This window comes from Phyllostomus hastatus, unplaced genomic scaffold (assembly GCF_019186645.2).
Source record: "Phyllostomus hastatus isolate PE091 unplaced genomic scaffold, TTU_PhHast_1.1 phas_contig_64, whole genome shotgun sequence".
NCBI classification, from domain to species: Eukaryota; Metazoa; Chordata; class Mammalia; order Chiroptera; family Phyllostomidae; genus Phyllostomus; species Phyllostomus hastatus.
Window position 1 is genome coordinate 3552980 of NW_025333928.1, and position 60948 is coordinate 3613927.

Consider the following 60948-nt stretch of genomic DNA (forward strand, 5'->3'; position numbering starts at 1 on the left):
ATGTATTTCATAGAAACCATAGTTTGAACATTTAATAGTCACAAAATAAGGTTTTATAGTTTCATCATAAGTATATTGAAAACACAGTGGCATAATTACAGTTGCATAGAGAGGAAGCAGTCATTCATAGGACCCAACCCATGTACAGGCAGGAGATAGTGATTAAGAGGCCAAGGATAGGGATGGTTTGAAAATATACTTAAAATAAAATGAAAGATCTTTGAACCTTTGAAAATGTCCCAAAAAGTTAATGAAAACAACATCCTTCTCTTTTTCATCAGAGCTCTGACTCAGACCTGCTATGAGAGGAATCTTGTTGAGTTGAAATATGTACTTTTAAGTGGTTTAAACTATTATATTTCTTTTAAAGATCTTTGTAGGAAAACAGTTGTGTATAGGCACAGCATAAGCACATAGGTGACTGATTTTATAGTAAAATAAACTGAGGCACAGGACAGGGAGGCAGTGTAAAGTGAAGTTACAAATTTTTTTACGACATTATATTGAACTCTTGTTTGACACCATTTATACCAACAGGGGTTAGAAGGGGACACTGCAGTAAAGAGGAATGTTGTAACTCAGAAGCTCTCCAGCTTGGCAAGCAGATGTCACAACAGGGCAGCAAAGCCAAACTTCCTCAGGTCAGCTTTCCCAGAACAGCACCCCACCCCCCTATCACCACTCCGCTCCTACAGTTAAGTCTCTCTGGTATTAATTCTTATAACAATATGTGATTCCTTCTAGAACTCAGCGATCTGTAATTGTGTATTCTTTGTGATTGCTTGGAAGGTTTGCCTCCCTTCCAGAGAGTAAGCTGTGTGAGGCTGACACATTGTGTTTATTTTGCTTTCCATTCCATTTAGTCCAATGGCTGGTGTGCTCTATGTACTGAGTAAACATTTATTGACTATGTGAAAATGGCAATTCTTTGTCTTTATGTTATTTCTGACACAAACTAAAACAGATATGAGATTGCCATTGGAGGGAAACCGTGGGGTTCAGAGGCTTCTAAGCAGGTGAGATGGCTGTGGCTAGCATGTCAAAGGGGAAAGACTTTCCTACTAGAAAGACAGGCATCCCTGACAAATACATGGCTTGAGTTTGCTGCCTGATTTTGTGATTTTAGGGTTGAAAGTTTGATAGTTTTGTATTTTAGATTCCTTTCTCCTACTCTCATCCTCACTCTGGTAGTTCTAGTCTCAGGAAGGGGTCTGGGAATAGACACATTATGAGGAGGGACTATCCTTTTTTCCATAAAGCATTCTAAAGGAATGCTTTATGGAAAAAAAGCTTTGCAGAGACCACAGGGACATTAGGACTGTGTATCCCTATTATGATGACATTTGTTAATGTTTTTACACTTATTGAAGCTTTCACAACATCTGAGTCTCAGACAGAATGCATGCAATTCAGAATAATGGTCCTAAGTTTATAGATGAGAAAAGAATGGCTCAGAAGGGACTGATTTACCTAAGTCATAGTGAAAACAAGAGCAACCTAACATTTTTGAGAGCTCATTCTGTGTTGAGGCACTAAACTGTCTATATTTAGAATACATTATTTAATCCTCACCACATCTCTATGTGATAGGTAACCATTATTATTATCATTCACATTTTACAGATGAAGAGACTGAGACCTAGAGGTCATTTGCCACACATTGCATAACCAAGCACAGAGTCAGGCATCAAACCCAGGCAGTCTGTCTCATCAGCTCAGAGGATAAACCAATGAGTAGCATTGGGAGATCTGCAGTAGATACACTGTTGCTACTACTATAGGTCCTCCAACCAGCTGGTTCAATTCTGCTACTTTATGTTGCCATTTAAAAAAAACCTGTTTGCAGTTTCACCTTAGCTTAGAATTTATCACAGACTATAGTGATATAATTGCATATAATTGAAATTACATCATCCAAGTCCAGAGAAGAATCTCTTAAATTTATTAACTAAAAAAAATTGTTGAATACATTTACTGATTTTATTTTTTAGAGGTGGCCATTGCTTAATAACCACAAGACATTTATTGGATATATTGAGGAAAAATTGTACTTTTTTCTGACACTCTATAACACATAGTTAAGAAGTATAAAAAATGACCCTGGTTGGTATGGCTTAGTGGATTGAACAGCAGCTTGCAAATCAAAGGTCTGTTGGTTCGATTGCCAGTTGCTTTGCGGGCCACATTCTCGGTGGCAGGTGGGTGAGAGGCCACTACACAGTGATGTTTCTCTACCTCTCTTTCTCCCTCCCTTCTCCTCTCTCCAGAAATAAAGTCTTTTAAAAAGGTATAAGAAATATAAGTCCATGAAAACGTGTAATTATATGAGATCTTTTAGGTTGTTATTTTTTTAAAAGATTTTATTTATTTATTTTTAGAGATGGGAAAAGAGGGAGAGAAATATGGGTGTGTGAGAGGAGCATCAATTAGTATTGGTTGCATCTCACATGCCCCCAATCAGGGATCTGGCCCACAATCTAGGCATATGCCCTGACCAAGAATTGAACCAGCAACCTATTGGCTTGTGGGACAATGCCCCAACCCATAAAGCCACACCAGTCAAGGCTAAATTGTTATTTCTTCCAGGAGATGACAATGACCGATAGTGGCTGGCACATTCTTTGCCCTCTAGAGATCCAAGTCTCTCTCCCTATGGCTTCTCTTTATACTCTACTTTGTAATTGAAAAGAAAACATGAAAATACCATAATATGTAGCCAATAAATTACAATCAAAAGCTTCTTTGTCTAGGTAGGAAAGTGGTCCAGCCAAGATTCTGGGCCTGTGCACAGAGCTGGGACCCAAGCCACACAGAGTTCAGTGCAGAGGGTGTTAGTCTTTTGAATATCATTGCCTGCATTTCAAAGCCACATTGGAAAGGATAGTGACTCATATTTATTTTTGTGTGATCTCTGCCTCTTCCTGTGTTCATGATGGATAACAGAGGTTTTAATATGCTGTAGTGACAGTCTAGTCGATGAAGGAAGGAGGCAGTTCTGGAAGGCAATCTCAACTTCTGCTTAGTATATGTACTCTTGCTGTTTTCCCTTCCTCATTTGTAATTCAGGAGGCTCTCTGAGAGAGATAACAAGGCTTCTTAGATGGATGGAAGGGCAAGGGGCTGGGATACCAGGTTCTATGAAAAGGTCTGGTATTGAATTTGCTCATTTGATCACATTGTACTTTGGTTTCTTTCTGGACTTGCTAAATGCAAATTACATGTATTTGAGTATTTGGTGGTTAATTAAGAGCATTGTAATGTGTGAGTGATTTATTTTTCCAGACCTGCTGCTCATGTATAAAGTGAAAATCTTTTCCTTTTGAGATGGTAGGCCCTGTGGCAGTCAGCTGACCTCAGTCCTTCACACTGTAGCAGCTATTTAGTTGCTTCTTGCTCACGTTAAATGTTTTGTAGTCTTTGAGCTGTAGATTGTCAGGCTTATAGTTGGGGAGTACACCTATTTGTCTCAAAGCTTTGTCCTTATAAATGAAATATGTCATTATATATATATACTCTTGCTGCTTTCACCACCTTCCTGAACCCATGCCCTGTGTTTTTGTTTTGTTTTGTTTTGTTTTTTTGGCACAGAGCTGTTTTATCTGTGACAGTCCCAAGGGACAGGAGGGAGAGGTGACATAACAAACAAACTGAATTATTTGACTTGATACTATAGTTTCCTTTTTGAGATTTGGGCCAGAACCATTAGAGGTTTGAACTAGGTTTAGTAAGATGCAGGCTGTTTGGGGTTTTGGCAGGAAGCAGTCAGGGAGTATACTGGAAAGAAAGAACACAAAGTACCCTCCTCCTTTCCTGCCCCATTCTTTTTTGTTGTTGTTGTTACAGCCTATGCCACATTAGGCAACAAGATGTCCATGTTAGCTAAAGGTGCCAAGCTGAGATTCTTAGAAGCTAATAAGAATGTTTGTGGATGAGAAACGACTACGTTCTGTATCAACATATTGCTGTTCATAAATGACAGCCTTTGAAGTGCAACATTGGAATTAACAGAAAGGTTGATTTCTTTCGAACTGATAAATATATATACACATATACAGTATATATACATATATAATACATACTATATATACAACATATACAATTTACATATATACTGTGTATATATTGTACACACACACATACATATTCTTTCTAGTGTGACAGGACATAGCTGAGCAGTAGCTATTCTTAGGTAGAAGCTGACCAGCAGCCATTCCCAGATAAGCAGTTATCTCAAGGTAGTACACTAACCCCGTTTTAGCAGCTGCACTCCTTCCCCTCTTCCTTCTGCCCGTGTAACAAGCATATAAAGGAAACACCAGCTTGAGCTCATTGCTCAGAATTTGGGGTTTCTCCTCTGAGCCCACATGCATAATAAAGGATTGTGCTCCGCCATCTCTCCCGCGTGTGTTATTTTCCGCAACATTTTGGTTCCCTGACCGGGAAACGACTCACGCAAGCAGGCATTTTGCCTCTGGTGAAGATGACTGGGGGCTCGGCAGGGGAGCCCTGTTGCAGGGGAAGGAGCACGTGCCCCGGTTGTTTCAGGCTTCCTGGGGCGGAGACTCCCATGCTGCATCCCCGACTGCTCTAAGACCCGGGCAGAAGGGGAGAGACGAACCACAAATTGTTGGAGTCGCCAAATTGGAATTGGTAAGTGCCCCAGGGACCGGACCCGAGACCAGAGAGAGGCTGATCACCTCTCAACTGGAAAAATTCAGGAATCTGAGCCAAGGCTCAGACCATCAGACTCCTACTCGGGGGAGGAAAAGTTGTAAACTCTGTGTGACTGTGTGTGTGAATGTATCTGTGACTCCATGAGCTGGCCAGGCTTACGGAGTCTGATTGGGCCCTCACCTGTGGTTCCCGGGTCGGTCATACGGCATAACGGCTGGGAAGATAACCCGAACGACTACACGGGCAGCCTTAGCTAAGACGGAACCCATGAGCCCCGAGAGGGGCGAGGCCAGGTGGGTGACCTGAGAGTCCCTTCCCTTGTCTGTCGGCGCCGATCAGGAGAACTCATCATGGGGGGCAGGGTTCTGCCACAGTATTATATTGCATGCATTTGGAGAATGGACAGCAAGCCATGTGGGTATGCCGCCATTTTGGGTAAAATGGAGGACAAGCCACGTGAGTGCCCCACTGTGGAGGGTGGGGTGTACATGGTCGTCGTCATCTTGGATGATGAGTCATGTGAGAGCCCCTCCATCTTGGAACTGGGCAAGGTGCCAGGCTAAGGGCTCTCTTCAGATTATAGGCTGTATGCTGCTTCTGTGTGGGCACCACATCAGTCTGGTTCCCTGTGTAACTGGTTCTGATAAGAATGGCTCTGGTTCTGAAGAATAGGAACTGAGGTCCAAGGGTGAGCATCTGACCTGTAGGGTGTTTGCAGGGTCTGAGCTTCAGAAAACTGCAGGATGTCCCTGCAAATCTAGGGAATTTTAGTGGAAGGTACCTGCAGTGCCAGGGACTTTCGGCTGCCACATGCTGAGTTTAAGTATAGTCCTTCTCAGTGTGGGAAAGGAACCAGGATTAAAAGAGAATGATGGTTAAATCTGAATGAGTAAAATTATGTATGAAGAATGTAAAGTTTTAAACCTGGAGTAAAGGAAACCTCAACTATTTGTTTTCTGGTTTTGTGGGAAAAGAGCAAATTTCTGACATTGGTGTTGTTTCTGATCAGAAACCCTCTGTACTTGAAGACCTGTTTAAGGTCACCTGTAAGACTTAAGAAAGGTTGCCTGTAACTGATTGGGGAGAATGCCTTTGCCACTCGGGACCCTGGAAGGGTCATTTGGGGCTGATGAGTGCTTCAGCCAGAGGCAAAGCAGCATGTCTCTGCCAAAAGACCGGGCCTGAAGGAGCATGTCTGCGAGGCACCAATGAATGCATTGGTGCAAGAGAATGCCCCTACCTGTGTATTGTTCTGGAACTCTGTGTTTTGGATTTTGCTCTGTGTCTGCTCTAAAAAGGAAGTTGAAGATTCCAGGGAAGGTTGAAACTTCACACTCTGTAGGAAAGTAAATTAAAAATATTATATATATATATATATTATATATAATATATATATATATATAATATATATATATATGAAGAAGGTCCGTAGGAAACTGCAAAAATAAATGGAAAAGTAAAAGTTTTAGGAAGGAATTACATGGTGTTAGTTAATAATAGAAGGTATAAGGCATGGAGATCCAATCTTGGTGGATATCAGAAGCTGTATGAAAGAAAGAATAGAGGGTTTGTAAGTGTTGCAGAATGTCTGGAAGTGAAGGTTTTGAGAAGCCCAGTGGACATCAGAAGGGAAAAGATTTTCCTTCATGCTTTTTATTTTTCTCCCTACCTGATCCCTCCAGAATTTGGCATTCTGAAGGAGTGAGTGAAGACATAAGGTTTCTTTGCATGAAACCAATAAGATCAGTCGCTAATAGTGTTTTTGTAAACCAAGACTTTGACTGGAATGTCACATCTGAAGGAGGCATGTATGGGTTCTGGTCATCACCAGAAAGCCCTGAGGGACTGGGATTAACTTGCGAAGCTAGTGTAAGCCCACGAGAAAAGCCTGGTACTTTGGTTGGTTGTGCAGTTCATGGCAGTCTTTCCAAGGAAGGAACGAAGGTTGCTTTCATGAAAGATGGCCAAAAAGGAACCTGTGGGCACAATGGAAGCCTCAAGGATCTGAGTGAAACAACTGGTATGGGTGAAGCCAAATGGCGGATGTGTGGCTCTGCCTCTGTGCCCCGAGGGGTGGACTAAGAAGTCAGACTAAAGACTGATTTCCCTGTGTGAGTTCCAACAAAGTGAAATTAAAGATCATAAGTGATCCAGGCTGCTCTTGGTGTGTTTATGCAAACAAACAGTCAAAATGAAAAGCGGAACTCAAAGTAGTCCCTTTAATAACAGTGAGGGTGATCTTAAGGAGAAAAATTGTGGTTCAAGGAAAATCACAATGCTCAGTATTGGACACCAGAATGACGCAGCTAACTGTCTTGAAAGCGTCTTTTTGTTTGAAAGTTGAAACTGGTTTTGTAGTATCATCAAAGATATATAATTTACAGGTATGGAGAACCTGTCAAATTGCCATTGCTAAATGTCATTGCAGGAAAGACCTTGCAACTGAATGTCTTCCCAAAAGACAGTCTTACAGGCACAGAGACTGGTTTGGGGACTATTGTGTGAATTAACCTGTGTGTTCTTCTGTTTTCAGAGGACATATGCCTATGACTTCATTACCTGAGTGATTGGTTGCAATATAGGCCTCACTTAACGAGCCCATTCTTTATCATCACCCCCTGAAACTCAACAGTTTGGCTGAACTGAGTGGTTGGGTTGGTGAGTGGTTCGGGTGATCTGTGGGCTTCACTTTACAACTGATTTTCCCTTTTCTGTCTTGATGGTGTGGACAGGAAGGGTTCAGGTATCTGAAAGGAGGGAAATCCTAATATATTCCCCTCAGCCTGAGTGAAATATAATGGGCCACAAGAGTTTTGGATAGGTATGGCATGCCTTGTACACCTTCCTCCAGATAAGCCATTCTTTACTTAAGTTCCTGCCTTTGTCATTTAGTGGTTATGATTTAATTGGGCCTTCCAACTCTTTCCAAATATGTCATCTCCAGAATATGACCAGGATGCCAATGGTCCAGTAATGCCAGTCTTTGGACACCAAACCTGCGACTTTCTGGTGACAGCCAACTGACCAGGATTCTGTAAGGTCCTTCCCCTTACAGGAAGGACTCCCTACGTGCTGCACCCCCTCTCCCCCTTCAGGGCACCCCTGACCCATGGGCAGGTAGGACAACATCCATTTCCAGCCGGAAGTAGTTACAAGAAGATAAGACCTTCATCCATTGTCCTTTAAAGGAATTTAAAGTGGGTGTATATCTGGAATGAAAAATTGTTGCAGGGTGCAGCCAAGAGAGGGAACCCCAAATGGGCATTTAGAATGGGGTCCAGAACTCAAGGCACCCAGGAGATTTTAAGATGTCTTCACCCCTTCCCCCACAGGTGTGAGTTGGGGGAGGGACACACAGAACAAGAACATGCAGGGCTGTTTTGTACAACAGCTTTACAGCTAATTCATGGCATAGTCATTTGACATACCTATAGCCTTTGGCTGGTCACTTAGGTATGCTAAATAGCTGTGGCCATGCTCTGGGCCAGGGAGATAAAGAAAGACTCTCCCTACCCAAGATGTGACTGGAAGGCAGGTCCCCTGAGTTACAGTGCCTGCATGGGATCTCAGAGAAGATTGCCTCCATAACATGGGGCCACACCTGCCCAGACCCATAATGGCAGCTGGATGGGAGTGGGTACTGGCCAGTCCAGGATCTGCAGGCTGTCATCGAAGCAGCCATCACCCTCCGCCAGTTGTCCTGAACCCATACATCCTCCTGAGCCAACTTCCCCCAACAGCAACATGGTTTACCTGCCTTAATTTGAAGGATGCCTTCTCCTGCATTCCTGTGGCACCTTCCAGCCAACCCATTTTTTCCTTTGAATGGAAAGATCTGCACACAGCGGTCAAGACTCAGTTGAGCTGGACTAAACTGGCCCAGGGGTTTAAGAACTCCCCAACCTTATTTGGGGAAGCCCTAGCAGGAGACCTGAAGCCCCTTGCTAAGGGGGGCCGGACCTGACAATTCTGCAGTACATGGACAACCTCCTCCTGGTGGCCCATCCCAGGAACGGTGCTGGGAAGGAATGCACACGCTACTGAAGCACCTGGTTGAATTAAGGAAAGAACACCAGAAGCACATCCTGAACACACTCCTACTCTTCACATCAAGTTGCAGAGGGCACGCGCTGTGTATCTGAAGTGCCCCCACAGCCGTCCTCACAGTCCTCTGTCATTGCCCTTCACAGTGCTCCATCAGGTTCACCTGCCCCAGCAGCCTACAAGCTTCCTCGGGGTTCTGGTGCATCACCCAGCACAACACTCAGCAAACAGGCTTGTTGGAAGTACTCACGGTATGATCAGGGGCGCGGACAGAAAATGAAACCTTAGCTAAATTCTACCAAAAAACTGGACTTCCCTGGACAGACTTATTGCCACTAGCATTTCCTAGGTTGCAGGAGTCACCCCTTGGATCCACTACAGCTGGGCCAAAACAGCAGCAGATCCCGAGGACCCGAGAACTAGGCCTGCACCTAGAATGCCCACTCTGAGGCACCGGAGGACGCCAGCCAGTAAAGAAGACACCAAGGAATGGACCATTGTTTTGCAGGGTACCTGACTTTAATTGGCACCTTCGCAGGAGCATTGGGAATTGGACTGGTGATTTGACCCCTGCGGAATACAATCCCATGAAGCGGATCACCCCAGGAATAGTTTATCTCTGTTTGGTCTCTGCATTTGGGTTTATTGTATGCTTTGCTTAACAAATGCTGCCCCTGTCTCAGCCCCAGCCTGCAAATGCAATACCCCCGGGCATAGGATTATGCTCAGCGGTAGAGTAATCTCTTGCTATCTCCCAAGGTCAGCTTTCAGCTCCTCCACTGACATGCCATTGGGTTGCGTTCAGCCACAGCAATCCCTCTGTACTTGGGGAGGGAAGGTATACCAGACTGGAGTGATATCCAGAACCATAGGATACCAGACCTGGAGGTGTCAGGCATATGGGACCCTGCATTCTCCGGACCTTGGTCCAACACTTGAGGCTACAGTGACTTGTAGGGCAGCCGCCAAAGTGTTAGCCTTCCAATGGTACCAACACCAGTATCAGCAGTTGCAACCCTCCCAAGGACCTCAGCCATATAGCCAGGTATATAGTGATGCTAAAGGGATAAAAACACCTTAGAGCATCAAAGGGGGTAATGTGACAGGACATAGCTGAGCAGTAGCTATTCTTAGGTAGGAGCTGACCAGCAGCCATTCCCGGATAAACAGTTATCTCAAGGTAGTACACTAACCCCGGTTTTAGCAGCTGCACTCCTTCCCCTCCTCCTCCTGCCTGTGTAACAAGCATATAAAGGAAACTCCAGCTTGAGCTCATTGTTCAGAATTTGGGGTTTCTCCTCTGAGCCCGCATGCATAATAAAGGTTCGTGCTCCGCCATCTCTCCCGCGTGTGTTATTTTCCACAACTCTAGTGCAGTTAAATTGAAACCATTTTCTAAATAAACCTAGGAGAATGTTAGCATTAGGGAATCCATGAACTGTGTCACTCCTTAGTTGCACATTGGGTAGCAGCAGAAATTCAGGCACAGGAACACGGAAAACCCTTCAGTTTTGAAAGGTTGCTAGGTCTCCCCGAGCTATAAATGATCAAAGAAACATCCGGGTAAATACTGCTCCCAGAACTTAGTTCGCTTTAAGAGTGTTGTGCTCAACTTCCGTCTGTTAATTGCAGTCGGAGACACTAATTTGGGGTCTCCGTTTTTGGACAGGATCAACAGTACATTAAAACATCCCAGTTGCAGCATCTCCCAACAAAGGCAGCGCTTTTACTGATACCTCTTAGAAGCCGGTTGTAAATGGCCTGGCTTGGGGGACCAGGTGGAGTGGTATCCTTTCCCCAAATTCCTGTCTGGTTTGCAGCCCTGGCAAATAAGGATGGACACCCCTGGGTCTGGCTTGTGGGCTCCTAATGTAAACAGGAAGCCACGTAGCTGAGCCAGTAACAGCTAACAACTGGCAGCGTCAGTCTCCAAGACTGTGGTCTGAGGGTTGGGAGAGAGGAGACTCCGCTCCATAGCCCGAGCCAATTTGCACAACCAGGTGAAAGTCGATCGGGGTTGGGGGATGAGCAGCCCAGAGATAACCACTAAGGCAAGGAAAGACCAGAAGTCCTGCCTGGTAGCACCACCTTAGACGGACCGGGAGATTTCAGTTACCCTCTTCGAAAGGGATCTCACCCGCCGTAAAAAAAATTAAAACGACCCCCCCCAACACACACACACACACACACACACACACACACACACACACACACACATATTTCCGGAGTACAGGAGGAGACCGAGTACATAGCTGCGCTCCGGGAGAAAGCGCGCTCCCCTAGTTCCGCTTCCCCGCCCGTTCCGCTGTCTGATTGGGCGGAAAGCAGGCCTCCCGGGCAGTACGCGCTCCCCTGCTTGTTTGTGCTTCGGCTGGAAACACGCGCCGGCGGCTGCGGCGTTCCGTGGCAGGAAGGGAAAGAGAGGCGGGAAGGCTGCGTGCAGCCCGCCCCTCTACTCTCCCGCCTCAGCCGCGCACGGGCTGAATGGACAAGTAGGACAAGATGTCTCGAGCCCCGGCGGCGGCGGCGGCGGCCCGAGGCGGCGGCGCGTCCTGCTCTTCACCTCGGCGCCGGCAGTGATCGGACTCAGCGGCCGCTGCCCCTGATGAGACTATTGGCGGGCTGGCTGTGCCTCAGCCTGGCGTCCGTGTGGCTGGCGCGGAGGATGTGGACGCTGCGGAGCCCGCTCACCCGCTCCCTGTACGTGAACATGACGAGCGGCCCCGGTGGGCCGGCGGCGCCAGCGGGCGGCAGGAAGGAGAACCACCAGGTACCGGCCTGGCCCGCGGGGCGGGGGCGTGGCGGCCGGGCCTTGCGGCGCTTGGCGGCCATTGTGAGGGGCTGCGGCCTCGGCCCAGCGAAAAGTTCCCCTGCCGGGCGCTCGGCGGAGGGTGCCTTTCGTTCTCCCCCCGGCTGCTGAGATCCCTTGTATCCCCGCCGCAGGCCGAGCGTGGGCGCCCCAGGCCCCGCATTGTTCCCGCGCCCCAGGCGGTTGCTGCAGACTCGACCACCTCGGCCCCCAGCGGTGGGCACTCGTTTGGCACCAGGTCTGAGGTATAAACAAGCAGACCAAGCCCGTCACGTCGCACACTCTCCATACCCCCGAAGAGCCGGCCCCTCTATTTGTCTGGTTGAACCTGTGATCATACAAAGGGTCACACAGAAATGTAACAGTGCGTCGCCACTCAACTCTCCACGCGTATTCGGGTATCATTTGTCCGAAGCACAAACTATTTGACAGGCCCTTGCACCCACCCCACCCAGTCTTCCGCTCCTACCTGAGAGAACAACTCCAAATTGAGGTGTTGTCTGACCAGAAAGATGTGGTAGGAACGGAGGAGATGGAAGCTTTTACTGGCAGGGTTAGGTAGTGGGGCCGGTTTGGCCGCTTAGCTTTGTGCTGTTCAAAGATATATGTGCAGGCCAGCTGTGGAATTAAGGGTGAGATATTTCATGTTTGACCGTACTGTAATTTACAGTTTACATTCATTGGAGAGGCTTTTGACCTCTGCCAGAGTGTTGGCTCGTAATAGCTAGCGTTTATAGTAGTTTGCCTTTCCAGAGAGCAGAATCCAATTCTTAGTCCCCATTTTGTCTCATTATTTTCATAGATTTATCATTTTCCTATGTTGCTTTTCTCATTATGTATGCCAGGTGTTCAGCGAGTTTACACTAAGATTGATTTCATGCGTTTTAATGATAATAAAGAATTATCTAAGGAGGTAAAAGAATTTACTTAGAAAAGTAGCGTTTAGTTCTTAAATAGGAAATATTTACACTGGCCATTTTTCTATGTTTAAAGGAAATCATAAATTTCCATAATCTTTTTTTATATATATATATTTTTTAAGATTTTATTTATTTATTTTTAGAGAGGGAAGTGAGGGAGATAGAGAGAGAGAAACATCAATGTGGGGTTGCTGGGGGTTATGGCCTGCAACCCAGGCATATACCCTGGCTGGGAATCGAACCTGTGACACTTTGGTTCACAGCCTGCACTCAATCCACTGAGCTATGCCAGCCAGGGCAAACTTCTGTAATCTTTTTGGTAATCCCACAGCTATTGCAATTTGTTAGGTAATAACACTTATGATACTGTGAGGAGTGTGCATAAACCTAGTAGGTGATCTTAAGTTGTAAAACGACATTCTTTGCTATGGACTAATTACACTAGTCATTAATTACACTAGTCATTTTTAGATTAATTACACTAGTCAACTCTGAAGTAGTGTAGTGATAATGTACAATTGCCAAAATGTCACATTTCCATATGGGAAATACACACAGATAGTGGTGTAAAATGAATTAAAAAGTCATTTTCAGCAGGTAGTAGAAATATGGTTCTGGATAGGGTAAAAAGGAGGCTTATTTCCGCTGAAGTGAAATTATGGGTGAGTGAGTCTCTTAGCTGGAGATGTTCTAACACTTGTGACTACCTCTTCTGCAGCACACTTAGTATGTCTTATGTGCTCATAAAGTTGGGCATATTTTAAAAATTGAAAAACTGTAAACTCTTTGATTTTTATGGAACCTGGGTAGAATTATAACTGTAGATACAGCCTTAGAATATCTCCTAACAGAGGTTACTTTCTGATGGTATATGTTTTTAAAGCTGCATCTGTCAGATTCTAAGGAAAATTAATACTGGTTTCAGATACCTCATTTACTTCATTATGCTTCGGGGATATTTAGGTGTGCATGTTTATGTGAATGTGTTCGTGTGTGGGTGTATGTGTGGTTTGTGTGTGTTTCAACCAGTTGCACAAACAATTTGGTAGTTAATTTCTTCAAGGTGAAGACTAATTTGGTGATTTTGAAATAGTTAGGGGGAGATACATCTCTTTTCCTTAGAATAATCAATCCAGACATTTTGAGATGATACAGTCACATTATGAAAGTATCCACAAATAAGGTTAAAATGGGCAAAAGAAATGTGTATGGAAACCACAGTGAGGTTAGGTAAAATAGGAGACTGTCTTCTTTGCTTTATAAGGGGTGGGGCAAAAGTAGGTTTATAATTGTGAGTATGGGGAACAGTTTATTTTTCTATTATTATTTATTAATGTATTCTGTACAAACATCTGTAAACCTACTTTTGCCCCAACCTGTATTCCAGGATCTTGGATTTGCTTTACAAACTTTGTTGCTTGTGAAATAGCAACTCTAATGGTTCCCCTCACCCCATCAAATTAATAGTTTTCCACAAGGTCTTGTGTTCAGTTGAGTATGTGGGTTCCATAGCCAGACACATCTGATTCTTTTGGAGTTGCATGAAAATAGGATTATGGATTTGATTGCCCCGTACTTAGCACAGCTTTCCTTATGGTTATTTTATTAAGAAGCTACGGTGGAAGATTCTATGGTTAAAATAATTCTCCACCACTTTGGCACTTGGGCAATGTCTATACATTAACAATTGCTATTTAGTAACTATAGCCTACAGATGCAAGCCTTCTTTGAGCTAAACCAACTTTAAAACTATTGTAGTAGCACCATTTTTGTAACTTGGTTTGGTGTGCTGGCTTCAAAACTAAGATTCTGTTTTACTTTGGATAAGAGAAGCGGGATCAGCTTTTAGAGCAAGGATGTATTTGGTGGGCTGTTGCGGCCACCGACCGGCAGTGACCTCAGAACGCTGCAGATGGCTTGTCGAAACACGAGAAAAACATACACAGAGATAACTGAGTCCTGTGGAGAAACAGGGACGAAACGGCCACTCTCTAGTGGGAAGCGCCTTGTTCCCCCACCCGACAGGCTTTTATTGTGTTCATTTGCATAAGAATTCAGGTAAAGCTCATTGCTCATTGCCAGGAAGTAAGGATCGAACAACAGATAACAAGGAGCTCTGAGGGCCTATTTTGAGTCAGGGTCAAAGAGCTGTTAAACTTTAAGGAACAAACTTACTTCTTCCTTGGACCCTTATCATTCAACTGAGAGCATTCTAAACAAAGCAGGCTTCACAGGATTTTACATATTCTTTCTTAGGCCTGATCACCTGGGGAACCTGCCCTTTCCAGCACAGAGCGGCACCACCCTGTCATTGTTTCAGGCTTAGGTGGAGCAAGGGAACTAAGGCAACCAAGGCAACCAAGAGATAAGATTTTCTCACAGACAATGAAGACTCAGGTTTTGTCAAAGCTGAGGGGCAAGGGTCCATCACCCCCTTTTGCTGTAGCCTCCAAAGTCCTTCCTTGGGGGCCTCCCATGTGATCGTGCCTGTCTTAGGTCATGCCCCCCTTGGGGAATCTTACCCATCATTGGCTAACCAACCTAGCATTGGGGGCCAGTTATAGATGAAGTAAAAGGAGCAGAAGCAGTGCTCCTGCCAGGGAGATAAGCCTGTCTCCTTGGTGGCTTATGGTTCCAAGGTCGTTCCCTCAGCCTTAGCCTTGGTGGGGGTTATAGCTTCTGATATCAGGCAGGGCAGTTCCCAACAGTGGGCCAAATTGGGCTCACTGACTTTTTTTGTACAGCATGTGAAGTAAATTACATGTTTAAGTGGTTGCAAAAAATTGCATTATTTTGTAACGTGAAAATTTCTTATATGAAATTCAGATTTCAGTGTCAACAAAACAATTTTGTTGGAACAGAGCCACCACATTCATTTGCCTGTTGTCTATGAGTCCTTCCAGCCTATGTCAGCAGAGTAATAGTTGCTACTTGGTGACCTGCAAGCCTGAAATATTTACTATCTGGTCCTTTACAGCATTTTCTCCAGAGAAAAATTTAGATTTCTTAATCAGCACATTCTTAATCTCAGGTTTCAAGGTGGGTAGATTGATGCATTGGGGAGAGATAATTTATGTCATTTTTCTGTATTGGCAGACTTGGGCCTTCAAAAGAAAGTAGCAACAAAAACTTTGGATCTAGTCTTTTCTATGCATTATACCTAGTACTTTACATTGATGCAACTATTGAAACTTGAAAGAACTTGTAGGCCTCACTAACTAGGTTCCCGGTAATAACAGTCATTCAATAGCATCTTAATTGGTGGAATGAAAAGAGAATTGTTACAGAACTCCCTAGAACCAAGACAGGACATTTTCTCCAGATGATTTACTGCATGGCTTTTTACAAGCACAAGCAACATTCAGTATCTGCAGTTATTAAGGTGTAACCTCCAATTGCATGTGTCTGTTTGAATTATTTTTTTACCTTCTTATATAAGCTTAGGACTGTGCTATGCCACAAGTGATGATGGATTAAAGATAGAATTACTCTATGTGGGTTTTTTTCCCGAATGGAAAAATACTTGGACAGCACAGCCAGAGGTCAGAGGTTGTGCTAACGGACAGATTTGGTCTCCTGACTCCCCATTTATCTGTGGAGGTGGACTGAAGTTGGGCATGAGTTAACAGTGCTCAAGGCAGTCAGCCAAACAGATGGACTCGTGTCTTCCTCTGAACTACCTTCGAGAGTCTGGAGGCCTTTGCAGCTGAATACTAGAGATTTTGAAGAGTTCTTTCCTTCCTTATAACCTGTGCTGAAACCCTAAACAAGTGCTTGCTTCAGTTTCCTGGAACTGAACTGCTATTTCTCTCCTTCTGTATATACCAGGGGCCTTTATGTGCCCTAGGAGACCTTCAAAAGCCAACTCTGTAGAGATATTGACCTCAAAACACTATCTGAGATTTGTGAGTTAAACAAGGACGGTAACTTCCAGTAAAAGACTCTTGTTTAGACCCTATGAAGCTTTGTTCACACCTCAGGATTATAAAATACTAACAGTATTTGAAATGAAGGTGGACAATTATTTATGAAATCAAAGCTGAAGCAACTTAATTTAATCTGTATAAATTGTTCCTGTGCATGGATGTGAGGGTACCTTGTTACTTCACACATTGAAATCTCAGCTAAAGAGCTTGTTGGGTTGGTTTGTATCATTAGAAAAATAATGAGTGGTTTGCCTGTTTATGCCTGTGCTGTGTTTAGATGCATGAAGGTGTCATTGGTGAAATGTGTGCACTGATTTGGTTGCACTGCAGAAACTTAGAATGTGGCTTTTGAATCTTCAGCTGTCAAGGTCAATGTCATTGGGCTTGATCTGACTACTCCCTGTAGTAGAAAAGATTCTGTGTTCATGGGCCCCATGAGTGGAGCCATTCTGATGGTTTTTAGTGGCCCTGAATGTCTCAGGTCTTTGGTTGCTTACTGCTTTTAAGAAGGACTGTGTGCCCAGACCAACAATGTGGTTTTTAGGCATTCCCTTGAACTTTAGTTTTTCTCTGACCAAATTTTGTGGATCTTGGACAGCAAGTTCCCAGGAAGAAAATCTGCAGTTATTGGGCTACTGTTGTGTTGTGTGCACTTTAAATATATTATCCCTTCTAATCCTCATGACAACTCTGGGAAGTAAGTGGCTCACCCCCACTTTACAGATAGAAGGTTGAAGCTAAGAGAGATGAGACGTGATCAAAAGTACAGTTCATCTATGGCAGAGTTGGGTTTTGAGCCCTGGTCTGTCTCCTTTTTTTCCCGCTAGTTCACAATACCACTCCAGGGAAACCTGTGAAATAGGCTGCCCTCTCAATAGGAGATGGCCCCTACTTCTGTGGCCCTCTGTATGGATGGTGAATTATGTAGAGGTGTGCCAAAACACTAGTCAAGAGTTATTTGCAGTTTGAGTTAAACAAGGGTGGGACAACTGTTCCAAATACTGGCATTCATCTAGTTTGTATGCTTTTCATCAAGTTTAATATGGGGTGGGGGAAAGACCTTACCTGTGGTGTTTTTTTTTTTTTTTCTGTCACCAACTAATTCTTCAGTTCTATGATATCAACTAGATGTCCTACACTAATGACTGGAGTTAGTGTCAGTTCACATGTTTAAGGGCTCAGTCCCACAAGATTGCCCTCACTTTAGATGCTCGCTGCCAGTCATGGTCCATTTGGCTACAAATTCTGAGATTCCCCTCAGGTTAGATAATTTGCTGGAAAGACTCAACACAGAGTTTAAGATAACACTTTACTTGTGTTTACTGGTTTATTATAAAGGATACAACTCAGGTACTGCCAAAGAGGAGGAGACACAGACGGCCAGGTTTAGGGGTGGGGACTAACACAGACCTTTCATGCCCTCTCCCGGTGCACCACCCTCCCAGCACACCAGTGTGTTCAGCAGCATGTATGCCCAGAATCCTATTTAGGAGTTTTATGAAAGCTTCATGATTAGGTGTGATTTAAATCACTGGCCTTTAGTTATTGAGCTCAGTCTCCAGCCCCTCACCCTTTCTGAAGGTATGAGCTGGGCTGAAAGTTCCAACTTGAGTGATAAGTTATTCTTATTACTCAAGAGGTTTTAGGGACTCTGTGCCTGGAACTGAGGATAAAGGCCAAATATTTACTTATTATACCACATTACCGAAAATCAGGAAGTTGTTTTTTTAAATAACTTTCTAGTTCTGCTAATGTGCTCAAGTCCTTTATATTTTGGAATAAAAGACTGTTATATCATACAACTCATGTTTGACTGATTGAGGAACTCCAAAAAAATAATTTCAAAAAAGTTTTTATCTATGTCCCTCAGCCTGATAAGCAAAGATAATTTTGTAGGAATATTGCATTTCTGCTTTGAAAGAATGATTCACCATTCAAGATTATGTAAAGATTAGGAGATGCTCATAATGAAGTCTTTAAGAGAGGACCTAATACTCCATTACTTTGATTAATGTCACCCAATATATGTGCAGACCTCCTGTCATGTACCTGATTTGGCTGTTTATTGTTTGGCTAATTATTTGCATCTTTGCAGTCTTGTTGCTGTCATTTTTAGAAGATGTATGTTTAGTTATCACATCCTACTTTATACTTGGCATCAGCAGATGATTGCATTACTCTGGGTTGATTAGTTTGGTATTCAAAAGATTTACTTATTCTTTAGATTGAACAAAATTTGAGTGGGCTTTAAAGGAAGATGCTAATATGAGGCATTTTCATGTACTGTGGTCTTCAGCTGGAGTCCAGCCTGGTACATGGTCCTTCCAATGTGAAAATTTAACAAGCATAATACTTTGATCTTATCTGTGCACCTTTGTCTTTGTGGTCTTTAAGGAGCACACATTCAAAGAACTCATCTGCTTGAAAGTGCGCATGAACCCACAAACAGGTCACCCTTTGCTGTGAGCTCATTGCACCTTTTCATTGAAGCTGGGTTGCCTCAGAGGCAACTTCAGGGAGATTGCCAAGGGTTGCAGTGGCTCCCTCGATGATTTGCTCTCTAGTCAGCATCTTACCTTAAGGGCAAGGTGGCTGCTCATTTAAGGCCTGAAGGTCCTGGGCAAGATCATAACCCATTACTTGTTTTCACTTTGTTTCTGATTCCCCCTCTGGACCCTAAATTCCCTAGACCACTGGTAAGTTTAGATGGTTAGGAAACACTACCAGAAGGTCAGAACAATGATATTTTCTCGGTAAACCCATCTACAGTTCTTAAGCAGTGGTGATTTTGGCTCTCAGGGACATTGGCAATGTCTGGAACATTTTGGCTTGTCACAATTAGGGGAGTGCTACTGGTATCTGATGGGTAGATGCCAGGGCTGCTGCTAAACATCCTGCAGTGCATAGGACAGCCTAATGACAAGGATTATCCAGGCCCAGATATCAGTAGTGTTGAGAAACCTTGTTCTATAATAATTTAGTTGCTATCTAGATCAGGTTATCTTTTCTGTAAATAAATCCAGTCCAGTTTAATTGGGCAGAAGAAGCCTGCTTTTCTTTTGTGAAAGTGAATCTTAAGCAGACACGCTGGGTAGAGGGGAAGAGAAGCTTCTTTTAAAGAAACTGCTTTTAAAAGAAGCTTCTTATAAAACAACATACATCTGTTGAACAGGAACTTAAATCAGCTGGAGTTGCCCAGGGATCCCAGGCTTCCCATTATTCAGAAGTAAATGGGTGTCTGGTAAAAAGTAGGTGCTCAGTCAGTGTCCTCCTTTTTGCTTGCTCATGGTAATACAATTTTGTGGTGGGTGGATAGATTTAACCACTGTTTGCAGAACTGGATTTAAGAAAGGCCTTGCAAAACCCTTGGAGATTTAAAAGTTGACAGAAGCCCAGTGACAGCTGGTTATCCTTAGGTTCCCTCCAGGATTTTGCTAGACACTCCAAATTCTGTTAGACTGCCCATGCTTTTTAAAAAAGAGATTATTTATTTATTTATTTTTAGAGAGAGGGGAAGGAAAAGAGAGGAACATCAGTGTGTAGTTGCCTCTCACGCACCCCACACTGGCAACCTAGGCATGTGCCCTGACTGGGAATTGAGCCCCTTTTGGTTCACAGACCCATGCTCATCCAACTGAGCTACCCCAGCCAGAGCAGGCTGCCTGTAATTTTTAGCAATTCATTTGATGAACATTTATTATTCTTCTGAATCTGTGCCAGGTGCTGAAGTCAGTCGTCATCCTTATTTTATGAAACTTTAGGTCTACCTTGGAAAGTTGACACTGAATATGCAAGTAATTAGCTGTTCAGTTTACTGGTCCTAAATGTCACTGAAGAGACATATGGGCTATATGAGAGGGTATTAGAATGGGCGGGATGCAACCAAGTCTAGAAGTTAAGGGAAACATAGTTGAAGAAACATTTAGGCACAGGTCAAGTTAACCAGGTGAAGAGGGAATGGGTTGGGGTGGTAAGAAGTGTAGAGGACAGAGCAAATACCATGTGAGACAGCTGTGGGAAAGGAGCCTTCCAGAAAGAAAAGTGTAGGGTCTTGTGACATAGGGGCCAGGTGTTAATGGGTTGGTAGGGACTCGAGGTGAGGCTTTGGCAGAATGGACAAATTCCATAGTGCCTCATAAGCCAGACTGAGCATTTTGGATTTTATCCTGAGACTTCTGTGAAATAGGAAAGTGACATGATCAGATTTGCACTAAAAAGTTGCATTTTTAAAGAACTTTGCTTGATCACTTAAAAGTTCAAACCACTTTTAATTTCTGGAAGATCAGAATCTAGATTTGTGTGTATTTAAAAAAAACAGATTTAGGCCCTGGCTGGTGTAGCTCAGTGGATCGAGCACAAGCCTGCAAATCAGAGGGTTGCTGATTCGATTCCCAGTCAGGGCCACATGCCTAGGTTGCAGGCCAGTTCCCCAGTTGAGGGGCACATGAGAAGCAACCACATGTTGATGTTTCTCTCCCTCTCTTTCTCCTTCCCCTCCCCTCTCTCTAAAAATAAATAAAATCTTAAAAAAACAAGACTCAACTTTAAAAAAAATTTAAAAAACAGCTTTGTTGAGATATACTTTCATGTACCATAAAATCCATTCTTTTAAAATATCCAATTTATTGGTTTTTAGTACTGTATATTCAGAGCTGTGCCACCATCACAACTCTAACTTCAGAATATTTCCATCACTTCAAAAAGAAACCCACTAGCAGACAACTTCCCATGGTTTCCTCCCATCACCCCTTAGTACTCACAGTCTAATTTCTGTCTCTGGATCTTTCTATTCTAGATAATTCATGTAAATGAAATTGTGTAGTTTGTGGCCTTTTGTGATTGGATTATTTCACTTAGCATAATGTTTTCAAAGTTTATCCATGTCTTTGCATGAACCTGTCTTTCCTTCCTTTTTATGGCAGAATAGTATATATACTCTTGTATCTATTCATTAGTTGATGGTCATTTGGGTTTTTACCACATTTTGGTGATTATGAAGAATGCTGCCATGGAGTTAACAGTTTGTTATCATGCAAATAGTCAGGAGAAACATGGACTTTCAACCTTTATCTTTAAAGAGAGGGCTTTGGTCTTTATTCTGTATACATTTTGTTCAGTAAGCCATTTCTTTTCTGAAAGATGTACGTGGCAGTAAAGGTTCAACCACGTGTATTAATGTTGATGAGTTGAGAGAAATACTGTTAAAAATGTGGGTTTTTCTTTTAGCATTTGAAAACAATGCTCTCAGTTAATATTGCCACGTATTGCTTAGTTTTGCAAGTTAGAGTCCATTGTTGTTCCAGTTTTCCACTTACAAATGGATGCCAAAGAATTCTTAGCCCTTTGGTTTCACCTGAATGACTTGTAGTCCACATTAATATAATGTATCTGATTGCCTGTTACCAAGGAGATGACTTTCATCTTGATTAGTAACTTCAGAGAATGAAAAATAAATGTCAGAGTGGCATTAGTATTACAGAGTTCAGAATGTACATCAGGAGGTCACAAGTATTAAAAAATGGTTTATGACCTGCATGGGGCATACCTTGAGGTATAGTGAGTATTAAGAACTAGTTAATGATTAAGGACGAACATTTTTAGATGAAGGAAAAAGTATAAGCAGTGAATGTAAGAAGCTTCAGAGCTTGTCATATACTTGTAAAAATAAAATTAGTCTTTAGGTTCAAGCAGTTTTGGTAACAATGTTTAAATGGTAAATTAAAACAAATCAATCAACAATTGGAAGGATTTGGTTTATCTAGTTTAGGGTACAGGATTTGTATAAAGATTAGTCAATCTTTGAAATTTTAATGTACCTGTTTGCTTATTTTGTACTGGTTTATAACTACGCAAGATTTTACCCACATTTAGTAAGCTTAGGATGACTAGAAAATTGGTCTACCAATAGTGTCAGCGGTTGTGGGACACCTACTGCTGATACAGAGTCATATTTGTTAGGGGGAAACAAGTTGCTTTTGGCTCCTTACTGGGAAAAATTGATTTTTTTTAGCAGATAATTGATTAATAGTAACTGACTGGCTCTATGGTTTCATCATTGTACTTCATGGGCTTAGTCTTTTTTTAAGAATTGTATTTTACTCATTATGCTATTATAGTCATCCTGATTTTTCCCCCTTTGCCGCCTCAACCCAGTACCCCCTACTCCCTCAGACAATCCCCACACCATTTTTCATGTCCATGGGACATACATTTAAGTTCTTTGGCTACTCCATTTCCTATACTATATGTTACATTCCCCTGGCTATTCTGTAACTACCTATTTATACTTCTTAATCCTCTCACCTCTTTACCCATTCCCCAAGTGCCCCTCCCATCTGGCACCATCAAAACACCCTCCATATCTATGATTCTGACTCTGTTCTTCTTTGCTTAGTTTGTTTTTTAGATTCAATTATTGATAGATACGTATTTTTGCCATTTTATTGTTCATAGTTTTGATCTTTTCCTGAAATTAAGTCCCTTTAACATTTCATATGATAATGGTTTGGTGATGATGGACTCCTTTAATTTTTTTTCTTGTCTAGGAAGCTCTTTATCTGCCCTTTGATTCCAAATGATAGCTTTGCTGGGTAGAGCAATCTTGGCTGTAGGTCCCTGCTTTTTATGACTTTGAATATTTCTTGCCAATCCCTTCTAGCCTGAAAGGTTTCTTTTTTTAAGAAAGATTTTATTTTTTTTTAGACAGAGGGGAAAGGAGGGACAAAGGGAGAGGAAAATCAATGTGTGGTTGCCTCTCCTGCACCCCCTACCAAGGACCTGGCCTGCAACTGAGGCATGTTGCCTGACTGGGAATCAAAGCAGTGGCCCTTTGGTTCACAGGCCAGCACCCAGTCCATTTAGCCACACCAGCCAGGACCAAAGTTTCTTTTGAGAAATCACCTGGCAGTCTTAGGAGAAATCCCCTGTAGGTAACTAATTACTTTGCTCTTGCTGTTTTTAAGGTTCTCTCTTTATCTTTATAAGCTTTGGCATTTTAATTATGATGTGTCTTGGAGGGGACCTCTTTGCATCCACCTTGTTTGGGACCCTCTCAGCTTCCTAGACCTGCATGTCTACTTCCTTCACCAAATTAGGGAAGTTTTCTTTCAACATTTTTTCAAATAGATTTCCAGTTTTTTGCTCTTTCTCTTCTCCTTCTGGCACCCCTACGATGTGAATGTTGGACCTCTTGAAGTTGTCCCAGAGGCTATTTATACTATCCTCATTTTTTTGGATTCTTTTTTCTTGTTGTTTTGATTGGTTGTTCTGATTTGCTTCCTTATGTTCCAAATCATTGATTTGATTCTCTGCTTCATCCATTCTCTGTTGTTTCCCTGTAAATTGTTCTTTATTTAAATGAGTGTGTCCTTTGTTTCTGACTGGATCTTTTATGCTGTTGAGGTCCTTACTAACTTCCTTGAGCATCCTTATAACCAGTATTTTGAACTCTGCATCTGACAGATTGCTTATCTCTATTTCATTTAGCTCTTTTTCTGGAGTTTTGATCTGTTTTATTTGTTTGTTTGGGCCATGTTTCTTTGTCTCCTCATTTTGACAGCCTCCCTGTGTTTGTTTCTGTGTATTATATTAGGTCAAGCTGCTTTGACTCCATGTCTTGGTAGTGTGGCCTAATACAGTAGGTGTCCTGTAGGGTTTAGTGGCACACCCTCCCTTTACACCCAAACTGGGTATTCAAGGTGTGCCCTCTTTATGGGCTGAGTATACTCTTCTCTTTTAGTTGAGCCTCGGTTGCTGTTGGCACATCAGTAGGAGGGATTACCCAGGCCAGTCAGCTGCAAGGACCAGCTGTGACCTCTTACCACCAACCTGCACCCTCTGTGGAGAAAGAACTGTATAGGGGCAGAGTGGTGGTGCTCCAGCATGGTCTGTCGCTGTCCACTGGGTGTGCTGGCTCTGGGGTTTCCCAAGTGGTACAGGCCAAGGTCAGCCCCTCCCCTTGTTTTGCTCAGGGCTGCCCTTCCTGAGCTATAAAGCAATCTGAGATGGCTGCTACTTGTGCTGGGCTTAGAGATTCCCAGGCAAAGCCAGGCTGTGAACCTAGGCTGGCTGCTGCCAGTGCTGGACCTGGGGCTCACTAATGTTACAGGGTGCAGCCAAGAGGGGGGACCCCAAATGGGCATTTGAAATGGGGTCCAGAACTTAAGGTGTCCAGGAGATTTTAAGATGTCTCCATCCCCCCCCCCACCCAGGGTGTGGGTTGGGGGAAGGGACAAATGGAGCAAGGCCATTGAGATCTGTTTTGCATAGCAACAGCCTTGCAGCTACCCTCTGGCGTGGTCATTTAACATATCTATAGCCTTTGGCTGGTCGCTTAGATATGTTAAATAACTGTGATCATCTCTGAGCCAGGGGAATGGAAGTAACTTCCCCACCAAGACGTGACTGGGGCAGATCCCCCAAGCTACAGCGCCTGCATGGGAGCTCAGAGAAGATTGGCTCCAGGACATGGGGGCCACACCTGCCCAGACTCAAGATGGCAGCCCAGTAAAGCTAGAAGGTTATGAATTCTGGCAAGTGAAGCCGAGTGTGGGAGGAGTCGGAAATGAGGCTGCAGAGGAAGATTGGCCGCGGGGATTTAAAACCCAGACTTGGCGGCCATTAGGGGGGAGAACCACGCAGTTTTGGCAGAGTGAGGACTCTCCCTTCCCGCAGCCATAGAAAAGAGAACCACGCGGCTTTGATGGAGTGGAGACTCCTGCATCCCAGAGAGAGAGAACCACGCGGCCTGGACAGAGTGGGGACTCTCCCCTTCCCGCAGCCCTGAAAGGGAGAACCACGAGGCCTGGACAGAGTGGGGACCCCCGCAGCTTTAGAAGGGGGAACCACCACCTGGTTTTAGCAGAGATCCCGCGACTCAGCCGAGGGTGCCGGGAACCCAGGGAGGTCTCCCAGTCGAGAAGGAGGACTAACTAAGAACCAGAGGACTGTCTGAGCCAAGGACTTCATTTTCCTTCCCTGAAATACGGTACTCTGGACTGGGCAAAGGGGGAAGGAAGGACTGTGTCTGTTTGTGGGTGTTTTGGGGGACTTTGGGATTTTTGATAAAGACATTAGGTCACTACTTTAAGTTTGTATAGCATTAAATAAACATTTCCTTTCCTTTTCACGAATCTCTGGCATTGAGAGACGTCTTTCCTCAGGCGGTGGACATGACGGACCTGGGGGCCTTTTAAATAATAGTATATTGTCCCAGGCCCCCCTTGTGTGTTCTGTAACACTAAGGCCAGCTGTTGTTTGTTTGAGAGGATTTAGGAAGTTGTGAAGCTTGAGCCAAGTCCATTTTCCTTTTCCATTCATATGGCTTAGGTGGGCCTGTAAGTTGGGTGATGTGGAATCCCTGGGGATCTCCAGGGCAGGTCAAACAGTGTTAGCCAGGCTGATGGAGTCTCAGATATGGCACCAGTTTGCTGGCCCTGTGGCTCTGTGTGGAGAGGGTTTAGATAAAGGACAATGGCCTCAACTCACCTTGATGCCAGACACTTCAGTTTCTCCCAGTATGTCAGTGATGCCTTTCAAGCTGCTACCCTGGTGCTGGAGCTCAGAGGGAGTGAGTCTGAGTAGGTCAGTCCATGTGTGGTTTCTTTAAGAAGAACTGCTTGGGGCTCCAGAAGTTTCCTCCACTGACTCAATCCCTGCTGGTTTTTGTAGCCAGAAGTTTTGGGGACTCATTTTTCTGGCACTGGATCCCAGGGCTTGGGGGGGCCTGGTGTGGGACTGGGACTCCTCGCTCTGGAGATATCCTTCCCGAATTTTTATCCACCACACGTGGCTGTGGGATCAGACTGCTCTGCGTCTGTGCCTCTCCTACCAGTCTGGATGGATGTAGTTTCTTTAATTCCATAGTTGTCAGACTTCTATTCAACTAGATTTCTAATGGTTCTGAGTGATAGTTATTCTATATTTTAGTTTTAATTTTGATGTGGTTTTGTGAAGATGTGAGCCCCATCTGCCTACACAGCCATCTTGACTGGACTTACTCTTATTTATCAGGCAGTGTTACAGGGAGCTTATTGCAGTTATTGTTGGGTTCTCCTGTGATTTGGCTCCTATAATGAAGATTTGTCTGAATTATCATGTTTAATCCTCTCAGTAGCAGGATAGAAACTAGTAACATTTCTAGTCTACAAGTGAGTGAATAGGGGCTCAGAGATTAAGTGACTTGTCTGAGCTTACACAAGAATGTCAGAGCCAGAACATTAATTATAGGGCTGACAGTACAGCTGATGTACCTTTCAGTCTACTTTCTTTCCCCTTTCTCTGGTTCACTGTACCTAAATGGAAATGGAAAACATTTATTGTGGAAGATTAAATTTCTTCCACAGTGAAGGTTCTTGAATTTTGTTCTAAAATGTGTATTCTGGTTATAGCCTATTTCTAGAAATCTGGTTCTTAGCATATTATCACTTTGTCTTCTTATTGATTGCAGTGTAACCTTAAGTAACTTCTTAATTTTTCTCAAGTGCAGTTTGCCCTGTATGTAAGAATGTTATATGACCTGATAAAGCACACCTCAGTATTTTAAAGGTCTGTATATAGTTTATAGGAAGACAGGCAGCTTAATCTGGTTGCTGGAGTGTTAAACTTTACTGCTTATTCTGACATTTATTTATTTGGTGGTTTTGAGTTAAATCATTGCATTATATGACTTTTGTTTTTTTAACCTAAAAACAAGGTTAATAATGCTGGTTATGGCCCTTTTCTTAAGGTTTTTGTTGTTGTTAAGATTTTATTTATTTACGTTTAGACAGAGGAGAAGGGAGGAAGAAAGAGAGAGAAACATCAATGTGTGGTTGCCTCTAGCACGCCCTGCACCGGGGAACCTGGCCTGCAACCCAGGCATGTGTCCTGACTGGGAATCAAACCAGCGACCCTTGGGTTCACAGGCCAACGCTTAATCCACTGAGTGACACCAGTCAGGGCTGGTTATGGCCTTCTTATGTTGCATCTTAGTGAAGGAGAGGCCAGCAGAGCTTTCCTATATCTGAAGGTCCATAGGGCACTGTGACTGAGTATTGGGCTAGGGTCAGATCACCTGGACTGTCCCTGGCTCTGCCACCTACTAAGCTGCCTGACTTGAATGCCTCTCCCCCATCCCCACTCTCTTCCTACTTCAAGGGTTACAAGACTTAAATGAGAAATTACCTATGAAGAAGTGTTTTATACTTTATAGGTATAAGGGAGGATGATTATTCTCAAAGTGCTATGAGATTATAATATTTGGAAATCTTAGATTTAACTCAGTCTTCTGTGTTTGTTTTTGGACTTCTCAGATAACACTTGAGTTGTATGTTTTAATTTTTCTTCTTTTTTTTTTTTTAGTGGTATGTGTGCAACAGAGAGAAACTATGTGAATCACTCCAGGCTGTGTTTGTTCAGAGTTACCTTGATCAAGGAACACAGATCTTCTTAAACAACAGCATTGAGAAGTCAGGCTGGCTATTTATCCAATTATACCACTCCTTTGTGTCATCTGTTTTTAGTCTGTTTATGTCTAGAACATCTATCAATGGGTAAGTGAATCTTGGATTTTTTTTTTAACCCATAGGTTTAAAAAAGGAAAATGTAAAATAAAAGGAATCTTGTTCAGGAGGTTGACTATCTCGGCTGTGACAACACTTAACTTCTAGAGCAGAGGTAGCAAACACAAGGCCTGTGGGCCAAATCTGGTCCTCCACCTTGTTTCTACCTGGCAGCAGTGCTGAGCTATCTAACTGTTAAGGAGTAGTTACATTTATACAGTCCTAAGATTACATTTGGCCCTTTGAAGGCAACTGCGAGGCTGATGTGGTCCCCCCAATGAAAATGAGTTCAACACCCCTGTGCTAGAGGAAATCCTTGGTGGTAGATCCAGTGTCTTAGCTGTCTGTGCTTAGGCTTTTTAAGTTCACCATAACTTGATAAATAGCCTCACTAATCTTAGTCTGCATTTCTCTGATGGGAAGTACTTAGAGCAGTGCTTCCCAACTTTGGTATCTGCAGGAATCATCTGAGGATCTGGTTACAATGCAGATTCAGAGTCAGTGGGATTAGGGTGGGACCCAAGATTCTGCATTTTAAACAGGTGATACTGTTGCTGCTGCTGATTTAGCAGAGGGAGTAGCAAGATACTTGACCCCAAACCCTTAACAGAGATGGACTGAGGAGTAAGGTCCCAGGAGCAAATTTTGGGGGGATCTGTTTCAACCCAGCAGTGGGTGATGGCTTGTTTTGAGTGAAGACTCCTGTATCTGTTCTTAGATGTCTAGGCTCACCAGACCTTTATAAACTTACTATGGAATTTTTTATCCCTAGAGTGGGTCTCTCACTGAAATCTATGGAAAAAGCTCTAGGAATATTTTTTATCTCTTAGCCACATTTTCAAGCATCCCAAGGCCCAAGAATCCAGAACGCCAAAGAGGAAAGCAGCAGGGCTCAGTACTTTACAAGCCTGCTGGACCACTAAAAGCCACTGGTTTGGAGCCAGTGTCTACTGAATGTCTGTATCCCCAGTTTGTCATTTGTTCCTTAAATATATTTTCCGGTACCATGAGCCATTTCTCAAGATTTCTTACTTGATTTTTTCATTGCTTATGTGAAATTGGTTAAAGTTTGCTTCAGCAAACAGTTATTTTTGTATTGGTAGCTGAATTTATACAACTCAGTCTGATATTTTGTTTCTAAAATTGGCTGCATTGAATTTCTGCTCTATTCCATTTATTTTTTTATTGAACAGCAGGCAAGTCACTGTAGCAATGATTTTTAACCTTTTTGGGGCTCTATACCTCTTTGAAAGCAATAAAAAATAGGAATCCTTTCTTCATGGTCCTTACATTTAACATTTTGCATAAAATTTGGGGAGATTTCAAACTCTGAGCTACTTGCCCCTATCTCTACCCCATTGGACCCTGGTTAAAATTCTCTGCTGGGGAATTGCACAGTTTATTCAAAGAGAGGCAGTACAGTTAATAAATCCCTTTTGGCTTTCCTTGTCTATAGCTCTCCACCTTTTTTTTTTTTAACCTTTATTTATCTCCTCTCCACCTCCCCCACCCAACAAAAACAAAAACATCTCTTGTCCTCCTGTGTCCTTATTCTCAGCTGAAAGCTTACTTTTGAGCCCATTGGCACATTCATGGCAGTGATAGATTATTACCATGAATGAGCATCTCTTACAGATGTAATTACTATGGCATCTTCTTGAAGTAAGATGGTAAGATGCTTATTAGACTTGCTATGTGATGGAAGGGAAAGGCTAAGTAAGGGCATACTTGATAGGTGTTTTGGCATTTATTTTATAAGGAAGATATTTTAAGGAGACATACCTGCTCTGCAGACTCTGAATCTGGAAGGAACTTAGATTGTGGCCAGAGAATCTAGGATGGTTATTCAACACTTGAAAAAAAATCACATGGACATCACTAACTTTGGTAATTAAAGGCAAATTAGAGAGTCAGACCTCTCCATGGTATATGTTTGCTGGAAACTTTGTATTGAGGTAGGTCAGTGTCTTAGCATTTTAAGTGAGATAGTTCTTCATTGTGTGGGACTGTCCCACACATTGCAGGAAATCTGACTCTTTTGGTCTTGCCCACTAAGCCATTGTGACTACCACATACTCTCCCACCTACTACCAATGACTCTTAGAGAACAAAGTTGGTCTTGGCTGAGAAACACTGGGCTCAATGAATTTTGATTTATTTTTTGACAGTTTTAATCTTTTTGTGGAGCCTCAGTTGGTCATGGTCTTTGGAAGCAGGACAGTGCTTCTCTCTCTGGTGCCTTGAGATGTAGACCAGTGAGATGACCTCCTGAGCTCTGACCTCAGATGACCTCTAACTCTAGAATTTTATGATGATCCTGTCAAGGTTTGTTACATCCCAACCCAAGGAGATGGCTAAGGAAGCATGTTATTTTATAACTGGAAAACTTGAAGCCAAAGAATTATTTTGCAACTGACATTTGGTCCTATGACAAGTTAGCACCAACACTTGCCACATGCATCTCTAGCCATGCTGCCTATGACTTTGTAACCTCCTTGCTCTGACTTGTTCCTATGTGAAACTTTGTATAGCTTTTTCAGTGAGTCTACTTCCTTTTACTCAGGTTTGCTTTCTATAGCCTGTTTTCCCACATGAACATATAAACAAGTGGGTCTTGAGAACAACTTGTCTTTCCAAGATAGAATTTTCTCTGGTTAGCAGTTATTGTGAACTGCATCATGTTTCCTCTCTGAGTCTCCCATCCCTACCTTTTTAACATTTCTCTGGGTTGGGAGATATACTGTTAATACATTATTAGATTTGGTTAAACTCTCCTATGGCATTCATTAGTGGGCAAAGTGGAGGAGAAGTTTGTTATATGAACTCCATAGTTTAAATTTTTCCTGAAACTGGTCTTATCAGGAGCACCAAGTTGCACACATCTTTCTAGTCCCTGTATAACAAATGTATTGTACCTTAGAATTATTACCAGAAAGTGACAGTCCAGTGCAGATTTTCCTGCCATTTCCTAGACCAGTGGTTTTCAGACTGGTTCCCAGGGTCCCAGGAGGAAGCTCCCAGGAATACAGAAAGGCCTTCCATGGGTAGGCACACCTCCAAGGCCCCAATCCAGCAGGAGCTCCCTGTGTCATTCTGTACTTAAAGAAATGTGAGAGTCTGTGCTGTAGACAAATGATTTGAGAGCTCGAAAACCTGTCCTAAATGGGAGTGCAATCATTTCCACATGATGCTTCTGTGAGACTTTGTATGACCTCTACCTTCTTTTCCAGGGGTCCTCTTTGATTTCCCTTTTAACTCTTCTCAGTCTCTATTTTTCAAAGGCATTCATATGTTTGAGTGTTTTTAAACAAAATATATTTTATTTGTGCTACTATAGTTGTCCCAATTTTCCTCCCTCCAACCAGATACTCCCACTCCCTCAGGTCATCCCTACACTGTTGTCCATGTCTATAGGTCATACAATAAGTTCTTGGCTATTATATTCCCTGTGCTATACTTTACATCCCTATGACTATTCTGTAACAACCAATTTGTACTTCTTAACCCCTTCACCAAACCCCTTTTTTGCCTATCCCTCTAACCCATCTGGCAACCATCAAAACATTCTTTGTATATATGATTCTGTTTCTGTTCTACTAGTTTGTTTTATATTCAACTGTTAATATGAATGTATTGCCATTTCATTGTTTGTTTTTTGATCTTCTTAAAGAAGACCCTTTAACATTTCATATAACACTTGTTTGGTGGTAATGGATTCCTTTAGCTTTTTCCTGTAGGGGAAGCTCTTTATCTGCCCTTCCATTCTAAATGATGACTTTGCTGGGTAGAGTAATCTTGGTTGTAGGTCCTTGCTTTTCATGACTTTGAATATGTCTTGCCAATCCCTTCAAGCCTGCAAAGTTTCTTTTCAGAAATTGGCTGACAGTCTTATGGGAGCTCCCTTGTAGGTAACTAACTTCTTTTCTCTTGCTGCTTTTAAAATTTTCTCTTTATCTTTAAGCTTTTGCATTTTAATTATGATGTGTCTTGGTGTGGTCCTCTTTGGGTTCATCTTGTTTGGACTCTGTGCTTCCTGGACTTGCATGTCTATTTTCTTCATCAAATTAGGGGAATTTTCTTTCATTATGTTTTCAAATAGGTTTTCAGTTTCTTGTTCTCTTCTCCTTCCGGTATGCCATGATACGAATGTTGGTATGCTTGAAGTTGTCCCAGAAGCTCTTTAACACTATCCTTATTTTTTTTGGACTCTTTTTTTCTTCTTGCTCTACTGATTGGGTGTTTTTTTGCCTCCTTATATTCCAGATTGCTTAGTGAGATTTGATTCTTGGCTTCATCCATGCTACTGTTCATTCCCTGTAGATTGTTCTTTCTTTCTTTCTTTTTTTTTTAAGATTTTATTTATTTATTTTTAGAGAGGGAAGGGAGGGAGAAAGAGAGAGAGAAACATCAATGTGCAGTTGCTGGGGGTCATGGCCTGTAACCCAGGCATGTACCCTGACTGGGAATCGAACCTGTGACACTTTGGTTCGCAGCCCGCGCTCAATCCACTGAGCCACACCAGCCAGGGCTGATTGTTCTTTATTTTCATTAGTGTGCCCTTCTTTTCTGACTGGATCTTTTTTATGATGTTGAGGTCCTTACCAAGTTCTTTGAGCATCCTTATAACCAGTGTTTTGAACTCTGCATCTGATAGATTGCGTATCTCCATTTTGCTTAGTTATTTTTCTGGAGTTTTGTTCTGTTTTTTCATTTGGACCAGGTTTCTTTGTCTTATTTAGAGAGCTTCCCTGTGTTGGTTTCTATGTATTAGGTAGAGTTGCTACAACTCTTGGGGGTGCCCGGGTGAGGCTAAGCTGTGAACCAAGGCTAGCTGCTGCTAGTGCCAGGCCTGGGACGACTTAGCAAGAGGTACAGGGCTCACTGAGACCAGATGTTGCTTGTTTTGTAGAATTTAGACAAATCTGAAGCATGAGCCAAGACAAACCATTTGTATGGAAAAAGCCACTGAAAACAGCTTGGGTAGACCTGAAAATTGTGTGGGGTGGGCATCAGGGAATCACCAGGGTTGGGCAAATAGTATGAGCCAGGTTAATGGAGTCTCAGATGTGGCACCCATCTGCCACCTTTCTGAGGGGAGAGCTCAGAAAAAGAAAAATAGACTCTGTCAGCACTCTGTCTGGGAGAACGTTTCCCCAAACTCTGATCCTGATGCAGCATGATTCAGTTCCTCCTTGTATTTCTAGTGCTTTTCAGTCTTCTGTCTGTCCTGGAGCTCAGAACTAGTGAGTCTGAGTAAGTCTGTGTGCAGGCCCTTTAAGAGGAACTGCCCAGGACTCCAAAAGTTTCTGTCTTCTGCAGCCTCAGTCCTTGTCCAGACATCATGGCAACTTCTCTTGCCAGCTGTGGAACCCTGGGCTGGGGGGCCTGGTGTGGGGCTGGGACCCCTCACTTTTGAGATATTTCTCCCAATTTTTATCTGCCCCACTTGGGTGTGGGACCAGTTCATTCCGTGTCTCTGTCCCTCCTATCAATGTTGATGTGGTTGCTTCTTTAATTCTGTAGTTGTAGGACTCCCATTTAGCTTGATTTCTGGTGGTTCTGAATGATGATTGTTCTGTAGTTTAGGTGTAATTTTCATGTGGTTATGCGAGGAGGCAATATTGTTTGAGTGTTTTTAGGATCTTTAGAAATAATAAGACCTAGCCAATTGTATAACAAATACATCGATATGAGTATGAATCTACTTTCTTAATGCAAATGAGCTTATATCACAAGGACCACTCTTTTCTTTCTTAAAAATCTATTATACTAAAACTTTTTTCTCTTACCCATTGTTTAGTTTTATAAAGGCTTTTGCCCCCATATTTGGTTTTTCTGCTTAGTGTTACTGGCTAGTGTTGTGGACAATTCTGTTGGTCTGTCATCTGATAAATATATTCTATGTTACTCTTTCCATCTTTCCTTCCTATTTTGAGATAAATTCTTCACATTCACCTTTTCTTATTTATTTATCCTCCCTTCCCCTCTCATTCTTTTCCTCTTTCATCTTTTATTCCTGTTTTTGCCCTACTTCTTTTGGGGTATTACTTGCAACTTCAAAGACAAATGATGCTATCTGGAGGCATTTCCTTGTTTTATTAACTTTGCTTTTTAGTCATATAAGTCATATAAAATATTACATGTATTTTAATCACATAATCATGTAAACTAAACATTTTGTAAGTTCAAAAAGCTGTTGGTGCTGAGTCACCAAAGTCACCCTGTATATGTATATGAGCTGTGCTTATCTCATATTGACTCATCCATTTGTGTCCTCTTTTTTTTTTGCTCAGGTTGCTGGGAAGAGGCTCAATGTTTGTGTTTTCACCAGATCAGTTTCAGAAACTGCTTAAAATTAATCCAGACTGGAAAACCCATAGACTTCTTGATTTGGGTGCTGGAGATGGAGAAGTCACAAAAATCATGAGCCCTCATTTTGAAGAAATTTATGCCACTGAGCTGTCTGAAACTATGATATGGCAGCTTCAGAAGAAGAAATACAGGTATAATTTTTAGACATGGTTTGGTGTATATTTTTTGGTTTTAGATGTATTTCTTTTTGAGAGCGTATTATTTAAAGGATATGAATCAGAAACACTTCTGTGGTTAGAAACTAAAAAAGAGAAAACTTTCCATATTACAGATAAGTGGGAATTGAGAGAGATCATCTTTCCTTGGCAGTATTTTTCTGGACTATTGGGAGGAAAAGAGCAGATGGGAGACAACTTGGTAAGAGGAGATCAGACGTAGGGACTTGTTATAGGGGAATTATGTCTGTATGATGTTGAACTAAGTGATATGTAAGATCCCTCTTAACTCCAGCAATCTGTCTCTGATAAAATCCTGGTGGGTCTGTATGGTAATACTTGAAACATATTCCTTCAATTAGAAATTAATTCACCATTTCAAATCTTGGAATGCTTGACTTGTTATAACAGTGGCTTAAGTTTTGCTGAATTCCTAATCTGAATCTCCCCCACTTTGAAAAACATCTGTGTTTTGAAAGTAGGTATGGGAAGGAAAGTGTGTTCCTTCATGATATGTTTAGAATTTTGTAGGTTATCTCCACTGTATCTGCTCAGCATTATCAAAGACTTGTTTACCAGAGATCCTTTTACTGTCTGTTTTTCCCCATCTATCGTAACATGCACCACCTACTACATTCTGATTGCTATAACTAAACAGGAGTGAAGAAGTTATAAAATTGGCTAATAGAGACTCTTGATAGCTCATATACAATCTCCCCCTTTCTATGGATAAAACATTGTAAAGCATTAGAAATGTTCTTTGAGAAAAGAGAGGGTGAGGAGAGAGAGGGAGAGATTGAGGGTTAAGAGTGGTGTGGTAACTATGCTCTTCATGGGACTTCTGGCCAAGATGGAGGCGTGGGTAGACACATTGTCTCCTCGCACAACCAAAAGAAGGGCAACAAATTTAAAAACAAAAAAAACCAACCAGAACTGACAGAAAATCGAATTGTGTGGAAGTCCGACAACCAAGGAGTTAAAGAAGAAACATTCATCCAGACTGGTAGGAGGGGCAGAGGTGGGCAGCCAGGTGGAAAGGACTCATAGCAAGGCAGCAGTTGGCAGACCCCTTGAGGTGGCTTATTGAGGACTCGGTGTTCCCACAGTCACGTGCAGATAAACTGGAAGGAAGAACTGGGGAGCAAGATAGACCATGCAACCTGGAGTTCAAGTGTGGGGAAATAAAACTTCAACCCTCTGATTGAAAACACTAGTGGGGGTGGAGGCAACAGCAGGAGAAACTCCCAGCCTCACAGTAGAGTTCATTGGAGAGACCAACAGGGCCCTAGAACATACACATGCCCACCCACTCAGGAATCAGCACCAGAAGGACCCAATTTGATTGTGGGTAGCAGGGTAAGTGACTGAAAACTGGCAGAGAGCAGAGCAAGTGGTATTGTTCCCTCTCAAACCCCTCCCCCACATACAATGTCACAACCCAGTGACTTGGGTTGCCCTGCCCTGGTGAACTCCTAAGGCTCCGCCCCTTACTATCTAACAGGTGTGCCAAGACAAAAAAAAAAAATGGTCCAAATGAGGAACAGATCAAAGCTCCAGAAAAAATACAACTAAGCAGCAAAGAGATAGCCAGCCTATCGGATGTACAGTTCAAAACACTGGTAATCAGGATGCTCACAGAATTGATTGATTTTGTTCACAAATTAGATGAATAAATGAAGGCTACAATAAGTGAAATAAAGGAAAATGTACAGGGAATCAACAGTGATGGGAAGGAAATTGGGACTCAAATCAACAGTGTGGATCAGAAGGAAGAAATAAACATTCAATCAGAAAAGAATGAAGAAACAAGAATTCAAAAAAATGAGGAGAGGCTTAGGAACCTCCAGGACATCTTGAAATGTTCCAACACCCAAATCATAGGGTACCCGAAGGAGAAGAGGAAGAGTAAGAAATTGAAAACTTACTTGAACAAATAATAAAGGAGTACTTCCCCAATCTGGCAAAGAAAACAGACTTTCAGGAAGTCCAGGAAGCTCAGAGAGTCCCAAAGAAGTTGGACCCAAGGAGGAACACACATCATAATTACATTAGCCAAGATTAAAATGAAGGAGAGAATCTTAAAAGCAGCATGAGAAAAGGAGACAGTTACCTCCAAAGGAGTTCCCATCAGTCTGTCAGCTGATTTCTCAAAAGAGACCTTATAGGCAAGAAGGGACTGGAAAGAAGTATTCCAAGTCATTAAAGACAAGGACCTACATCCAAGATTACTTTCTCCAGCAAAACTGTCATTCAGGGCAGATAAAGTGCTTCCCAGATAAGGTCAAGTTAAAGGAGTTCATCATCACCAAGCCCTTATTATATTAAAGGTTAAAGGGACTTATCTAAGAAAAAGAAGATAAAAATATGAACAGTAAAATGACAACACACTCGCAGTTATTAATAACCTAACCAAAAACAAAAACAAACTAAGGAAACAACTAGAACAGGAACAGAATCACAGAAATGGAGATCACATGGAGGGTTATCAGCAGGGGAGTGGGTGGAGGGAGAGGGGGAAAATGTACAGAGTAGATGGTAGGTAGAAGATAGACAGGGGGATGTTAAGAATATTATAGGAAATGTAGAAGCCAAAGAACTTACATATATGACCCATGGACATGAACTAAAGGGGGAGAATGCGGGTGGGAGCGGGTGCACAGCATGGAAGGGAATAGAGGAGGGAAAATGGGACAACTATAATAATAAAACATTTAAAAATTTAAAAATATTAGCAAGTAAAGAAAACTATGCTCTTTATGAACTTACAGTTTTAATGGAATGTTCTATGCTTTTTCTTCTATAAATTGTATAGATATGAAGATCCCAGAGTATGAAATAATATCTCTCTCGGGAACACATATGCTCAAAAGGTTATAGGTTATAAATGGAAATTATCTGTACTATGCCTAGCCATTCTTAAAAATAAGAGGGACCCTAGTAATAGAAAACATAAATATCTATTTTATGATTAAATACCAGTGAATGTAGAAAGTATGACTCTTCGTTTATTAACTGATGTTCAAGCATTTGATACTCTAGTTTTATAATAATTTTTATCACCATGTCATCATACTTATAAAATACATGATTAGCTCTTATAAAGAAAATTTTTTGATTTGAGATTTGGAAATAGGTGAAATGCTAAATTTAAAGACATATGGTAGCTATTTTTCTCTTGCCTGGCCCTTTTATTTCTGGAAATATAGATTATAAATGAAGATTTTAAATGTACTTTGATTTAGAAGACAAAGTTAAGAGACTTTACTGGCATCTCAGTTTTTTTTGTTGTTGTTTGTTTGTTTTGCATCTCAGTTATTTTTAAAGATGATTTTAAGGGAGTTTTGTATCAATCCAGTTCCCTCTGATATTTCCAGAGTGCTCGGTATAAATGAATGGCAGAATACAGGGTTCCAGTATGATGTCATCAGCTGCTTGAATTTGCTGGACCGCTGTGATCAGCCCCTGACTTTGTTGAAGGATATCAGAAGTGTCTTGGAGCCAACTAGGGGCAGGGTCATCCTGGCCCTGGTCTTACCCTTTCATCCCTATGTGGAAAATGGTGAGTGTGATCAGGTAGCCTCTTCTTCACCGTAGGTGTTTATTGCTACTTGTGATTCTGTTTCTTAGAATAGCCTGGAATTTTAAAGAATACAGTTTACCCATGGAAAATACCTACTTGATGAATGTTCATCTCAGTGTGGGTTTTATGGAACTCTGGAAGGACTAGAGTTTCATAAAACCCACACTGGTAATAATTAGTGCTCAGTGGGGTCTGCCCACTCCAAATGAAAAGCCTAACATGGGCCCATCTTTAGTGCTTTTAAATGGAGCTTGCACCATTTATTCATTAATTTATATGCTAGGTCAAGAAGTAAATGATGCTTTTTAATCTACCTATATATACTTGCTGAATGTCATAGCTGTTTTGTATTTTACATCTTTTGTCCCAGACTCTCACAATGATAAATGCTGTTATCCATTTTGCCCTTTTGTGTTCCAGCAGGTATCATTTCTTTGTGTTAACATTTGGTTTTGTGATTGTGTGGACTTGCTCTTCAGCTATGTTGAATGAAGAATATATTAGAAGAAATGATTTGATTTCTTATTCATATTTATTTACTTTGACTTCTGGCAGTATCACATTGACTCATAGTTTTAGCTGATATGCTTTTCATTTCAGGTCATTTTGAAAGTTATGACTTTAAACCTTTTTTTTGCATTTTTGTAAGTTAATGTACTATAATATAAAATGATTAATTATATAAGTAGTACATGTTAATATTTTAAAATCTTTAGTTGTTTAAAGTTTTACTGCCTCGCTCAGCCTGAGGTTCAGAAACTGTAAGTGCTGCCCTAGTTGGGTGGCTCAGTTGGTTGGAGTGTTGTTTTGTACACTGTAAGGTTGTAGATTCCATCCCTGGTTATGGCATGTACAGGAAGCAACTGATTAATGTTAGTCTCTCACATCAATGTTTTTCTCTCTGTCTCTTAAATCATTTTTTACCTTGGGTGGTGTAGGTCAGTGGATTGAGTGCTGGCCTGCAAACCAAAGGGTCGCCGGTTCGATTCCCGGTCTATGGCAAATGCCTGGGTTGTAGGCTAGGTCCCCAGTAGGGGGTTTGCATTCTCTTCTCTCTTCCTCCTTCCCTTCCCCTCTTTCTAAAATTAAATAAATAAAATCTTGAAAAAAATCTGTTTTTAAAAACCTCTAGGAGCTTGCAGACATTTAAAAAATTTGTTTTAATCCTCACTGAAGATATATTTTTAAATTGATTTGTAGAATTTTAGAGAGGGGGAGGAAAGGAAAAAAGAGGGGTGTTGTGGGGGGAGAGAGAGAGAGAAAGACAGAGACATCAACGTGAGAGAAACATTTATTCGTTGCCTTCCATACGTGACTAGATGAGGGATCAAACCTGTAACCTAGGTATATGCCCTGACCAGGAATTGAGCCCACAGCCTTTTGGCATACAGGATGAGGCTCCAACCAACTGAACCACCCTGTCAGGGCAGCTTGCAGGCATTTTTAAGAAATCCATGAATATTTTATAAGCATTGTAGTCAGTGACTATCTGTGAAAATCTGTACCCTAAGGAATAATGTTTATGTTTGCTTATGGCCATGGATTTGTGTTTCCACTTACTTGCTCCTTCACTTCTTCTTGTCTTTATTTTTTCCCCCTCAGGTTTTAGTCTCTTGATATTTAATGCTTGTTTTAACATTTACCAAATGGTTTTAGGTATCTGTTGATGATAGTCAAATGGGGATTTCTTTGGACATAGGAGAGTGGGAAAGAGTATAGACAGATATTCCCTATCTCATGTCCATTTTTACATTCTTGTTGAATCGTTTGTCATGGTAAAGAAAACACTGCTTTAGGGGTAAGTCCCTGTATATCATATATGTGTTGTACAGGGGAAAACCCAGTAAGTGTCCTTCTTGATAATTCAGCGACCTGATCTTATTTCAGTGCTATTCTGGTATAATCAAGCCTTAGCTCTGTCTTTCTGCATTGGAGTCATGAGTCATCAGGTTGTAAGGTCCTGGTTTCCTGTGCCTTGTTGGGTAACCACATGGTAGAACTTTAATGCAACTTCATGGCATAGTAGGAGGTGGAAAAGCAGGGGAAGAAACATCAGTTTGACCATGGTTTTTATATCCTTGTGTTTCTGACACTAAAAATTGAGGAGTCACTTTGGACAACAGGGCGGTTACCAGTAAGGATTGAAAACGAGCTCCTTAATGGTGGGTACACAGAGCTGTCTGCTGAGTCCAAGGAGTCTGCAGTGACACAGCACACCTGAGACAAGCAGCTTTGTTGCTGTGGGTTACCTTGAATGACCTATAAATTTTGTGCACTGCTCCTTGGTGCTCTATTATTGTTTTCTTTCTTTCTCTAAGTCACTGATTAGACCCTGATGGTTACCAGGTGACACTGTGAGGAGTGGGATGTCCAAGGTGATCTTGCTGTGTGAATTCGTGAGTACTAGGCTGTTCTAAGGATAGCTGAATGTACTTTGCACACTTGGCTTAATTTATTTTTGAACAAAAAGCAAATGTAGATTAAATGATTCTTTCTGTAATTTTTTTCATTTGTCTTGAGTTCAAGCTACAATGATTTTGTTACTTAGGTTAAATGCAAAATGTGCCTAATTTCAGTTTACTTGGTTTACTAACCCAGTTTTGGTTAGGAATTATTAAATCCACTGAGAATTTTCTAAAGCATCAAAAAAAGTAAAAATTATGTAATCAAGAAAAGGAGAATTATATTGCAAAACTGAAAATTTAGTGATGCATAATTTTTTTAAATTGTAATTTTCATAAAAAGGTAATTCATGATAAAAAAGAGTTCCAGCAGTTTGTAAGAGGGTATATAATGAATAGCTTTTCATCCTTTCCAGTTCCACAGTCTTGTTCAGGTTTATTGAGTATTTCCTCAAAGATAGTCTATGCATATATAAGCATATGTATACATGGAAAAAATGGATTATATAATTAAAGCTCATCATACATTCTTTGTTGCCACTTAAACATATCTAGGAGATTATTCCTTACCAACATATACAAGGCCTGTCCAGAAGGAATCCACCCATGTAATATGACAAATAGAGACATTTATTGAACAAGATATAAGAAACATTGTACATAGGACAATGATACCTCAGTCCCCTTCAGTGTAGGCACCTTTGGACCTCACACAGTTCTCCCAGTCACCATCAGCTGCTCCGTCATGTTTTCTTGAATCTCATTGATGGTCTGCAATCTCTTCCCTTTCAAAGGTGATTTTAGTTAGGGGAAAAGCCAGAAGTGCCAAATCTGGGCTGTAGGGGGACTGAATCACCTGGGTGATTTGATGGTTTCACCAAAAAACTCTGCATAAGATGTAATGCATAAATGGATGTGTTGTTGTGATGAAACTGCCAGTCACCAGTTGCCAATAGCTGAATCATCCGAATAGTTTCTGCAGAGGAACACTCAAGCTTAACACAAAATTTGATGCAGATTTGTTGCTCTCTTTGCTCTGTCATTTTGAATGCAACTGCCACACAGTACACATGCTCACTCAATGACATCTACGGCCCCCACTGACTAGTACAGTGCAGTTGTTGTTAATACATGCACATTCTAGTCCACTCTCCTTGGCAGCCAGGTTACATCCATGTCATGCAAACTGTTCTCGTTATATTAACAGTGGCTGGACTTTTTCCAGATGGACCTCGTATGTGTCTATGTCATTCTTGGACTTGTAAGCAGTGGTATGCTGGAGCTGGTTTTACTGGCTCCTGAGCACTGGTTGGTATACTGGCAAGCCCTGGATGTAAATGTGGCCATTAGTGCAGTTGACTGTGGTGCAAGTGCCTATACCATGGAAACTGGCACACACCACAGGTTGCTAGACATTTACCCGCACACCACAGGGTGTGTCATAACCCCTTTAGGAAGTCCCTTTCAGACACTAGCAGTTTGCTTTATAAATAGTCGAGACGTGAGCATTCTTTTAAAAATTTTTTATTTATTTATTTATTTTTTTTAGAGAAAGGGGGTGGGGGAAGAAGGAGAGTGAGAGCAAGAAAAAGGGAATTGGCTGCTGAATACTCTATGCCACAGAATAGTTTCATTCGTTTAAAAAGTATTTACTGATACCTACATGCTGGGGATACAGTGACAAAAAACATACACATATAGTTAACCATCATGGAGCTTACACTCTAGTGAAGAAGACAGACATTAAACAAATGGCATGTCATTGGTGATAAGTGTTGTGTAGGAAATAAACAACAGAAGTGTGAAACGGGCTTTTGAAATTGGGGGTTGGGTTTGAGTGCTGTAATCTTAAAGTGCATGCTTAGGGAGGGACCTCACTGAGAGGGTGTGAAAAAGACCTGGAGGAAGCAAGGTAAAGGTTGCAGGATTCAGTTATAGGGCTGGGACTGCTAGCCTGTGATCCTAACACCATTTACTGAATCATCCTTTCCTCCATGCTTTGAAGTGCCACCTTTATCACAGACTAAAGTCCTGTTTGTGGTTCTGTGCTGTTTAGATTGATCTTTCGTGTGTCAGTACCAAATGACTTTACTTACTGCAGTTCATCATGTGTTTTGATATTGTAGCACTCCTTGCCTTCAGTCAGTGCCTGTTCAGACTGTTCTTGGCTCATTTATTTAACAGATCAACTTTACCATTAGCTTATTTGGTTCCCCTTATATTAAATTTATATCTTCATTTAGAGATTATTGAGCCTCCCTAGTCAATAATAGAATGTATCTTCCAACTGGGTCAGTTCTTTGTGTTCTTTAGTAACATGAAATTTTCTTCACAAAGGTCCAGCACAATTTTTGTTAGATTTATTCTCATGGGGGGGGGGGGTGTGAGAGATAATTTAAATAGAAATTTCTCTTCTATCATATTTTTTTATTTTTTCCCCAGCTTTATTGAGGTATAATTAACAAGTAAAAATTGTGTATATTTTGGGTACACAGCATGATGATTTTAGTGTATGTATGCATTTTGAAATGATTATCACTATCAAGTTAATTAACATATTACCTCATGTAGTTACCTTAGGAAATTTCATGTATACTATACAGTATCATTAAGTGTAGTCAACCTACTATACATTAGATCTATAGAACTTAACTCATCTCAAACTGGATGTTAGACTGGCATCTCCCCATTTCCTCCCTACCCCAGCCCCTGACAACTATTATTCTTTTGTGTGGTTCTAGGAGTTTGGCTTGTTTAGATTCCATGTACAAGTGAGATCCTATGGTATTTGTATACTTCACTGAGCATAATGTCCTCCAAGTTTGTTCATGTTGTCACCAAGTGGGTCCTCCACTGTGTTATAGAATGAATACTATATATACACAAGCAGTTGATTTTTTATCTTCTGTCTTACTGAATTATTTTAGTGTTTCCAATATTTTTTTTATTGATTCTCTTGTGTTTAGATATGGTTTTGCTACTTTTCATTTTCAGACATTTTCTTTTGGTCTAGAATTGGTAATTAATTCTAGAAAATGCTCATTAAAAACAGTGGATGTTTTTGTCTTGATTTTGACTTTAATGAAATGTTTCTATTTTAAATATGATGCTATCTTTTGGCTTGATGTTGCTGTTGTTTATCTTGAGATACATATTTTTTTAATCCTGTTTTCTTAAGAGCTTAAAAAATTAGGAGCCACTATTGAATATTTCACTGGTTGTTTTCAACATCTATGGAGGTGTGGTCATACTGGTTTTTTTTTCCTTTGACTTATTAAATTAATAACACTTTTCTAGTATATATCCGCCTTTGCAGTTCTGGGCTTAGGTGGAATAGTCTTGTAATGCATCACTAGATTGTTTTTACAAAAATTCTAAATAAAAATATTAGCATTAATATTGATAAATGATAGTTGGTCTGTATCTGGTCTTTCATTTAGTTGGAAGATACAATTTGTGCCATTTTTTCAATGTCAATGTTCTGCTGGCTTTGTAAAAACTAATTTGGAAGTTTTTTCTGTTATGCTCTGGAACAGTTTAAAAGGCATGTTGTGGTTATCTCATATTTGAAAGTTTAGTAGATTTCTCCTGTGATAACAGTGAGGCTGATATCAGTGAGGCCTGTGCTTTTTGAAAGGTAGCCTTTGGCAACTTTCTCACTTTCTTCCAGGCTCATTGTTCTAGCTAAATTAGACACAGTAAATCTAAAAGCTCCTGTCAATCTAAATATAAGCAAGTCTCTGGCAGGACTGTTTCCTGGCAAGATCTTGGTCTTTGTAAGGCAACCTGTACTAGAAATGTAGATCAGCCCTTACTAACCTGGGCCTCTCATTAAGCTTAGTGTTTCATCTGTAAAACTGGGGCTAATACGTATTGTAAAATATGTCATGAGGATTAAATAATTTCATGTGTAGGGTAGAGCCCCGCTGTGTCTGTCTCAGCACTGGTATTTGACACATCAGATTTATTTCATCCCATCTTCTTTTGTTACTTCATTTTTATTTGTGGCTTTATTGATCATATCTGTTCTCAGTTCTTCAGTTTGAAATATTTGTTAATGTCCTTTAGATATGCCTGTGAAACTCCTTTAACAATAAAAATAATAATTTGATGCCTTCTTTCCGTTTTTTAACTTCAGCTTCAAGTTTGCATTTTCCATTGGTTTATGTGACTTGATTCCAAAGAGACTTAACTATATGCCAGTTAGTCAGAGGTTCAGATTCTCTCAAGTCTTTTATAGCAGAGAGAAAGAAATGGCTTACTCTGAAAATCCTGTTACCATCTTTTGGTATGTGGTTTAAGTGGTCATGGAAGGATTTGTAGACACTAGAACCATGTCTCTGTTTCCCTCTTTTAGTTCTTTTAGTAATATTCTGTTTTCATTATCATGGCAAACTCAAATCTAAACAGAAAGCTATAGCAGCGAATCTTTTCCAGCAAAATCTCTTCCAGCGAAAATTCTGAATACTCAGATTGTAGGGACATTAATACTGTTAGGAATTCAATAAATAGTCCTTATGGATAGGGGTGTGAGGGCTGGTGGCTAGGGAGTGAATGTGCTTCATATCTCAGTTGAAGTGTTGAAAAAATATTTTTATATAGAAACATTTTTAGTTGCATTCATATAATGGCATTTGAGAGCCTACTATGTACCAGACAGTGCTGGGCAGTGGAAATACAAAGATATAAATGAAAAATGTGCTTCTGGCCTTAAATTACTTACAGAATAGTACAGAAGGTAAATGTAAACAGACAATGGCAGGTAGTTGGATGATAAATATGACCAAGTACTATGGGTTTAAGAAAGACCCATTAAACCCTGGGGGAATAACTAAAAGTTTCACATGGTAGGTGACTCTCAGGCTGTTCTGTTTCTGTGAAGCTTTTTACAAGGCAGAGGGAACAGTATATGCAGAAGCATGAGAGAGTAGACTGGGTGGAGTTGGGAAGGACACATTCAGCAGGACCCAAGGATAGTATCCAGAGGCCTTTGAGTAATAGTATTGTGTTTAATAAATATTGTTGGCTAGAAGGATGAATAAAAGAATGGACATTATGCACACATCAGGCACTCATATATGATCTGAGGGAGAATAACTACTTTCTTTGGGAATGTGTATTCTAAATTTCTGCTTAAAAATCTTTAAAATGTAGTCCTTGTTTATAGTGGGTAAGGCTTATTCTCAATGAAATATCAATACTTGTTTATCTAAGGGATTTTGCCTGCCAGTTAGTTATGCAAAGAACAGTGTATTTTCAGCACTGGAAGTACTAAAATGTAATGCTTCTTAGAAATGAAAAGTAAGTGATCTAATTCAACATTTCTATTCACCTGGATAGTGTTACTGCTTATTCTTTTGTCATCCTGTTTAGTAGTTCTTTTATTTCATCCAAGCTAGCAGTCTCAAAGTAAGGGTACACACCCCAGGGAGTACACAAGACAATTTATTTTGGGATATAGGAAGAAAATATTAGCATTTCTAATTACAGTTGACTGTGTAACAGTATGGGTTTGAGCTGCATGGGTCCACTTATATGCAGATTTATTTTCAAGAATTGAAAATACACTGTAATATATTTTCTCTTAGAATTTCCTTAATATTTTCTTTTCTCAAGCTTACTTTATTGTAAGAATATAGTATATAATATATAACATACAAAATATGTGTTAATTGACTATCATAAGTAAGGCTTTCAGTCAAGAGTACGCTATTAGTAGTTAAGTTTTGAGGAGTCAAAAGTTGTGTGTTTTTGACTGCTTGGCAGAGAGAGGGAGTTGGTGCCCCTGACTCCTGCACTGTTCAGGTGTCAACTGTATATTCTTATGCCAATTATTTAATTTCTATTTTGGTGTCTAACACGTATATACACATACACATGCGCACACATGTGTTATATTTATATACAACACATGTGTACACACACACACAAATAAAAAAAGGGGGGAGTTTACATGCTCCCCCCTTCTCTTTCCATTTTTTCCTGGCATGTGTGACTAGACAGGTTGGAAATCACAGAATTTAATTCATCTGTCCAAAATGTTTTCTAAGGGAACTTCAAATATTTAAAAATTCTATCTGGGCTTTTTAAATAAGAATGTACCTCATTTAATGCCATTTTAAAAGAAACACTTTAATGAAGTAGAAATAATAGGTTGTAACTCATATTTAGTAATGAATGTGCACTTGTGAATATTTTAAATAGATTTTTTGCACTGAAATAACTTTCAAAGAACAAGCCACAGCATCTTTTCTTGGTGAGATGATAATGAGTTCCATAAACATTCTTCCTGGATCAGCCCTTTATCTGATACTTCCCTCCTAAGTTGGTTACAAATCACTATGGCAAAGACACTGTCAAGTATAGGATGTCACCCACTCCTTCTCTGGGGTTATTGGGCATAATTCTGGCATCTGGAGTCGGCTGTGGTGTATTTGTTCTGGGGTTTTCTCTGTTCAGCCTTCTGCTTTGGATTTTCTATATTTTAGCTACCATCTTCTTACTATGTTCTATTCTAGTCTCACTTTTTGTTGGCAGTGTAGTGTGAGTCATTTGTATACCCCAGCAGGAGAGTGCACTGCACCATTGCCCATGGCAGTACTAAAGGAGATGATTTTTTGCTCCAAGGTACTTTGCAAGATGATTTTTCTCTAGCTCAGGTTTTGACACTTTCCTTCCTTCCTCCCTCCCTTTCTCTCTTCCTCCCTCCCTCCCTCCCTCCTTCCTTTTCTTTCTCCCCCCTCCCTTCCATCTTCCTTATCTCCCAACTTAGTCTAATTGGCCTGTCACTTGTATAACTTCCACTCACAACTGAGGCATGTGGTGTAGCTTCAAATCAGGGTAATAGTCATCACACACCTCTTATGTTGAATAAAACAAATAGAGGATGCATATTATAAAAACATAATTTTTTGAAAATGTTAGACTGCTTAGAATTCTTTTAGTGATTTAGGAGATTATTTACAGTTTGATTTCGTTTTAGAATTTTGGTAATTATCATTAGTTGTAGTTTCCTTGTATTTCGGCATTCTTACTTGTAGCCAGTTGTCTTTTCCATTTATCTTTGATTATATTTTTAAGGCCCTGATGGGTGTATGTCCATTAACTTCTGGATTTTCAGGACTTAATTGAAAATGAAACCATTTCTATGGTTTTTCATAGTTGTCAAGTGCTCTTCTGTTTTCATAAGTGTTGTCTTTCTCCTGCAATAGTAAATATTTCAGTTTATGTAACCAGTGATGCCACGCTGAAAGCAACATATGAACTGCTGTACCATCTTGCATTCTGGGTGCTAAGTACTCATCCAGTAATCTTTTAGGTCAAGTTACCATTTTTCCTCTATTTAGAGTAAGATGTGGGAACTGAAAGTTAATTTTCTTGTTCCGATGCCTTTGTTAAGGGCCTGGCTTAGAACATGTTATAATTCTTCCAGGCCTATCGTTAGGTCACTTACCTTTGTCTCTTTGCTGAAAAAGATGCCCCAGCCTCACTAAGAAGAATGTGAACAGGCATTTATAATTATTCAGAGTGGCATCTTAGGTAGCCAGACCACTTCTTTATGTTTTTGTATATACGTTGAAGGATGAAACGACTGCTTAGATGATACTCTCTCCTGGATGAAAATTCTTTTTAAATGTTGATTTTAGAAACCACATCTCTTTCAGAAATAATACGTTTGCCATTTTGGCTGCTGTTTAAGAAGAAAGTATCCTGAGTAGTACATAAGTTCATTATCTTGTATTATTTTAATTCAAATCTTAACGATCTGATTGCATGTTATGGAAACCAAGTATCTGTTCTACTAGCTCCAAAATCACATCCTGTTTGCAAAACCTGTTTACATAGGACTTTAAAGAGACACTGTTAGAAGATATTGTCAATGCATTCTTCCTACCACTCCAACCCCAAAGCCTGAAGAAATAGTCAACTTTTATTTTCATTAGCTGTATCTTTTCTTCTGTGAATTTATTTCTGCCCTATTAGCAACAAGTAATGTTTACTCTATAACTTGATCCACAAGTGTTTGCAACTTATATACAATGCTTACTCCTGCATACTGTACAAAGTAGTCTTCAACCCACAAAAGTGGCCCTGTCTGTACTGAAAGCATTGTCTGTGCCCAGTGTGCTTCTGAAAGAGTCCATGTCTCTGAGTTACCAGCCTGGTCTCTTTAATACTGTATCAGATGTCTTTTGTGATGTATTTATCAAAACAGGTTATATATAAAGATTCATTGCATTTTTTCAAGTCTTCTTTTGAACTCTTCTACAGGAAACCATGATTATTGGTGGCTGTTGGCAGCTTAGTTTTTTAGTCAAACATGCATTATGTCTACATGACATCTTTTTCATACTTTATACTTACAGGTTGTTGGCTTGTTCCCACGTGTTTCTTATTATAAAGTTCTTGAGCAATTTCCTGAAAAATACGCCTAACACTCTTTTTCTGTAAATATAAATGAGAGAAAAAAAATGCCTCTGTCTTAGGACTAGAAGCGATAGATGTTGCATCTCACCAAGCTCCCTCTCCCCTCCTCCAGCATACCTGCTCCTACCTGTAACTGGTATTTTGAATATATTAAATAGAATTTATGGCTAAAAACTATCAAGTTTAAATCCCAGTTTAGCATTTGAGTTATCATTGAGTTTCTCAACAATAGGAAACAGTAGCTATTAGGGTTGAAAGTTACCATAATGCTCTCTGTTTCTTATACTGTTTCAGATTTGAAATAGTTACAACCAGCCACAATTAAAAGATATTTTACAAGCACTGGTATCTATACCTTTTGTGAATCTTCTGTTTCTTTGCTTCTTAGAGTGTTAGATTTTAACTGTCAAGAAGAAAAGGAAAGTCTTAAAAGACATTTTATGTACTCAAAACAATTGCGGCAGACATCTCCTACCATAAGATTGAAAGTTAATATTTAATGCTATACTGTAAGACTTAATAATTTTCATGCCACTTTTGAGATGCTTATAATAATAAAAAAACTCAGACTGATATTGGTTGTTGGATTTATAGTAATCCTAATATACATACAAACCCTGCTTATAGCACATGAGCAGCCAGGAGATACTTTTAAAAGGCCTAACGTTTTTGAGAAAAGGTATTTTAGGGCGGCTTCTAATCCATTTGTTCACCCCTGTTTTGCTCATTCTTAAACCTTTCTTCCCCCACCCCCAGCAGAAAGATAGCATATAAGATGGGTATAAAGAAGGGTTCCCTATTCCCATATTACTGGGTTTTAAAGAGAAGACATTATGTATTCTGGTCAGTAATAATTTCTGTGTTGAAAACATATGCTTTTTTTATGACCTCTCCTGCCGGCATCGTTTCCTGCAGCTATGCAGGAAGATGTTAATTGGATGAGCTATTTCTGAGGCTCATATGAGGAGAGGTAGGAATCCAGATGCAAGGGAATTTAACTTACTTTGGAGAGGATGATGAAGATCATCAGTACACCAGCAACATAGATGGAGAGCAGTGATAACAGAGCTATCAGGAGACCCTGTAGTTCCTTGCCTAGACCTTTCATTTCTTGTTAATTACAAAAACAGAGAAAGTCACAGTCACTATTGAAACTTATTACTGCAAGTATATATTTTTAAAGTTTAACTGAAACTATATTTTACAGGTGAAACATGAACTTACTCTGCTTGACGATGCATAAAGATTTATTTTTGTCTTTTGATTCAAAAGACACTCAAGTATATCATATAGTTAAAGCCAGTTCAACAGTTTTTAAAATGTATTATACTAAAAATGTTGTTTTTACAGTTAAAAATTTTTAAAAATTCAATTTCCATAATGATAAAAATTTTTATATAAAGCATTACTTAAAGTTAGGTAAACATTTTAAGATAGTTGTTCAAGGGTATTTGTGATTTCTTTTTTTTTAAGATTTTATTTATTTTTAGAGAGAGGGGGAGAGAGGGAGAGAAACATCAGTGTGTGGTTGCCTCTTGTGCACCCCCAACTGGGGACCTGGCCCGCAACTCAAGCATGTGCCCTGATGGGGGAATCGATCCAGTGACCCTTTGGTTCATAGGACAGCACTCAGTCTACTGAGCCACACTAGCCAGGGGTACTTTTATGATTTTTGGGGGTAGAAATGATGTACAGCATCACTAAGAGTATGTTTATGGAGTGAAAGAGATATTTCCCCTGCATTTGTTAATGCCGACATTTATAACCTTGAGCCATTCAGTAGCTGAGTAGTGCATGACCTGAGAAGGCCATGTGCTGAGGATCTTAGTGCTCACTAGGCACTTGAAAGACGAGTGTTGTTCCATGTTTCCCTTCTTGCTAATAAAGTCTTGGAGGTAGAATTATTAAATCCATTTTCCCATTCTGATTTCTCCCTCCTTATAGGAAGTGTCCCGTGCTATATGTGGGGGTGGGTAACATGCTATGTCTTCAAGTACTTCATTATTTGAAGTACAAAATACAATTTGATTTGTAGTCTTCTGAATAACCTGAACTTTTAAACTAAATATCCCATAAATGCTTATTTTGTGAGCTCAGTTTATACAACAATACTTTTGTTCTGAAACTAACACATCTGTAAAGCTTTAAAAAAATGTTTCAAGGGCTAAATTAGGAGTTCCACAGAAAATGCAGGAAATTTTTGTGTCTATATTGGTGATACTTTCATCTGTGCTCCTAAACAAAAATTTCTCTTAACATGAGATTGCAGTTTTGGGACCTTTATCTTCTTCAAACACTTTTTTCTTTTGGCTAACATTTTTTTTTTTAATAGAAGACTAATGCAGTGAGCTATATGAATCTCCAAAGCTGTTGTGTTTTTGTTTTAATATCTGTGGCTAACATTTACCAAGTACTTGCTATAAGCCAGGCACCATTAAAAGTACTTTATGTATATTAATTCATTTATGATTTATCTTACAGGAGAGAATCAAATAGGGTGAAATGGCAGTGGACTGTCAAAAGCCCCTGGGAACACTCCTAGTAATTGAAAGCGGGGATTCTAACACAGCAGAGCTCAGGCCCTCAAAGTCCTGTGTAAGTGAGTTCGCATTTCCATGATCTCAGTGCTCATCATACTGGAGTCCTTTTTAAGGGAAGAGATAAAAAAAAAAGTCAAGGAGTTACTGTCCTCTCTTCCTTTCCCCAAAATTATGTGCAGCATTTTTCCTGAAATTTAAAAATTTAGTTTCTTAATATATAGGACTTAGGTTCAGTATCTTCACTTGAATGAAGAAATTGTCATGGTTTTAACAAATCTCAAGCAGCCATAGTCACTCCAGCCCCTTTGTCTTCTGTCCACCCAGAATGGTAGGGTCAGGTACACCGCTGTGGCTTCTGTTCGAATTTGTATTTATTCTCTGTAACACATATTTTTCTGAGTCCAATTTATGATCACTTATGCACTCCTCCAGTGCTTTGTTCTAAATGGTGGAGTACCAGGCCAGTTCCTGAGAAAGCTGATGGTAACCATCACACATTTCCCTTTGGCCTCAGTACGTCACACCGCTCACCATAATAGACAGAAAGGTCACCCTCACTAATAACATCTGGACTTGGGGAGAAAACATAATGCTCAACATACCCCCAACTTTGTGGAGGCTGGAGAGGGTGTCACAGTGGTTTTTTAATCAAACTGCATGTCAGCTTGTGCTAGGGTCATGGCCCTTCCCTGGCTAGAGTATTAACCAAGCAGAGTTCTGTCATAGTCTGTGTGTGTAAGTTGTGTAACACATTTAATTGACTGAGCAAATGCAGTGTACCACAGTACAGCCATGACCGACTAACCTCTCACCACCAGCACAGTCCCGGCTCCGGTTTGCTTGGCCCTCGGGTCCTGTGAACTGGAAAAGGCTATTCCACAGATGTAGATGGCACTGTCATTGGATGTCAACCTGTTGACTGTGAGGGAGACCTGGTTTTGTGCCAGGTCCTTCCTCACTGTAAATTTATCTGCCTCACTTGTGCACCCATCCAAGCAGAGGGTCTCTGGCTGGTGAGCTCCATAGCGAAACCACAGGTTGCTGGGTTGCTTGTGGGGGCACTCCACTGTGGAGAAGGTGCAGAGCATGGTCACAGCCTTTTGAGTGTAGTCCACTTCGAGGACAGACGGTTGAAAGACAGAGATTGTACACTCGCCCGCAGCACCTGTGGGAGGAAGACAGCCTGTGCTTCTATCTTGCTAACATTTGTGGGCTCAGAACCTCCAAATTTCTTTTTCTAACCTTAACTCCCAGCTCAAACAAGACTGTAAAATATAATAAGACATCACTGGTCCTCACTTTTCCTAACTCCCCATGTTTCTTGACCCTAAGCTGCTGGTTCACAGTGATGTCTGGTTACGTGGATACCACCTCAGAAAAGTTCCAGTGGGATCAGTCTTGGGACCAGAGATGGCCACAGTTCCAGGTCAGAAGTTCAGAGTCCCCATGTTCACCCTAGGTGGACTGACAGGCTTTCCTGGGATCTTTCAGAGCCTGCGTCCTCATCTGTAGCCCTGACCTCGCAGGACTGTTGTGTTCAGTGTGGTTCTGGGATCAAAGCCCTCATGCCAATGTTGCTTCTATGGCTGAACCACCTGAGCAGTAGGCACTTGGGGGTTTTGCCTTGTGGGGGTTGGGATTGCTAGGAATTTATGGCAGTTCACAATTGTCCCTTTGTGAAACACTGTCCCTATGGGAAATAACTATAAAAGAAAGGTATGCACCTGGGGAAATGCCTCCTGAGTGGGCCATGTCTGGGCTAAGCACACTGATTTCTCCTGCATCTTTATCACTGCTTTGTAGTCCTTGTAGCTTCTTCGATGAACAGTATCATGATAAAGGGCACAGACTTGAGTTGGGATCCCAGCTCTGCCATCTCTATATTCTGTGCCTTTCAGCTTCCTCATTAAAAGAATGGGGTAGTATTCTGCACCTTGTGGGGTCAGTGGGATGTTTGAAACGATTGATGTAGGAGGATTAACTTGTGTAACCCTACTAGTTCTGGGTTGTAGGAAGTACTGGGTTGGCCAAAAAGTTCATTACATTTTTTCCATACAGTGGCTCTAGTAGTACTTAGTTGTCTCTAACTTCATTCCAAACAATTTGGTTAGATTCTGTGTGACAGCTGTCATGTCAGCGTGTACTTTAAAAACCTCATGAAAATTCGTGACTTTTTGTGCAGTCATTTTAATATTGAAGATAGAAGAAAATACACAACTTTTAGTGTGTAATGCTTTATTATTTCAAGAAAGGTAAAATGCAACTGAAACGCAGAAAAAAATTGGTGCAGTGTATGGATAAGATGCTGTGACTGATCAAATGTTTCAAAAGTGATTTGCGAAGTTTCTTGGTACTATTGACATTTTGTCCAAATAATTCTTTGATGTAGGACTGTCTTACACATTGGAAGATGTTCAGCAGCACCTCTGACCTCTACCCACTACAAGCCAATAGCAGGAGATAGCCAGTATACTCAAAATTTCCAAATTAATAAAGTTATTGGTGAAAATGAAAAATGTGTATTTTATTTTATGGGAAAAACATAATGGACTTTTTGGCCAACCCAATATTTAAGAACAGATAGAGAATTTCTGCTGCCTGTACCACTTTTCCTACTTCCACAGTGTTATATGCCCATTTCGGAGATAATTGTGGATGTCCCAGCAAGGTGTTAGCAGGCCTGGGACTGGACACCCAAGCCAGGGCCCTCTCCACCATGTCATGCTGCTTTCCAAGTCACACACCTTGACCTTATCCTGGGCCTGTGAAGCTGGAAAGCCACTCAGGTGTTTATAAATGGAAGTTCTGCCCTAAATTTTTTTTTATTTTTGCCAGTTTTTAGTTTGACTTCTACCTGGTTGTGTGTTTACAAATGGTCTTATTTGTGTGAGTCTGTAAATGAAATAGAAGAATTATCTAGCTGGCCTGATGCTTATGTTTCAGATGGGCTTTGTCACTTAACATTTTCTTACAGGTCTTGTTGTGAGGCACATCTGTGCTCACCATATTTTAATTTTTATATTTGTACAATTCAAGATGAGCCAGGAACTTTTTAGTGACTTGAGAAATATAAATCATGTGTGAGGGTTAGGTCACCTAGAGAAGACCAGCTGAGAGTACTGCTAAGCATCATAAATAGTCCCTCACGCTTCCTGCCTAGACTGCCACCTTAGAAGCCTAGACAAACACCTTATAGCGTGTAACGAATGATTGTTGTATCTTGGAAGTTTGAATTGGAATTGGGTCTGTCAAAACATAAGAATTAGCCAACAATGTCTCAATTCCAAGTCCTCTGTCTGATGGAGTTCTTAAAAGAGAAGCTGGCTTTTAACACTTTCCTTGGAGAGCTAATGCCCCATGGTAAAAGAAATATTTGCAACTCTGGGGTTTTATGTCTCTGCCTCTTCCCCAGTTCTGCGAAATGAGTCTGCATGGGAGCAAACCAGTTGTAGGGTTTCCTATGAGAGCACAGACTTATGAGGAAGTGTCTGTTTCTTCCCCGCACCAGTTAGGCAACGTGTATCAAAAAAGAGAACTTTGGATAATATGTCACACCACAGCCTGCTCCTGTGAAGAATTTCTCTTTAAGAACTCTCATGTTGTGTAGGATTTTTTTAAAGCACAGAACCCTCCAAAAAGGTTGAAAGTTTATCTCCCTGGAGGAGGGGATTAAAAAAGATTACTATTTTTAAAAACAAAACTAGAAAATACATGGAAAACTAATTTTTGACACTGAATAAAAGCCTTTTACAGACAATTTCAAACATGCAGAAGTAGTAGCAGGCTAGCTCAGTGAGCTCCCTGCCATTGCTGGCTCCAGCCCCACTTTGCATCCTCCCCACTGGCTCAGTCCTCCCCTTGGGCTCCTTCACTCCCATGGTGTTTTAGGGCAGATCCCAGACATTGCAGCAGCTTATCTTTCAGAGTACATCTTTAAAAGATCAGGATTCTTCTTTAAAATAACACTAGTTAAAAGTTTATAAAACTAATATGTATTTAATAGAAAAATACAGACTATTACTGAAAGTAGAAGCGAGAAATCACTCAGTTCTTTCGCCCAAAATATCCACTGTTAAAATTTATGTATTTCACAGATGAAAAAATTAAGAGGTTTAGCTGCCTTCTCTGTTCTACGACCCAAATTTTGTGGGCAAATCTGAAATCAGTAGATTTATTAGAACTGTGATGAAATCATTAGAACTGTGAGGTGGGAAACACTTTCTTTTTCATGGGTGAAAAACAGATGTAGGGAGAATTTAAAAATGGATTTATTATAGGATGGTTATTTTCTGGAAAGAAGCCATGACAACTTTTTTCCCAGATAATTACTGTCTAATTTAGAGAAATTCGGCTTTTCAGAAGCATTGTTCTCTGAAAGTACTCAAGTATTGTTCAGTGCCTCTATGTGCTGAGTAAGTTTGGGAACTCATCGTATGGAAAGTAAATTGTTGATGACTAGCACATGGGATTTTAGGAATATTTCAACCCTTTGGTGAGGTGCTATCTCTATAAAGCAGCGTAATAGCAAAAGGAATTTTTCAGTGTTAACATGAAACTTTTTCAGCTATTCTTTTATCACCTATTTTCCTAGGGGAAAAGGAAACTTACCACTTTAGACAATTTCCATAGTGTTTACATTTAAAAATTAATCTGTAGGGGCTTAAAATATAAACGCGTTAGGCAAAAACTAGCAGTTGATTTAAATAAAATGGAAGAGAGAAAGAGAGAAAAAAAAAGAACCTTACCGACATAAAACAGAATCAGACTGATTTCCAGACCGAGAATGATCTTGACCGCGCTCACAGCTTCCATTTCTGTGTGTGTGTGGTGAGGAGTATGCATTTAAGAAAGTTGGCTTTTTTTTTTTTTTCCTCTTTTTAGAAAGGAAGAACTGAAGAGAGGAACTCTTATTAAGGAACCATGATCAGGAACTTTTTGAAATTGTGTAAATATTGTTTGTAACCCAGTTTCACCATTTAAAGTTGAGATTTTAGCCTATAGCATATTTCTAAATGTTCATATGATAATTTTTCCTTGGATTTTACAAATCCTCACAGGCATTAGATGGTTTGAGTGAGACTGTGATTTATGCATATTCCCAGAAAGGAGTGTTGTTTGACATATAATTGATCCTTTAAATTTCCAGAGCTGTCACCTCTGGTCCTGGGGCACCTACTGTGTGTGCTCAGTGCTGGGCCAGTAACTGCTGAGAATGGAGAAGCAGAAGGAAGTGTCTTCATATAGAGACAATGGGAAGATTAGTGAAGAATAATTGTATTGTAGCACAATGAAAAATAAGCTGTGTGCCATTAAGTAGTTGTGCCCGGTTTTGTGTGACCCCTTTTTGATGTTCTATGAAACAGATGTGTGGAATCTCTGTCATCTTATACCTTCCCCAGACCCGTGCCACCCACTCTTGGAAGTTCTTCGTAAGCAGCAGAAAATGACCCTACTGAGTAAAGAAAGGGGAACTTATGGAAAGGATTTGGGATAGGTGGTTACAGAGTCACTGGGAGTACTGGAGGGTCATATGTGGGGGCCGCAGCCAAGAAAAATGCCCCATATCACGCCATCAGACTCATCTGAAGCTGACAATACCACACCGAACACCAGATGTCCTGGTGTGGACCAGACTTTTTTAGTACTGCCCAGTGCTGGCCCCGCCGAGGCTCACTGCTACTGCTCCACCCCCAGAGAAGGAGCTTCAGGCCCCACTCCTGGATTACTAGCTCTTCATCCCAGGGCTAGATGAGTGTGTCATCTCAGGCCAGATGTCTAGTGCCTTAGTGACAACAAAGGCTGGGGAAAGCTGCTTGCTTCCCAGGCTTTGCCTGCCACCAAGACTCCGGGACAAGATTCAGGTGCTGGGCCACTGAAAAGAATGAAAATCTTTCCACTATAATGTTTGTACTCTTGGCACCTGTCAGTTATATATTTTCTCATTTACACAAAGTTATTCCCAATCTGAATTTAGTAATATTTTTAGTATATGTGTGTTTATATCACCATAGTAAAGGTACCCCGTATTTATATGTACCATTATCTGTGTGTATCTCTATTTATAGTCAATACTTGGTGTGGATGTGAACTTGAAGACCTTATCATCCCCCTTCTCCCCCACCCACCTCCCCCACATTTGATACTCATAGATGTGGAAATGACTGACATTGACTCCAGTCACTATTCTAAGACATGCTGGGGTGATTCATTCATTTTAGTGTTCTTCCTCTCTATGATCCTGGAGCTTAACATTTATGAAATTGTTTTGGTAAGTTAGGAAGTGGATCAGCTTCCCTTGAAAAACACATTGATTATTTTTATAAATTAAAGTAACCTAGTTTTATTTTCAACCTCACAAACCTCTATAGTTAATAATGTTGCATAAGTTTATTACATTACTGGTATTTTTTTAGCACTTACCCAAAACCCTTTTTCAAATATCATGTGTTACTCCTTGCTTCAGTATTCTAGTATTTAATGAGCAGTTTTCCAAACTATTAACCATTATACCCTTGTGGATCAGTCAAAGGGAGGGTGAAATCTGAAACTCTGCCAGAGAAGGTAATAGTACATACAGGCTTTGGGTCCAGATAAACCTGATATTACCTTTCTGCTCTGACACTCATTAGCCTTGTAAGCTTAGGCTCCTTTAGCCCTTTGAAGCCTGTACCTTTTCTCTGTCCACCTACCTCAGGGGTACCTGGCAGGTGAGTCACAAAAGCACACAGCGCTCGGCACAGAATCTTCCCTTCTTCCCTCTTTAAATAACTAGTATGTTCAAGAATTTAACTTAATGTTTTTATTTGTTTTAGTAGGTGGCAAGTGGGAGAAACCATCAGAAATTTTGGAAATCAAGGGACAGAACTGGGAAGAACAAGTGAATAGTCTGCCTGAAGTTTTCAGGAAAGCGGGTTTTGTTATTGAAGCTTTCACCAGACTGCCGTACCTGTGTGAAGGGGACATGTATAATGACTACTATGTTCTGGATGACGCTGTCTTTGTGCTCAAACCAGTGTAAACCTGTGGAGGCTGCAGTCTGCAGAGTCTTCCTGGAAAGGGTCTGTGTTCTCCATTACGTGAAGGGTGGACCTCTGGGGACTGTCGTTCTAAATATCATGTAGGAATTTAAAAAGCCAAAATACTAATTATTTCTTTGTAGTGTGTAAAATGAATTTTTTAAAAAAGAAAAACCCAACTCTGAGGACTTTTATCAGTTCTTAATAATGCAGGTCTCACTCCAATTACGGAAGCTATTTTTTATACTTAATCGTAGTGGGGGACACCCCCCCATGTCCAAGCAATAGCCATGATTCCAAATGGAAACAATAGGTATGGATTGTTTTTAATAAAATGAAGACTGGCAATAAAGGCATTCATTCAGCTGCAAATACTGTTTATAAGGTATAGCCACTGGTACTCTTTCATGTTTAGACATTCTTTCTGTCATTATTCAAGAAAATGTTTTTAATCATGCTAATAAACTTTTTTGGAAATGACTTTGGTATGAGGTTTGAGTTCATGTAAGGCTCTCCCCTAGCACCACTTACTGCTTTGATTTCAGGGTTCCCCACATAGTAGTACTGTGTGAAAAATGCAATTGACTTGAACATGCGATGAAGAAAGGCTTCACATGAGAGGGCTGGGGGTTGTTACAAATCGTGAACACCAAGGCAGTCTAGACCAACGCTCAAAAGAATAACCTCATTCAGGTATAGTACTTCAGGGACTACCCACTCCCTAGTTTATGTTGCTTTGGGAAATGCAAAACACTGGGTTCTGACTTTGCAATAGCTAACATCCTACACTCAGAACTTTGTTGTTCTGGACAGTCTCAGGTTCTCAGAGTTGAAACATGCAGTTGTGTCTACCAAAAAAAAAAAAAAAAATGCAACCTGAAGATGTTTTCTTTCAACTTTTTACTCTATATTTGTATACTTCTTTCCCAGAGTTTGGTTCTTCCTAAAATCCTTGACTGAATTTATTATTTGCCAAGAGAATGGATTGATGGAGACGATGTCAGACTTGTGCATTCTAGAATCCGTGAATGCTTCCAATCATTTATCCAGAAATGTGGCAGTCTAGGAACTCATTAGCTGATCAATAACCATTGTGGGTATTCCAAAGAGTAGAGCACTTAACCAGAATCTAAAATCTTAGTAATAGCAGAGATGCCGATTTGAGATTGCAGTTATTAACAATGTTATTTTGACAACTTTATTGTTTTTCAGCCAAGTGTTTCATTAAATATTCCCATTTATATGCTCATAGAAGTAATCAAATCAACACATTTACTGCAACAACTGGGTATAAAGGAGAATTAAAGCCTTGAGGAGAATTACTTTACTATTCATTAAGAATGGCACTCCTACATCCTCACACCAGTATCTACCATTGTTACTGTGTAGTTGTAATGAGTTTGGTTATGTGATTTATGCATAATTGTTGCTTCCTTTTAATTCTTTTTTCCAGAAATTCATGTAAGTGAAGAGCAAATACTTAGCACCCTATTTTGTAAAAATAGAAGGAGGAAATGACTAAACTTAGCGTAGTTGTACATTTGAGGTTTTCTTCTTTATGAACTGTCTGTAATAGTCAGGGGTTGCTATTTAGACTGTCGAGCAAGAGTGTAAAAGTGATGGATGTTCCAAAGCCAGGCTGCCCCAAAGTTTTTCATAATTTTGAGACTTAATTTGCAGATCCGTTAAAAAAAAAAGAAACAAAACCTAAACACTTTACTCAAAAATGCAGAGAAAACATATTTATGCATTTCACGGATAAAAATCTTTTCTTAAAATCTGAGGTTCTCTGAAGTTCAGCTTTTCAAAAGTGATGTTTTATGGTGAAAATTTAAACCAGCAAATCTGCTCACATTTCATAGCTGGTCCTAGAAGTCCTGGTGGTATGCCACCATTTCACTAGGTGGCAGTGTTGGTTATTCAGTGTCAATGGCTTTTTTTTTTTCTTTTGCCCTACATGGGATTAAGTTTTTTTCCCCAAAGTAAAATAAAGCTGCCTTCTTGTCTGCACCATTCCTTGTGTAAGTGCTTCACATTGAGTTCAGGTTATGCTAGAGAGATGAAGAGGTCTGTGTATGATCAAAGCAAGCTATTTGACCCTAGGTCATGGAGAAAGGAAATGCAAGCTGCACCTTTGAATCCTAACCCCTTGCACCTGTGGCTGTAAGCCCCTCGGTACTTAGACCACTGATTTCAAAGAAGGGAGGGAAAGAAGAGACAACACCCTTAGTCATTTATCCCTTGTGCAGAGGTAGTTAAAAGCCACAGTGTATTTTCTATGCTTCTGGAAGTCATATCAGTTTTTTCATAGTTGGCCTTTAACAGAAAAGAAGCTGGGTTGGGAAATAAAACTTCATTGTTTCAAGTCATCTTTCTAAGTAAAGCTTTGTTTTTACTTTGTTCTGAGTATAGTATTTAAATAGAATATAGTATTTAAATGAAGCAAGGTGTTTGACCAATTGCTTCCCACCACTTGGTGACTAATGAAGTTTCATATCTTTTTTTTCTCTAACAATTACAGCACATTGAACATGGTCTTCCAG

At 40.7% G+C, this 60948-nt stretch overlaps 2 protein-coding genes across 5 annotated transcripts; one reads left to right on the plus strand and one right to left on the minus strand.

The window, feature by feature from the left end:
- Nucleotides 1–11079: 11079 nt before the first annotated feature.
- On the plus strand, nt 11080–58885 carry METTL9 (methyltransferase like 9). Of its 4 annotated transcripts, none has more exons than XR_006786924.1 (6): nt 11080–11488; nt 27714–27904; nt 34207–34416; nt 37815–37999; nt 51331–51444; nt 58205–58312. XR_006786924.1 is itself a non-coding variant. In XM_045849048.1 (5 exons), exons 1-5 carry the CDS (start codon nt 11324–11326, stop codon nt 58405–58407), a joined length of 954 nt encoding a protein of 317 aa, XP_045705004.1. In that variant the 5' UTR covers nt 11080–11323; the 3' UTR covers nt 58408–58885. The 4 variants fall into 4 exon arrangements, 2 of the variants coding, with proteins under 2 accessions (XP_045705004.1, XP_045705003.1); XR_006786923.1 differs by having other exon boundaries at nt 11081–11488; nt 58202–58340; XM_045849048.1 differs by lacking the exon at nt 51331–51444 and having other exon boundaries at nt 58205–58885.
- IGSF6 (immunoglobulin superfamily member 6) lies at nt 46534–56246 on the minus strand. The gene is made up of 6 exons (XM_045849049.1): nt 56135–56246; nt 52195–52554; nt 49853–49959; nt 49205–49252; nt 48787–48867; nt 46534–47624 (listed from the first exon to the last, which is right to left on the minus strand). Exons 1-6 carry the CDS (start codon nt 56229–56231, stop codon nt 47568–47570), a joined length of 750 nt encoding a protein of 249 aa, XP_045705005.1. The 5' UTR covers nt 56232–56246; the 3' UTR covers nt 46534–47567.
- Nucleotides 58886–60948: the final 2063 nt, after the last annotated feature.

Coding starts and splice junctions, on each gene's coding strand:
- METTL9 (XM_045849047.1), top strand. CDS start 11,324: ATGAGACTATTGGCGGGCTGGCTGTGCCTCAGCCTGGCGTCCGTGTGG. Junction 34,417..37,814: donor CTTCAGAAGAAGAAATACAG/GTATAATTTTTA, acceptor TGATATTTCCAG/AGTGCTCGGTATAAATGAAT. Junction 38,000..58,201: donor TCATCCCTATGTGGAAAATG/GTGAGTGTGATC, acceptor TATTTGTTTTAG/TAGGTGGCAAGTGGGAGAAA.
- IGSF6 (XM_045849049.1), bottom strand. CDS start 56,231: ATGCATACTCCTCACCACACACACACAGAAATGGAAGCTGTGAGCGCG. Junction 52,555..56,134: donor TCTGATTCTGTTTTATGTCG/GTAAGGTTCTTT, acceptor TTCCTCCCACAG/GTGCTGCGGGCGAGTGTACA. Junction 49,253..49,852: donor TCTTCATCATCCTCTCCAAA/GTAAGTTAAATT, acceptor TCTTCTTGACAG/TTAAAATCTAACACTCTAAG.